The following is a 71,791-nucleotide window of genomic DNA, read 5'->3' as shown; positions in this document are numbered from 1 at the left end:
CACAGAGTGGATAACACAAACATGGTCTTTATTATCCCACAGTACTGTCTTGTATCTTTAAAAATAATAAAAAAAAAAAAAATCTATATACAGACGAGAGGCCTCCGTCTCGGACTGTCCTGTTCGTGGGTTGCTACGCTGACCCGGCCATGCAAATGCAGCCCGGAGAAAAAGTCTGCTTCCGTACAGCAGGTGATCAAATTAAAGAAATAGATGAAGGGAAAATAACTCGACGCCTTACTTATCACACAACAAAATGAATTAAATCACGGCAGCCAGCGAGACATGGCCCAGTATGTGTCGGGGGGTTGTGAAAATGAGGTGACGGCCCTCTGCCAAAGGGTGGGCCTGTTTCTCACACGCTTTTGAAGGATGTTTTGTTTCTCCATTTCCCCTTGTTGTGGCTCCTGATATCCCAGCTGTCCTTGTGTGTGTTGTACCCGCTCTGTGTTTAATTTAACGTGCGGCTTGTCCTTCCCTCAGTATGTGTGTGAGTGCTTGGTGTTTACGCCTGGACCTTGTCGTGTCCTCCAGAAAACCAGCCATTTGGGCCTGGACTTGCGGGGATAAGCTGAGATGGCCAAATTTGTGACCCCCCCCCCCTTTTTTTTAAGGGAAATACTCCTAATGTATTTTGAGAGTGATCAAAGTGTAGCCAGCAATGAAAGGGATTAAACCTCACATTCTCTAAGCCAATTAAACGGTGAAATCCCTAACAGATGGACACAGGGCTGCTGTTAAAATAATAATAAAATAAAAGGGACTTGCCTGCCTACGCCCTTCATCTCGGAGCGTTCATCCAGGACAAGCCAGGACATGCAGCCAGGTGTCAAAATGGGTCAGCTGGAGCCCCAGTGGGCAGGGCTGACCGAAGAGAGGCTGTTTCTGTGTTTTTGGGGGGAGGTCAGGCAGGCTGGATGTCTCGTGCAGCTGTGAGATGCTGCACCCTGGCTGGGAGTGAGGCTCAGCACCCCCCCACTGCAGGACTGTGAGCCTGTGTGTATAGCACCCCTCCGACAGCCTCGACACTATCCCACAATCCCACAATCCAATGGCAAGGTAATGGCTGAAAATAGCGGCAGTGTTTTGGAAACTGTGAAGCCAAAACACACCCTGACCTGATGAGCTAATCGGCGTTCCTGTGAGATCTGGTGGCCTGGAATCACATTATGACAAGTCAGGGAGTGTTCTTGGTTTTTTTTTTTATGTGTGTGCTCTTTTATTTTTATTTTTGTAAGCCGTCTCCCTGTCAACTCTTATACTGCACCGAAAACTGAGAATCACCCCCCACGCCACAGCCTCACCACAGTGCCGAAGGTGGCTCGGTTTCAGCCCTGTGTGGTGTGCACAAATATGTACATTGTTCTTGCCTGCTTCCCATTTCTCACACCTTGGAAGGAAACCTGTTCAGCAAAACCTGTGTTGTGGACGATAGAGGAAGTCTTAGCATCTAGTGGGGTGACCTTTATTATAAATCTTTCATTGTTTTGTTAGTGATCTGCATGAAAAATAATTCCCTCTTTCAAGTTCAGTTCATGTAAAATATTTAACCAGCCAGTTATCACAGCAGCTGGGTACGATGGCGCCTGTTTGACGTGCAGTCTGAGGGCAACAGACCTTTCTATCTCTCTCCCTCAATCCCTCAATCCCTCTCTCATTTTCTCTTTCTCCCCTTCAACTTCTCCCTCTTTCTCTTTCTCTCTGCCGACAATGAAATGTGCAGCATTCTTACTCAGGAGGGAGGGAGGTGTTACATTCCCGAATAGTGAGAACTTAAATTGCTGGAGGGGCTGAGAGGGGAAAGTGGAGGGGGAAGAAAGAGAGGGGGGGGGGGGGTTGGATGAAGGCAGGAATATGAGGACCAGGAGACTCAGATGTGACTCAACAACAACAAAAACATAAAAGTATCAAATAATAATTGAGGTAGGAAACCAGAGCAGGCAATATTGAATACCCATGCTAATTGTGATTAGTGTATTGAGGAGAATCAAAATGTTTCATATGGAATTGGAGGAGTTCAGAGGTCAGACGGAGTTCAACTGGTAGTCTGTCCCAGATCCGAGGAGCAAGTGCCGAGAAGGAAGTGCTCCAAAGAGTTTGTCTGGAACGTGGTTGGCACAGCGACATTTCGTTGGCGGATCTCAGACTCCTGCTAGGACAGCGAACCTGCAATTTGTCCGACAGATAACTGGTGTTGGAGCGCTTTGTGGGTTATGCAGAAATGTGGTCCCGACGTGAAATGCCGGTCAGGACACGTGCAGAGGCGTTTTGGGTGCCCTGGAGCAGTGTGGTGCGACATCGAGGCCGGCCCACATACTAGGCGTTGTCATAGTCGAGGCGGGATGTTCTAGGACATTCATGATTTCTTAAGCCAGGCGAGTCCAACTGGTGACTGCAGGGGATCCACACTCTTTGTTTACCTTTGCTCCACCTCAGCTACTTGACCAAAATAACCCTTTGTTTCAATGCGCAACTTAAATGTTTGCTGGTTCCAAAGCTACAGGTATTAAGTCACCTATTAAGCTCATTTGTTTTTCTTTTTTTGTGTTGCGTTTGGATTTTGAAGGTCGAGCTATTTTTGCAGGGCTGGGCAGTGCGGGGAGGACATCACAAGGGTACATAGTGACGGAAAATGCTGCATCTGCCGTGGACAGGGATTTCCCATAAAGTGGCCCGAAATTGGCCGATCCTCGCTATGGGATGCTGGGTAGATCCGCCATGGCGTCTTCAGAGCCTGCAGATGCAGGGGGTTGGCCGTTTCGACAGTATCAAATCCTCCGATCGGTGTGAGAGAGGGGAAGTTGGCATTGTGGGCAAATGATGTGAAACGTGGCATGTGACTTTGACAGTGTGCAGTCTGCAGGACACGTGCTGCCCTTCAACCCCTGTGGTGAAGCGCAGCGGGCGGTAGCAGTGGCCCCAGCTCTGTGATTGGCGACCGGGGGAAATGGGTAAGGGTGCTTTCCTCCAAACCCACATTGTTGTGTGAGGGCCATCTAAAACCAGACAGTGAGGTCTGTTTGGAAAAAGTCCTGCAGCTAACAGTCAGATTATGAGGAACTGGCAGTCCCCCCCCCCCACCGTGTGTTTTCACAGTGAATAACTTTACATCAAGAAGAGAGATTGAAGAAGTGGAAAATTTTCCGCTATGGCTATCTGTACTGGTTAGGATAGACCACGCTGTCTTTAGGAAGCTCATGTAGTGGCAGTTAATGTTGTTTCTCTTTGGTGGAAAACAACAAAACAGTCAAAACAACAACTAACACACAATTAAACTCTTTCATCAAACCTTGTATTCAGGCAGTTGTTTATTGGTAAGGAGTTTTGTACTCGACAGACGAAGTCTCTCTACACAGATCGCAGAGAAACAAATGTTCCTTTGCATGCCACGCAAAGACAGCATCCCTGCCAAACCAGCCTGGCAAACGCGCTGAACTGATCCAAGACGTTCCCCAGCACATGACACTGCCAGACAGTCGTGTAGTGTTGAGGAGACTGCATCCCACACGGTTGACCACCAAATGTGCAGTAAGACACGAGCGATGCTTTTAAAGTAGCCATTATCCGCTGTTAGGCTTCTGCTGAGCACACTATCGTGCGGACTAAAGCATCTAGACTCGGCTAGGATCTTCAGTCTCAGCACTGACCGTGTTCGTTCTATTTGCGGTTCAATCGGAACCAGAAAAACTACCACAAAGCAAACACTTTGTAAACAGGCAGCGAAACTTCATTGGGACAAGGAGAATTTGGGGCAACTTGGACACATTTGTGAAGGGTTAACCTGCCCTTGAGACAACAGTAGGACTCCATATAAGGCGGGCACCTGGAGTGGCGCCTGGCTTTATTAATGCCTTTGGCTTCCCTAAACTTTCCAGGCACCCCCCCCCTTTCCCCAATCGTCTGCCACTCACATATCCTTTCATAGAATATGATTTCAGGTTTCCACGCTCCCCTGACCACAGCAAGGCCCCCCACCCCAAGAAAACAGAAAAGAAAATGCTGACATCGGCTCATTTCCATTCCCTAGTCATCTCAATTCTCCCCCCCCCCTCCGATCCAGTGACACGCTATCAATCGGACGACGTTCGCAGGCACACACATATCAGTACGGGCTCGTGCGCACAGAGCAATACACCCCCCCAGCTCGGAGATCTGTCAGGCTAACGCAGGCACACGCGGCACAGGGGAGGATCGACAGGGAGGGTACTGGCACCGCCGTGTGTGCACACATGTGCCAACGCAGTCTCCGATGGCGTGAACGCTCTCCGCTGCAGCAGGGAATACACTCATGTAACTGTGATTACTTGGGAAGACAAACTGCTGCCTCCGCTTCCCAATGGAAATAAAAAAAAAAAATTCACGTGCTTGAAATATTAAGTACGAGAGCTTTTTTTTTTTTTAATGTGACAGCCTACAATCCCTACATTTTTTTCACCCCAGACGGATTCTGATGCCTTCGGGCTTTTTCTGCGACTTCTCCCTCGCTCTGTATAATGCTCGAGTCTTGCCGGGGAGCTGTCAGAACTGAGAAGTAGACCAAGAAAGAAAAAAACACGGCATCTTTCCCAGCTCACCCCCCACACACTCAGACACGCACACATTATAAATAAACTACAGGAAAAAAAAAAAAAAAAAAAGTGAACTGTTTTCCCTTCTCGGGGCTGACATGAAGTGAAACCACAGATGTACCCCCCGCCCTCCTCCTCCTCCTCCTCCTCCTCCTTCTGTATCAGATGCTGTGTTGAGTATCTCTCCCTGCGGTTTCCTAGTCACATGCTTCCCACTGCAGCCCCTGGAAAGTATGTCGGCGAGCATGTTTCCATTGAGGAGAATGGAGGCTCAGTTAAACAGCCTGGCACATGACACAGGAGGCGGGGGACCAGTGTTTTCCTGCAGCTGGTTTCTGAAGCCGAGCAGTGCTTGTCAACACTGAGGTAACCATCACTTTTTGTCGTGCCGGTGTCGGCCAACACACATCGAGCGCCACAGTTGTCCCAAACATGGTCCGTCAGGCTCAAGAGCTTCACGCGTTGATAGGCAGTGGGCTGGTGACGGGGAAAAGCTGTATTTCATTGTTAAGTTAGTCAACACCAGAGGGGGTTCACTCACTCCCGGGCCTCTGCGCTCTCATAAAGCCCGTTTCAAAAGCAGTATAAAGCCGGGCCTGTTTTTAGATCAACAGAGAGAGAGACTGTGGGCGAGTCTGTCCCATTTCCCTCACCTTGACGGAGCCGAGTGACTAAACAACAAACAAACAAAACGACGAACAGCTGACACAGGCTGAAGGAGGCGGCCAGCTCGTGAAATATTGATGGTTCCTGGAATCGGCAACACCTGGCAGGACAGGGTGTTCAGTCATGAGGCGGGTTGTGTACGATTAATCCCTGGGCGGCAGGTATACAGTACAAAGGAGGGAGGGAAGGCGCTGTTGAGGTGGGAAGGATAAGAGGGAGGTGGGGGGCAGAGAGAGTCATGACGTCGCCCTGGAAGAGAGACGCAGAGTTTTATTTTAGGCTTGTGATAGAGATAGAGAGCAGCCCCCTTCCCCCCCAACGTCCTCCTGCGTCACCAGAAGGCTTCAGCTCTTGGTTAAGCCAGTGACCTGCTTTATCTGCAATTGCTTTACCCGAGCCGCGCCGGGGCGTGAAGCCAGAGCTCCTGTTACAGCACAGCGACAAGAGCTCCCACTCCGTCTGCAGAACACCTCCCTCCCCCATAGTTGATCTAATTAGCCCAGTACCAGGCGCTGTTATCACAAGGAAGGATGGGGGAATTATCTGGCACTTTGTGTGTGTGTGTGTGTGTGTGTGTGTGTGTGTGTGTGTTACCCTTCTGTAGCGGTGCATGCTTTCGTTCTGATGTGTGTGCGTTATGAATAGAATACAGGTGAGGAACAGCACACGTAAACAGGAAGATACAGGCAATAAAAAGGTGGTTGCAGCTGGAGTGTGTTGCTTTTTACCAGCTCTGGTGTGTTCCCCAAGGCTGGAGACCTTCTTTTTTTGGAAAACCCCCCCATCTCTCCCATTCAGCTCAGGGCTTGGTCTGGGAGAATCACAGAAATAACCACGGTGCCCACCCCACATCCCCCTGTCCCCAGTAGGAAAGCAATCATTTTCATTGTCTTGCGGGCTTTTGTGGATTATTCACTGCTTCAGACGTACGAGCGCCTCAGCGTTGGCGAGGCGCAACAAAAGGAACTCAACAAAAGGCACTGACGTTCCCCACACGAGGATAGCCTCTAGCTCCCCCGGTTTCTGCGGTTAGGCCCCGCCGCCTGCCGAGCTGTTATCAAGATGTTCGCTGGGGAAAAAAAAGATTACGACAGGGCTATTGGTGGAATTTTGCCAGCTTGAACTGTGACTGGACATCTCTCTCTGTCGCTCAATAAACCTCCTCTTAGTTCCTCTTTCATGTATATTTATATTATGGGACTGCCCTGGGAAAAACAACGTACTTCTAACTGTATGTGGACAGACACTTCCCACGGGGTGATGCTGTGTAAACAGGGTCAGCCCACTGCCCTGGCCCTCAGTCACTTTCCTGAGCCGAGAGGAGCACAAACAAAGTCGGGCAAAGCAGGCCACGTGCTTTTCTAGGATAACCCTGAACCCTGAAATCTATTCCTCTCTCCCTCTCCTTCTTCACATCTCTCCATTTCTCTTTGCTCCTCGGGTGTCCAGCCTGCCTCTTTGCCACATTACTCTCCTCTGTGAAAGTTACCATGAGTCTGGTAAAAAACAAACAAGCATACCCCCCCGCTCCCACACACACACACACACACACACACACACAAAGGCACACACCTAGCGATCAGATGCTCATGATGCCAGCCGCCTTAAAAAGGTCATTGTAAAGCTCGGCTCGTTTTAACGTGGGAGGCTTTTATTAGCTCACCCAGTGGAGTCAATAGGATTCGGGGGGGATAGCCTGCTTCGGCGTTCTGCACACTATGACAATAGCCACCATAAAAGGCTACAGTTATGGTGCTGCGATTGCAAAGATTTACGACCGCTGATAGACTCCGATAGCTGCTTTAACAGTGTCAAGGCAGCTGAGAGTTTTATCTAGGTTCCACACCTTTTAGAAAAACCTTTCAGCACGTCATATACAGGGTCGATAGGGACAAGGGCTGGGATGGGGTGAGGAACTGGTGGATGTTTATATAATCCAAGATTATATTTTAATCTTTATTTTGCGATATGTACACTTGAGTTCACTCCACTGTGCCATGGTGTGTTTGGTGCTAACCAACCTCTGCACATTGTCCTTTTTTTACAGTTCCTTGTCAAAACGAATGTGAGTCAGTCTGAGTAAAGACGTCAGCTGATATATATCAATAATCATAATAATTATACAATGCTGATCTCAACTAATAACTTATTTAACCACACACAGGGATACAGAGCATCATTTTGACAGGGACCAGATCTGCACCGTGGGTCTCCTGGTATTAAAACCACTCAAAATAGAAGCACCAAAAAAACAGCTCAGTGAGATCTTTGTTCTTTGTTGGTGTGTCTCCCAACTGGATTAACCCACACCCCCAGCCTGACTCAGCCCTGTCTCTGTGCCCTCCCAGGTGTGGACAGACTGTGGCCAGCTTGCGTAAGGGCACAAACTCATCAAACCCTCCGTTGCCCAGCAATTCGGGGGAAGGTGCAGGAGTGGGAGCGGCAACACCCTGGTGGACTCCCGGGTCCGTCGTTGCTCCAGCGATGTGCCATCAGAACGGCGTGTGTGGGGGGCAGGACTGATCGGCGCAGTTTTCAGTCTTGTAGAATGTTCAACACATTTCATGTTTTAAAACTGCCACTTAGAGCTTGGGTTATGCGGCAATGGAACTCATGAGAAACACATCCCCCCCAACCCAAATTCCTTAAACCACTAATCTAAACATCATGCGCCTAATTCCCAGCTAGAGGGGCATATGGGTGGAAAGAAAAGTGTCTCAAGCACTAAACGGCCACTAATTTCACCACGACTGTTCTCCAAGACGTGTCTCGCAGCTCCACGGCTCCACAGGGGCCGACATGATGCTCGAGCAGAGGGGGTTGATATTTGTCCACACCTAGGTGCAGTAGCAGCGTGAGAAGATTGGTGTGGTGGGTGCTCATTTTAATATGACTGGGCCTGCCTGGCATCTCTAATCCCCGTCACGTGGCTGTGCCTGCTGGGGTGAAGAGCTGTGGTCATAAGAGGAAAAAACACAACCCCCCCCCCCCAACACACACACACTTCTCTCTACTTAGAAACACCTGCTCGTAAAAGAGCGATCTACAATCACACAGCAGCGCTTTCCCAGGCTGCGTTCCCCTGGGTTCCCACACCGTAAATCACTGTCACCGCTCACCTCCTACAACGATGCCATCCTGTTTGTGAGGCAGACGGGCCAGCGGGAGGCAGGCGGGTGGTTGGGCGGGCGGGCGTCACGGTAAGCCACCGCACAGGGCGTGTCTGGGTAGTGCTTCTGACAAGTCCTTGATAACCAGGATGTGATTAGTAAAAATGTTTGCTGGTTGACTGTACCGACCTGCTTTTATTGTCAGGGCCTTGTTGGTGTTCTTTTGGAAGCAGGGGGGGGGGGAAATAATAAATAAACAGAAGGATGTGAGTGACCTAGTTGAGCTGGAATGTCGCTCACACACACACACACACACACACACAGCCCACATACAGTACAAACTGTTCTGTATTTCCCAACCTCAGCTTTATTGTTTTGGAGTTTAAAGTCCTTCCTTGGGAGTCTGTGCTCTCGTTCGTATGGTTAGCAAAGCGATTATCATTCTTGTCACCAAAAAGATGCTGATTACTTCATTCTTCTTGCATAACTGGTCGTTTTTCCGCTTTACTGTTGTTAAAGCCCTTCTCCTGGAAATGGAAATGGTTTCTAAGAGACATGACTATTTAACTTCCTTCTATATATTTTTTTGGTGTATTGTGGTTCAGGATATCTGAATTGTCCGCAGCCTGGTTTTTCCCTCCACACTGTCCGTTTCATTCATTAAATTATCACAATGAGGGAGCGTGTACTACAGAGCACAGTGGTACCAGGGAATGAAATCTGGACTCTAATACCCTTGACATTTGTGCCCTTTTCTTTCACAGGGAGACATTTCAGTGTCAAAATAATTACACAGACTCAGGCCTGGGTTTAATCAAAACTTTGATCCATCCTCCAGTCACAGGCTACAAAGCTAGAACGTCTTGCTACCCAGAGAAGTTTCTACCCTAAAGAAACACTGGGTTTGCAAATGGTTTTGACTGAATCAGGCCTGAGACACTGAGGGACACAGAGACAGCTGCTCTGGGCATCACCCGCTTACGAACGCCAACACGAAACACAAAAACACAGGAAAGGGGAAAGGCCACATGGAGAGACACACCCCAACACAAAGGCGAACACAGGCAGGCCTTGAACAAAGACCCACTGAGACACCGGACACACAGAGACAGACACAAAGCCGGAGACGGTGTGTGTGTGCGTGTGTGTATGCAGTGCTGAGTCAGTCCCTGAGCTGTTGAGAGCGCTGAGTAGGAGCTGTGTCAGAGGCGGAAGGAGCCTTCACGCTCCCTGCACAGACATGTTCCTTGCCATACAAACAACACGACCCCTGACAGGCATCCACAGACACGCACACGCATGAACACGCAGCCCCCGAGGGAAGCAGGGATGCAGGCACACTACAGACCGTATAGAAACCTGCTCTTGAAACCCAGAGGGCCCTCCTCTAGCCTCCCCTGGCCTCATATGGTCATGAATGCACACTCAGACAGGTAGACACACGCAGTGACTCATCCAGGCACCGTTCGGCTCACCTGACAGAGAACAGACATTTCATGTGGGTGTTTTCATTCCTCTTCAAAAATCCTAAAAAAGGCAATGTTGCTTTCATTGCAATTGGCTTCCTTGTGAATTCATAGCTTAATTGTAGTTTCAGAAAGGTTTCAGAAAGTTATTTTTTATATATTTATATATATCATCATCACCATCCACCTATATCGCTCCACTGCTGGATGAAGGCTCTCCAAGATGTTTCCACTTCCTTCGATCTACAGCTTCTCTTTTCCACGTCACGCCTGCAAAGTGTATAATTTCTCTTCCCATCTTCTATATCTTCTATAGGTCTTTTATTCATCTTCTGGGATACAGTCGATAGCTTCCTTTTGTCCGTCTTTGATCTGTTCTTCTTGCGATGTGTTCGGTCCATTGCGATTTTAACATTGTCACTCTTTGAATATGTCACGTATTTTGGTTTGTTTGCAAATTCCTTTATTTTTCTATCTCTTCTTGTTATTCCAAAAATTCTGCACCCCCTTGAACTTTTTTCACATTTTGTTGTGTCAGTGCCTCAGTGTTTCATGCATTTAAATGAGGATTTTGTTCCACTTATCTACACACCATACTCCACACTGTTCAGGGGGGGAAAAGTTGTAGACTAAAAAATACAAATAATATCATCATTTGAAATATCTTCACCCCCCTGAGTTAATACTTGGTGGAAGCACCTTTGGCAGCAGTTACAGTCTGGCAGGTTAGGTTTCCACCAACATTGCACATGTAGATTTGGCAGTATTTAACAATTGTTCTTTACAAAACAGTTCAAGCGCTGTCAAGTTCCTTGAGGAGCATTGATGGACAGCAATCTTCTAGTCATGCCACAGATTTTGGATTGGATTGAGGTCGGGGCTCTGACTGGGCCACTCCAGGACATTTACCCGTTTGTTCCTTAGCCACTCCAGTGTAGCTTTGGCTGTGTGCTTCGGGTCATTGTCATGCTGAAAGGTGAACGTCCGTCCCAGGTTCAGCTTTCATGCAGGTTTCCTGGTCACACCAGTCTTTAGTAGCTCTTGCAAAGTTGCCATTGACCTCTTCGCAGCTTCTCTGATAAGTCTCCTTCTTTTTTGGTCATCCAGTTTGGAGGAATGGCCTGATCTAGGCAGGGTCTTGGTGGTGCCATACACCTACTTCTTAATAATCATCTTGACTGTGCTTCAAGGGATATTCGAGGCCTTTTATATTTATTTGTATACCTTCCCCTAATCTGTGCCTTTCAACAAGTTTGTCCTGGAGTTCTTTTGAAAGCTCCTTGGTGCTCATGGTTGAGTCTTTGCTTTGTAATGCACTACCCAGCAGAGGGACCTTAGAGGAACTGCTGAATTTAGCCTGAAATCATGCGAGTCACTACAGTTTAATACACCACTTAACACCTGAGTTAATGTAAGATTACTTTTACAAGGAGGGTGGACATTATCCAACCAAGCTATTTCAGTTTTTATTTTTAACACATTTTCTACAAATGTCTATATTTTTTTCAAATGGAAGTTGTGGGATAGGATGTGTAGATAAATGGAAAAATGATTTTTAAAACTGCATTTTAATTCCAGACAAGAAGACAACAAAGGGTGCACATTTTGAAAGGGGCTTAGACGTTCTATAGACACTGTGTATATTTAATTCTGACCAGAAGAACACAGCAAAGTTGTACAAAAGAAGCCATAGAATGGAGACCACATAGCAGATGGGAAAAAAGACAGTGTACATCCAGACAAGTGGAAATAATCCCTTCTCTGGTTGGTGCATGGCACATAGTGGTTCTGATCATTAGATCCCATCTAATCTCATTAAATCTATAATCTCCTTTGCCATTTACAGCCCAGAAAACTCACACATGCATAGAAACCTCCCAATACAAATCCATATGCATCTTATATAAATATTTATATAAATATTCAGCCATAACCTGAGGCTACATTGGAACCTGGTATTCAGGATTTAAACAATTCCAGAGAATGCTATATATAGACTGGAGACATCCTCTTTCTCCCAGGGTAATATCTGCTAAAAAAAAAAAAGTCAAGACCTTCCTTGGGTTAGAAAACCAGCTTGAGCCAGATGATACATTTCTATGAATAGCTTATCAATTTCCCCTCCAAACAATGTGACCCTTCCATAAATGATGCTAAAAATAGAGCTGGAAAAGGATTATGCAAGCTTCTTGTGCAATAATCTGAACACAGAGAGCAAGAGTACACGCACACCAGATATAACTAGATGTGCATGTATCCAAGGCTGAGGAAGAATGCAGGGTGTGGAAACACACGCTCGGCAGGCCGCCAGGGCGCAGGAGGCGATTTCTGATAGCCGACCTGCACAGCAACGCGCAATCGTGACGTAACCACCGGGATGCCGTCGCCTGGTTTCCATAACCAAATAAAGACACAATCGGGATCACAGTGAAGTCATCACAGGGACCCCAAGCATGGGATTTACGCAGGATCCGATCCCTTTTCTTAATATAACGCAAACTGACAGGCACGCCTGAGCATTATTTGGTGATTTAGCACAGTTTGCGAGGTCGGGGGATTTGTGTTTCGAGCCAAAGATCTGATGGTAGTAAGCAACCAAGGCTGTTCAGTACTTGTGTGTGTGTGTATATATATATAGGACATTTGTATTATCCTAATATGCGCTGGCTAAATAATAATAATAATCCGTAGTACAGCATTTTGGATGCATTGCACTCCTATTTCCATTTATTAAAATATGAATATTCCTGTATCAATCAATGTATGTATTCATTTTTAATAAAGCCAGATTCATATCGCAGTCTAAGGATAACAGCTGAACTGGGTTTGTAAGGAGCTCCCTTCCCTGAAACTGCAGGCAGATCAATCCACTCGTCTGCAGCGGCGCAGGGAGCGAAGTCCCAGGGTCGTGTTCGTGTAGCGCACAGTTGCGCAGCTCCACCAATGGGAGCCCTGGGACTCTGCAGATCTGCGCAGGACTGCGGCAATCTGCGCTCCACGAAGGCGACCGAACAGCGTGTCTGCAGCGGCGCCCAAGAGACGGCCCGGTGCGGCGCTGATGACGTCGCTCTTGCGCTGGTAGGACCACGCAACACCCGCCTCCCCGTCCCGTAAACCCCGCCGTGTGTTTTGCTGCGCTGTTGCCCGGCGATCAGGTTTACTCGCTGACGTCACAAGGCCGTTACGCTGCGCCAGCCCGGGGCTCACGTTTCACCCGCGTTTCTTAAGGTGGCGCTGGAGGAAATGCAGATAGAGCTGCACAGAGCCTGCGTGCGTACAGCGCAACACAGGTGCGTTACACTGGGTGACGTCACTCGCCATCTATAGACCGCTACACACACGTTTCTATTTATGCATTTCTTAGCACAAATGTATCTATAGATAAATGACCACGATGAAGCACACGGTCACTTCTCCATCCAAAGAAACGTAACGTTATCCTTAGGGTGATGATGATGATGATGATGATGATGCTGATTATTCATATTCATGTTCTATCGCGTTCATTCATTTATACATTTCAATCCAAACCTGTAAAACATGACTCGTGGATGTAGACTAGACCCCCACCCCAAGGTACCATAAACCCATTCCCAGACTGTGCCATGCACTTGCAAATAGTATTATTAATGGTGCATTATTAACAAGCAGAAGAAAAAGAAAAAGAAGCAATCCGCGTGTATTCTCTCTCTCTCTCTCTCTCTCTCTCTCTCTCTCTCTGCACTTGAGTAAAGATGATGGATGGAAGGATCGCATGCATTTCTTCTCCTTGCAGTTAAAAACGCCTCTGCTCGCGTCACCCCCGGCTCATATAAACTCATGCACATCCACTCCAGCGGGATTCCCGGGCCACCTTAAGAGACATGTGCTGACAGTGCAACTTACTCTCCTCCCCGGTTTAAAAGTGTCCCCCTCCCTGCGTGCTGTCAGTCAGGCAGAGTGCTGTGCTGCTGCGGTGCTCAGTGAGATAGCGCCCCGGACCGGACCGGACCGGACCGCACTGGAGTGGACCCTGCACCGTACTGGACACCGGGAATACAATGTACCATATGCGGCCACTGACACGCACGTAGGATTGTACGTGGATCTATTCACTCACCTGGACAGTGTTGCAGTCGCACACCCAGCCTCTCTGTCCTGCACCTACCTGGGATCTATCCGCACAACCTGGGGGAGTTTGGGGCGAACTGCGGGACTTCCTCTTGGAGCTTTAAGGTGTTCTCTAAAAGAATTGGTAAGTCGTGATTCTTTTTATTCATGACATTTTGGTCTTTTCATGTTCACCCCTGACAGTTGGTGTGCACTTGCATATGCACCTTTTATTGCGTTTAGTATTCCGCGCAGAAGTGGATTTCTGACCATTATGACGTTATTCTTGGCGTTCTTTGAAAGGTGTTTTTTCTCGCTCTCTAAATAGGTTGCGAAACCGCCTTCCCAGTAACAAGGCTAATATTTTTTACAATAATAATAATAATAATAATTAATAATAATAATAATAATAATAATAATTAATCTACACGCATGTATTTGGAAAGATGTGCAGTACTTTTACTGATCGAGCTTTAATGCCTGTATAGTCCAGGGATGCCGTGTCCGGAGCTGCATGCATTCAAAGTTGCATGACAGTAAAAGGGCGAAACAGTACTTTTATTATGTGCATATAGTGCATTATTATCCCAGTCATGCCTGGCCATGGGGGCCGGTGTCTCTGTGTCTTGGTGTCTTGCTTTAATCGCGACCTGAAAGAGTCACACTGGCGGGTGAAGGTGTCGGGACAGCCTAAAGCACACGTCCTGGAAGTCGTGTAAGTCATATTTGTAGACTGTGCGTGTCCCGTATCCATTGTACACCTCTCCACCCCCATCACACACTTTTGTAATCGATATATATTTATATCTACAATTATTGTAATAGTCGACACAATATTCACACTGTGAGGACCAGCTAGACACAGTGGCTCCTCCGTGCTCTCACAGGACACCCGGCCTAGGTGATTCAGGATGCGGTCACAGGATGAGCCAGTCATGGGTGACACACGAGGTGCCGTGACGAGCTCCCATTTAAAGCCTTGACACCCCATTTCCATCGCCAGTGTGTGAGTGCGCAGGGACAGGGCGACGTGCTTGACACCAGGCAGCAAAGCAACATCAAGTATACGATCAAAAAACACAAGATTGTCCTTCAGTCCAGTGGACCTGTGGTGTACGGGTCAGCCCTGTGCGATTCAAGCCTAGTCCAACTGTTCATAAACGAGGTAAGCAAGACAAACATATAATTACAATAATAATAATAATAATAATAATAATAATAATAATAATAATAATAATAATGTTTTAAGCGTTTAAACTCGGGAGAAGCAGGCAGCACATAGACACTAATACATGGCGTTACTGAAACTATGCACTGAGGGGGAATTGTGCTGTACTTAAAGTATTGTCTGATTTCCATTATGTCACACATTCAGGCACACAGTGTTCGCAACCAGACATGAACAGTTTTTTTTAATCCCGATAAAAGAGAGAAAAACAATGGAAAAGCACACACTCAGGAAGAAAGCTTATGCGGTGATATCAACGGGCGAGTTTCAAAATCGCATATTCTGTTCCGATGAATAATACCAGTGATACCAGTAAAGCCTTATTCTGCATCCTGCTTCCTGCTTCCCATGTGATTGTATCCTGGAATACAATCCTAGCAGCTGCAAGTTAATTAATTAATTGCTATCGCTCGCCTGTTCTTACATTCCCGTAAAACGAATTATAATCGACTTTAATGAACCGTCGACGAGTGATTGGTAACTCACCCAGGCCCAGCTCAGATGATCTCATAACTTTCGCACAGTTCAGTAGCAGGGCCTATATGACAGAAATCATTTTTTTCTCTCTCTCAGTGCCAATTAAAACAGACTTGTCAATGGAGATTTTGTTTTTACGGAGAAAATTCGTTCATTAAGTCTTTATCGCGACTATTTTGGGGGATAGTTTGCTTAGATTGACGTCACCCCACCGGGCAGTGTTGTCTAAATGTGGCCATTGCGTGTTTTGCACCGTGTTTGAAGTCAAAGTGGATACAAGTATCTGGAGTAGAAGGGTGTTTGGAGTGATATCATCAGAGTACACAAGCTAAGCCTTGCAGGTATGAATGCATGCCGCCGAGACTTTAGTTTGATCGGATGAGCTTCAGACGCCCCCCTAATCTCATTGCATCAGGTAAAAGCTCAATCAACCTGGGCCACAGATCAGAGTCACCTCTGCACCTTCGCCCTGCTCAGCTGGCACTCCTCTCCCCGCTAGGGGGCGCCCTCGCTTCTCGTTTCAATCGCGGGGACCCGCACTGTGCTTTGTCGTGTGATCTTTTGTGTGTTATTATTTCTTGAGGATTTTGCCAGCTGCCTCATCTGTGAACCAAAGCCGACCTTGTGACAATGGAAAGAGAGCCAATGGCACCGCCGCACCGTGCCAAACAGACTCGTGTGCGCATATCACTTTCTCCTGCACGGTGTTGTCCTATGGACGTGGGCATCCATTATTAATTAGGTCAGCATTAAGTTCAAGATCTACGTGCACTATGACAACACACGGGTGATGATAACCTGACATGCATGTTCCTGGCGATCCAGATGCGGTTTCATTGGGTTGTTTCTACTCTGCTTCACAATTGCACCATGCTAACCTGCGCCAGCCTTGCTCAATATGCTGGTGACTAGACTTGTTATGTAATAGGTTATGGTTTCCCCTTCATTTGCATAGTTTGTACTTTTCTGGTATTATGAAGAGCCGCTTCTTTTCTTTTTTTTTCTTTCCATTTCTTTGTCCTCCGCTTGTGACTCATGCTGACACAAGGGATCCGTTAAAGGCAGGCCTGCTTTTTACAGGACAGCGATACATAATGCAACACATATAAACACACACCGGCTTTAAACAAACCAGTAACAATAATACTACTATTAGTAATACTAATTCTAACATGCGCTTATTGGCAGATGTGTAACACCCCTCATCTGGCCTCTGCAAACCAAAAAGCACAATAAATAAACACAATAAACCAAACACCAGGCGTGATGCGTTGTTTCTGATAAGAATACAGCCTCCCATTGTGTCGGGACAGGAGGCGGCGCGGTTGCTAGGCCAGGCGCCGGGGTGTTTTGTCTTTGTTTTGCCCGCAGCTGCACGGCTGAGTCTGCACAGGTGTGAGTTCACCTGCGAGAGTGATTCACGTCCTTTGCGATGGTGTGTGTTGCCGACTCCAGCCCTTTTGTTGCGTTGCTTGGCAGTTGCAGGACACCACTAAGAGCAACTAATAATAATCATTGAGCATGATTAATTAATTAATTAATAATAGTGATATTCACAAGGGGGCGCTACTGCTCGCGTAGCATCCAGACCCAGATTGCCAGGCGCTCGCTGCAGTCATCCGCTGGACGGTGTCGTCTGCAATGAAGGATTCGTGATCGGTGTCTACACAACTGTGTGCTGGAGGTTTCGGTCACGACGCAAATCAAAGAGCTGGCGACATCTGTAATGGGGCCAAAGGGGCCAGGCTCCGGCAGTGCAATAGTAGCAGCTCTCAGTGCAGGAAAGCCTTTTGAACCTGCGTGGGAAGGCCTCGCTGAGTATTAACAGCCGTAGTGTCCGAGTGCGGTACAGCCGGCCTAATTGGTGAGATTAGCTGCTACACGGCCTTTGATCATCCTCCTCACATTGACTTTTTGCGCACTGGCTTCACTGGCAATGACTTCTCAAGGCACGGGATGAGCGCATGTATTATTTATACCCAAGTTATAAGTAGTATTGCTCTCCGGACCCCGTTGCTAGTCCAGCCGGTAGACCCCCCAGCAACCGCAAAATGCAATCGCGACATAATAGCGACAGCTGCATCTCACGCAAGCAAAGACTAATTAAGAAAAATATGCATGCATTTTTAAATGAACAGCTTTGGGAAGGGAGCTTTTTAAATGCAGTGTGCCTTTTTTTTTTCTCCCCTTTTATTTAAATCAAAAATAATACACCTCTTAGACATGAAAAGCCGTCAGATTTATTCTGGGCAGCCTTTGTAATTCTAATACATTATGAATGGCCTGAAATTGCCCGAGTGGGCGGGCTCTATCGTAGCTGTGACCACGCCCCCGCTTCCGATTGGCGGACTGGGCTTGTGTGGGAGAAAGAGGGGGGAGGAGCCGCCCCGCCACGTGGGATTCTCCGGCGCGCCGATTGGCCGGGATAACACTTTGTTAACGCAACGCCGCGGCTGATTGGCCAGGGAGGCTGGGCCTGGTGGGCGTGACGTGCCACTGTGGAGCGGTGATACTTTGTAACATTTTTTTTGTTGTTGATTTCGCGTCGGAGCTGCGCAGAGCTGCGGGTCTGCCTCGGAGAGCAATACTGACTGTATGAGGCTTGGGCAGTCAGAGCAGTGCTGATCTCCTGCTACCAAATCAAGAGGAAAAAAGAGGCTTACAGCTCCAGGCGGTCAGCTAAAATAAAATCAAAGCCTTGAAAGAAAGGACAAAAACTCTTCTCTACCTTTTGCCTTTGTCGTAGAGGAAATCCACATCCAATGCGTGTGGCCAGAGGAGTCCTGTGTGTAAAGTGCTTCTATTGTTTTATTCTGGCCATGATGCACTCCTGTAGCATTTAAAACGGGGACGAGGTGCTCCGGACGTGGGATCCTGCACAGCGCCTGGCCTGTCTACCCAACCCGACCCCAAAAAACCCAACAAAATATTAAAAAAGCGCTTTCCTCTCCATCCGGGAATATTTCTATACATAGGAGAAGAGCGTCTTTGCGTCGCTGCAGTTTCGTGGATCTTGTGCGATTTTAAGGAACCCTCCTGTCTTTTGGGGCTTTTTTTTCCTTCTATTTGTTTGGGTCCTTTCCACGACCACCACCACCACCTAACCTCCCCCCCACTCCCCTTTTTTTTTTTTTTTCTTTCTCCTTTTTTTTTTTTTTTTTTTTTGGCCGATCCCCCACTTTGGTCTCCCACCCTGACTCCAGGTCATCGGATGGACCAACAACCCCGGGCCCGGAGCTGCGCCAGCCGCGGAGCCCCCTCCTGCGAGGCCGTGCCCAGCGAGCCCTCCATGAACGTGCACATCCACTCCACCACCGGCACTCGCTTCGAGCTGTCCCTGCCGCTGGAGGAGACGGTGGAGGGGCTGAAGAGGAGGCTGTCGCAGAGACTCAAGGTCCCCAAAGAGAGACTGGCTCTGTTGCACAAAGAAACGTGAGTACCGGACACCCCTGCACCCGCAACACTGACACCGTCCTGCTGCAGAAGCACGCTGTCTAGGCAATGCATGCGACTTTTTAGGATATATTTTACCTTTTCATAGCATAAAGAGTTGGAGACGTATTTGCGCCAGTTTGGTATACACTTCTGTACAGGCTTGAAGTAGTCTTGGAAATCCGAAGAACAATGAAGTTCTTTTTTTTTTTTTTCTTCTAATTTATATTGCACCTGAACTTCAGCTGCAAGTTAGTTTTGGTACAGGCTTACTTATACCCACTAATTCCCCGTGCATTTCAATTCTTTCGTTTTTTCCACCACTGCTCTATATCTTGAGCGCCACCGGCTTCCAGTTGTCCTTCCTGTGAAGCGGGATATAGAGGCTAGTGCTGTAGCGCAGGAGTGCATCCACTTCACTATAAATCCCTTATTCCCAAATGTGCATGCTCTGTACGTCCATAGCTGTTTGGAATGCATCGTTCTTTGTTTGTTCAATTGTTTAATATTTTCCCTATGTTTGTTATTCTTTTTACAAGTGTATAATGCATTCTAGAATGCGTCTGACTGTTGCATATGTGCGTGTGTGACGTTTATTTATTTGTTATGTTCTCTTGTTGGAGAAACTACGTTCATGTATAGGGGCATACGTGTGTGTGTGTGTGTGGTGGGGGGGGGGGTACATGCTTACATGCTGCATTCCACGGTTAAAGGAGGAGGGGGGGTGACAAGAAGGTTAAGTGGGGGCGAGGCACAGGCGCCGTCCCGGACCCCCAAAACAGGCCCCCGAGCCGAGGCTTCCTTTGCCAGGTCTGCATTCTTCTCAATGCAGTCGGGGCCAGTGTGCATAGTACTTTGCTAGTGGGTTCTTTCTGGTGGTCCTAGCAAGGTAAATGTATAGATTATATAGAAACCTTAGAGTTTCCTCTTTCCATATAGCAAACCCCCGCTCCGCCGGACACACACCCCCATAGTCCGGGCTGCTCTCGTTCGCCTTTGTGCTTACTAATGTTAGTCCCACCCCACCTCCCGGCTTCTGTTTATAACTCACTTTTTTAATGGGGGGGACGGGGGTTATATTAATTGTAATCAACGTAAACCTGTCCTTTATTTATATACATATATTAATATATAAGAATCTGCATAAAGAAGCGAGTGTGAAGGACAATGAGCTCGGGGATGATGCGGGGGGCTGTTTCAAGACAATGACTCCCATAGACTCTGGAATTGACGCCTCACCGCGACCTAGACGGCCGTTTCTCTGCGCCTCCCAACCACCCTCTACTTTAAAGGGACTCGGTGGATTTGTATACTGACCCCCCCCCCCCCCCCCCCCTTAACAAGAGAAAAGGCATCACAATGGATTCAGAGGTGGTGGGTGCTTATTGTGGATTGGGGGAATGGGGATGGATCGGAGGGGTCTTTTGTCACTTGCAAATGACCCTAACTAACTGTCGCATTGTTTTTCTTTCCAAAGGAGAGCGATTAATGCCCCCTCCAGCAATTGCCTCTAAATCACATCGTCCTTTACAACCTGGCACCTTTGCAGTGTCAACCCCCCCCAACACACACACACACCGTCCCCGGGCAATGTGTCGCTCTTTGTTCATTGGCTAGGACAATTCATACACGCACACATGCTCTAGCTACTCCGACCCTGGCATTCATTTGCTTATGAGGATTATTATTTAAATCGATGTAAACTTGACAATCTCCGGTGCTGAAGAACATGTCTGGAGTAGAGGCTATCCATCTTGCAGCATGCTATGCAACTAGCCCTGCAAGTACTGAGAAACCAACCGAAACACAGCCGAGCCGTTTTCACTTTTGCACTTAAAAAATAAAAAATAAAAAAAAATAAGTTGCAATCCACAGTGTGTACAAAACCAATATATACACGCAGACACTTTTTTTTTTTCTATACACGCAAACGAAAGTGCAACCAACCTGCCCTTTTGTTCTTAGTGGAACATGTCTCTCTATTTCCAACAGCCCTGCTTTTTTATTTCCACTGACTGTGTACCTGTTTGTGAAGGTGTGACCTTCAGTCGGATATTTTAAAGAAATGAAACTTGGTTTGAAAGTGCAGTACGACTGATTCCAGTATTTGTTTTCTGTACTAGCCCAGTGGTTACATCATTTATATGCATGACTGGGTACTACTGAGAGCAGAGTCATTTAGTTGGCGTCCATGGGCGCTACTAACCTGGCGCATTTGCGACACTGTAATTAATGTTCCGTGGTATTAGTTTTGTGCAGATTAGGCGTCAGTCTGACAACGGCACTACACAATAGACTGCATGTGTATGCATTGTCATGTCTGCTTTCCCCCGACATAAATGCGGATATTATAGCGCCACTCTCAGTCAATTAACGGAGAAAGACTTGCACCTTCTCTTGTGGTCAGTGAGAAGTAGGAAAAAAAAAACCTCTTGTTGAAACGGAGTAATCTCTAAAGTATGGCTGAACCGCACCTATGTGTGTGCTTAATAAGGGTGACATGTACGTGATGTCAACAGCCACCCGAAGCAAAGACCTAAAATAGCCCTTCATGGTCAGATTTCTTTTTCTATGCGTGTCTTGTTTCTCTTCCCTCCTTCTCCTGTTTGGGTTGTATTCATCCAAGAGAGCGGCCACTGGCTCCCACATTAAATGGTCGTTTGAGTCACAAGGGCTTAAAACATGGGGGGAAGGGGGCTTTGTGTGGCATGGGATGATTTGACTGCCATTGTCCGCCATCACTCTTCATAGGAGCTGCTCTTATAGCTCCGGGCGACTGAACTGTTTATATAAACCTCTTTCTTCCCCTCTTTGTAGAGTACATTGGTGTCACATGCTCACAAAGAACATTGTGCTCCAATTTTTAGAAAATAAGAAGGAGGGGAGGGCACTGATCAGCGTTTAACCCTTGAGTTATAGTGTTGAGAATGAAATGCAACTGTGTGTATGTTTTGGACTTGCAAACTGAAATGTGTGTTATTTTGTCTGCAAATTAATAGATCAAATAAAGCTCCTGTTTGGATCTGCTTTTTATTTATTTAGTTCTTTGCTCTCTCCCCCTCAGGCGGCTAAGTTCAGGAAAACTCCAGGATTTTGGCATCTCTGATGGGAGCAAGTTAACACTCGTCCCAACAGTGGAAGCAGGCTTAATGGTATGCATTCCTTTCAGTACTGAATCCACATGGAGGCTGCATGCTTGATTCTTCTGCCTCCCAAATGATAAAATGTGAAAATGCATGTTAAAGGGACATTTATTTTATTTGCTATTGTACAAAAGGTTCCTTTGCAAAGAAGTAGGGATAGGTGGGTGGGGGTCTTGATTACAAACACTTACAAAAATAGTCTGTTAATCTCTGTATAGTGTATTGTGTTCATGTGTGTTGCTTTGTGTATTGTTTAAAATGGTCAATGTATGCTTATCTGTACATCTTTTTGTGTCCTTTCGTCCTCTGAAGTCGCAAGCATCTCGACCCGAACAGTCCGTAATGCAGGCTTTGGAGAGTTTGACAGAAACCCAGGTAAGAGATGGTCTTTGTTGGACTTGTTATAAAGGCATAACAGTGGGTGACACCACAGATACACCTTTGTTCATATTTTACTGTACAAAATGCTTTCATTGTAATATTTATAAAAATATCATTAAAGCCTCCATATGGACTTGCCCAGTGTTTTAAAATATGTTTGGAGTTTGCCAAATAATGCGTGTACATTTTTAATTTGGTATGCATGCTACAGCATAGCATAGACGTGCATCTGTGCAAAGCAAGGGGGGGAGGGTGGAGGGTAGAACAGGACAAACTAGTGCGCTTTCCTGGCCGCTTTAGCGTCTTATCTGCAGACCCTTTAAACGACACAGGAGCGCTGCCGGTTTATTGAGGGTGTGCATATTTTAAGCAACTCCTGCTCGGATCTCGGCAACATCTGTGCAGCGGGAGGCGACCGAAGCCCCGCCCCCCGTGTGCGTCACTGCCGCCCGCCTCCTGTGACGTCAGCGCCGGCTCTGTGCGTGTGCGTGTGCGTGTGCGCTGGGCTGAGGGAGCGCCGGAGACAGTCGGGTCGATTAGTAAAGGTTTCCAAGAAATGTTGAGTGTACAGTTTTGTTTTTTTTTAATATATAAACTGGCTGCACCGCCCCCCAGTTGAATTTGATGTATTGATGCATGCAATTGCGTCGTTGCTCTTAACTTTCTATCCTTACTATTGCTTATTTTGGGTTTAGGAGAGGAAGGAGTGTGCATTTTGTAGGAGGTTAGTGCATCATCCGTGGGGAAACTGAACTATACATCATTCTGAAGTGCTATAGCAACGTGAAGCATTTACAGTGTTTTGTGCATTTCCATGGGCTATTCTTGCAATACTGATTTGTGTAGGGGGATAGTGAGGGAAATGAAACATCCTTTGTTCAGGTTAATCCTGACGAAATCCTCCCTACTGAGGAAGTGCGTCATTAAATATTTCAACATAAGAGTGTGTGTGTGTGTGTGTGTGGAATTCTCTCCCAAATAAGCAATCTTGGACAACTTTTTTCTTAAATGCATTGAGGCCCATCGCAATTAACACTGATCCAGCTCAATGCCAGCGTCTCGGATGTCCCGGAAGCAAGTGTTCACATACCCTCACTTCTTACGCAATTCGTGGTTATCTTCCATCAGAACGCGAGCCAGCATTCTTTTTCACTTTGCAATTCACAGCGCTGTTATCAGTTCCCATGGGCAAATGTCACCCACTTCTCTGTGCTCACAACAAACACAACTGCCTTGCAGGAAAGGAACTGAAAATGCGGGCTTTTTGTTTTGTTTTTTGTTTTACATTTTTTATCAGACTTGGAAAATAAAAGCTCTTGACAAGTGGCATTTCGGTTTACATATTGGACTGAATTTGGGGTTTTGTAAATCTCTCGCAAACTGATTTTCACTTGAATGAACATTTAGATTGATCATATAGTTTTACTTCCCCATCAACACTGCTGAGGATCCCGGTGACCGCAGTGTTACACTGATATTGCCCAGTGGCTGTATTTTGTGTGTTTACAGTTTACAGTTTACAGCATATGGCAATATGGAGGACATATTGCTCCATTGTGAGGGGAAGCAGTTGACCTGAAGAGTCCTGGCAATTCCTGGTACTCTTTCAAGCAGTGGTAACTGAATACGAGAGGAAATTGTCTTTGTTAGCACAGAGCTGCAGATAAAAACGCAAGCTTCAAAACCCCCAGTGTTGTCGCTGGCTTCCTGTAGATATTTTTAACCTGGAAATCCTGCTTTTATTGTGAGAGAGCAGAGCTGTGTTGCAGTGACGACAGACGTGTGCGTGTATGTTTGTGTGCGTGGGGTGGGTGTGGGCAGGAAGCTCACCACTCATTCATTCTGTGCACCAGCTTTGCCATGCAGGGCAATCTGACCCCTGCAGTTCACAAGAGACCGAAAGAAAAGCTCATTGTTTCACAGCACCCCCGGTTGTCCCATTTTGTGTGCCCCTAATACCACGCAATCCCTTGGTATGTCTCCCTTCATTTGGTGGTGCAGAGTTTTTGTTTTATCCACCCCCCAATGGAGCTTCCTGGTGAGTCACATTTTGGGATCAGGGTTGTCAAGTATGGAAATAATTGTGGGTGAGAAAAAAAACAAAAGCACTTTTCTCTGGCTATGACCTTTCATTTTAAAGTTCAGCTCAAGTGGATTGCTTGTTTGTTTTTATTTTGCAAATATTATGTAGTGGAAAATGTAAGGCGGGGGGGTGGGGGACTGTTGTCCTTAAAGTCTTAAAATGGTTGAAAAGGGAGAGCGCTGGGATTGAACCAGAGCTCAGCTGCTGCGGGAACGATCGAGAATCAATCGATGCCCTCGGAGGCTTTTAAGAGCTGTTGGCTGGCTGGTCAGAAATGACACTTTAAAAATAAAATGGGTGTGATTCAAATAAGATTTTATCAGGGGTGGAGGTGTAGTTTGAGACCTGGCACACCCACATGTAATTGGGGGTCAGGCTAATGGGTCTTGCCTAAGCATGACAGAGGATGCAGGCAGGATGTTGTCTAGATAACATCTGATTCTGGCACCTCTGCCACGTTGAGTACAGCAGTATTGTGGGCAGGGATCTATTTCAGATTTCCAAGTAGCGAGAAGGAAAGTGTTTTATGAAAAGGGAACCCATGGTAATTAACATGACTCTCCCCCTTCGCTTCCTCTAACAGCCTTTATTTAGCCTGTAATTTGAATCTGGTGTGGTTTTACATGGCTGCCAAAAGCCTGATTGCTGCCTCTGCTTTTCTCTGACCGCAGTACTGGACTGCATGGGAGAGAGAAGAAGGGAGTGGGGGGTGGGTATGGAAATGGGACAGCACAGGTGTGTGACCTGACCCAGACACTGACACGCATAGGTGTACAGACATGTAGAAGCGATGCCACTGAAGGGGCCACGGCTTCTCCTTTGTCATTTGTCAAAGCCCGTCTGTGAATCTGGACTCGGAGATCCCCTCTCCCCCTTGTCTGGAGCGATAGGACTGCTTACATGAAAAGTGCACACTATGTGCCAGGCATGTAGGCTCCTAATGGAGCATGCATCATCTGAGCATCCTGTGATGAGTATTTGCAATGTCAGGATGTGTGTGTGTTTGTGTGTGTGTGCGTGCACTGTTTGGATATAAAGGTAGAAAACGCAAACTAGCAAAAAAAACAAAGGTGCTTGTGGGTGATTTGGAAGAAGAAGTGGCTTTAAAAGCTCTAAAGTCAGTTTCTGGAACAGGGGGGCTCCATCGGTTACATCACAATGTATTGCACTGTCAACAGTGATGTCACCAGGTCTGTCCTGCATGCACTCTGCCAGTTTTCTGATTTGGAAGAAGGATGCACCCTCTCTCCCAGTGGGCAACAAAAAGAAAAACGCGCACGCACACACACACACAAATGCTGATATTCATACTGCTTTATGTGGGGAGGGGGGACGAAGGGAGGAGAAAACCTTTAAAAAAGCAGCAGCAGATGAGGTTGGAGAACCTCGAGTCGGAAACCGGCAGCGTGGGGCCTCTTTGTTTGTGTTACTCGGGCAGCTGGCAGGAGACATGAAGATACGGGGGGTGGGGGGTCACATCCCAGCGACGGTCCCACCTGCTGGGCCCCCAACTCTTAAGAGCAAACAGTGACCCAAGCATGAGGGATTGCAATCTGTAAGCCTGTGTTAAATAACCCCCAGCCCCCTCTGCCTCTCTCTCTCCCCTCCCCAGCTTCGCTTGGCATTCTGTTTTTGACGCTTTCACTTAAACGAGGAAATGCATCGATTTACAATGAGTTTACAGTTCAGATGTCTCGAGGGCAAGAAAAGGGGCTATTACGGGGGGGGGGGCATTTTATTTATTTATTTAGTTAGTTGTCTTTCTTTCAAGCTCCTCACTGCCTCTCCAGGACGTGTGGCTCTGGTTTATTGTTGTAGGGAAGAGGATTCTGGCAGTTTCCAAACTGGGTTGTCCTGTTGCACTACCACTCGCTAACAAGGCCGGGCTAATTTTGATTGATACCCTGAATCCTCCAGGTCTAAATTCTTACGTTCTCGGTTCTAAATCCTATGTCTGCTACATCATAGTCCTGGGCTTGGAATACAACACCGCACATGGAATTCGAACACCTTGGAAACTTGGGCCTCCCATCTGAGTGGCGGGAAGGATGTGCAGGGCTTGGGGGCGGGGGGAGGGGGTGGCAGCGGCAGCAGCTGTGGCTGTGCCAATTCCCCAAACGCCCCCCCCTCCCGCCGCCTCTCCCTCAAGTTCCAGCAAGTCGAAAAGCAAGCGAGAGAGAGAGGGAGGGAGGGAGTGTGCGAGAGACAGCTGGAGACTCGGGGATGGATGTCCTTGATGAGTCACTGCTGTTGCAACTTGGTTCCAGAACAGGTTGTTCTGTTCTGTGCAAGGATGCAAAGAAGGACAATAGTGAGTCAGGGGAGGGGGATAGAAAAATAGAACCTAGAGAAGATTGCAGCTCAATTTGACTTTCTTCCTTCGCTCACCGAGACACTCCGGTCACCTGCAAGATTCTGACGTGTGCTCTGATCAGTTTTCTGTCTGTGAAAAAGCTTTCTGTAGGTGTGAAGTGATGGGGTTTGAAGTCTTTCACCACAGAAATGTTTCTTCAGCAGGAAACAGGATTGCACAGTTCTGGCTGCAGCTGCTGCGACCATTTTGTCAATTAGTTTTTACCCCATCTTTTGAATGAATTTTGATACGTATGCATGTCATTTTATGCGTACGAATATGTATATTTTTTTCAGTGGCCAATCTCCCATCTACCTCCAACACGATCGGAAATCGTTACCCCTTAATAGGAGCGATTGGATGGTGGGAGCAAATGCAAACCTGTCTGTGAAGCCTGTCGATCAATACGGGAGCGCCAGGGCAGCTGCACAGTAAATGTATATGGTGCGTGTGTGGTATGAATATGCGCATGTGTGAGTAGGAGTGTTTATACGGGATGCACAGATTGTCCAATTTTACATTTGTTCCTGTATGGCGTTCCCTTTTTGTTGGTGGATGGTGAGAGGGGGTTGGGGGTTGGCAATCATCAGTGAACTCTAATTACGGAGATGTATGTTGCCCACCCCCGACTGCCCCCAGGTGATGGGGCTGGCCTAGTAACGAGAATTGAATTGGGACTTTGGGCTCGTTTGCCAGGCTGAAAGGTGTCAAGCCAATCTGAATCTTCACTTGAAAGGGTTAAAGTGTGGAATAAATCATGTGAATTTATGCTGTGGGAATCCGGCCCGCGTTTTTATATATTTTAAGAATCATTCTGAGATCCAACTGGGCTCTCGCAGATGATTTGTGAACCTTCGGGGCTGTGTTGCTCCCATTAGCCCAGACAATATAAATCCAATTGACCGCACAAAGAGACGGGCACACACACATATATAATATGCACTCCCACAGATAGAGGGGGGCCAAGACAAAAGGTGCTCTTCTAAATAAGGCAATCCTTTAAAAAGAATAATAAAAATTAAAATAAAATGGCGGGGGTTGGGGGAGAATAGACTATCGAATCCCTTGTGTTAGAGTGGCTTTGCTTCCCTGTATTAGTGGTATGCACATATTCATCCGGCGGCTCTTAAGGTGCCTATATTTAAAAGCGGGTGAGAGAGGGGTGGGGGTTTCTTTGTCCTGTAACGCAGGGGTTGAGGAAAGACAGGGAAGGGGGGGTTGAGGGGAATGGGGGTGGGGAGGAAGGGGAGCATCCTTGATCCAGCCGGCGTGCTATCGAAGTGTGTGATGTCGTGACCGCCTTCCTTTCTCTTTTATCGGGCGCCTTTGTGCTTGAAGTGTTTGGCATCGTGACTGGGCTAATCCATGCGGGGTGAGGGTGGGGGGGGCAGGGCATGGCACGCAGAGCAGGCCTGTCCAATACCTAATGAAGCTGCTCGTTAGCTTGAAACCTTGACCTCAGCCTTGCCGGGAAGTGAGAACAATTTTTATTTTATGAGAGGTTGCTTAAAGGAATGTAGGCTCAGGGAGGAGCATTTAACTCATTTCTGTTTCTGTGGTTCTGACGTCCAGAGACGGGGGAGAGAGATGTGGGGGGGTGGAAAGAGAAACCGGCAGGTGTTTGCGTGGTTTTGAAAATGTCCTAATGTGGATCGTGTTGCTGGTAAGCCGCGGCCTGAACTCTTTGGACTCATTCGGCTTGAACAGAAATATGTCATGGGGCTTCTGTAGCACTGTGTGCCTGACCCCTGGCTCCGTGCCTCCTTGGCTCAGCTGATCGGATGCAGTGAAGCGAGCCGGCCACCTGGCTTCCCATTTACACCCCCGCTCCCATTGGATCCCAGCTCCCAGATATGGTTCCTTCAAAAACCCAAAAAACAGGAAGGAATTTGAAAACCCAAACAAAATAAATTAACCAACATTTGTCGCTGAACTCGGACGGATCGATTTTTGCACGTAGCGGTGCCTCCCCTTCCCCCTGCTTTGGGCATTGGTCAATAAGTGGTTAACGAGGTTGGAACCCTAGTCCTCTTATGTGACTACAGGATGTCAAACTCGAGCACGATCTGCAGGGAATCCTCTTAGAAGAATCCTTTAATTCGCCTCTCGCTCCACTTCAGGTTCTGGTTGAACATCAGCCGAGTTTCTTATCCCTCCTCCTCCCCCACTCGTCCCCTCTCTCTGTGTGGAAAGGTAGAAAGCCTGTAAATGAGTTCCTTGAACCACAGGGACCCCAATAAATAAAACTGTCAGCTACGGAGTTTGAGGGAGGAGGTAAAAAAAATAAAGGAAAGCCAGAGGCTCATTCTCGCTGAATATTTCATCACCAGCGCAGCTCCTTGCCTCAACACCCCCTCCCCCTCCTCTACTCCCCCATACAAAACTCAATTCTCCCTTCATTCCTCCTGCCCTTGTCTGCCGCCCTTCAGTAGAAGATGAGACCTTTTCGCAGAAGGTGTTAAGATTTGAGTGGAGAGAGAGAGAGGCTGTCAGTTTCTCCTGCGTCTGATCGGGGTTGTCAGGAGGGACTGATCGGAGTCGTGGCTGGCTGGACTCTCTTGTCTAGGGGGCTTGCTGACATTTGTGCAGACGGTCTAGTTGCCGAGGGGGGTGTATGTGTGTTTGGTAGTCTTGTGCGTTTGGTTTTTTGTGTGCGTGTGGTGGCGTATAGGACATGCATTTTAGGGTGCTTCGATGGTCCCCCGATTGCTCAGTCAAGACTGGTTGTAGGTTTCTTTGAAATGCGTAAGAAGCACTAGATGTAGTAAAACCAGATTCAGTTTGTATAAGAGGGTAAGACATGGTATTTTCTCCTACTGCTTTTTAGAATAGAGGCATTGTGATTGAATGGTTTTCAGAGCTTGGTGGAGTTGCGCATTTGGGCGGGTTGATTCCTGAAGTCAGTCAGTCAGGGGGTCTGTGGGGCGGGTTGTGGAAATGTTAGTGTATATGCAGGGCCATGAGAAGTAAATGACATCAAAAAGTAAATCGGATGAAGTCATTGACTGAGGGGGGGGCTGCAGCCCACTTGCCAGCAGAAGAGTCAGAGCGAGAGATCTGGTAGGTGACATGCAATATAGGATCTCGCTGAATCATCCTGGTGGGGGGACGGGGAAGGGATGATTGGCTCCAGCCGCCCCCCAGCTGTGCAAAGAAACGCACACAGGGTTATTTATTTTATGTGTATATACATTTATTTTTACAATGCTGGGAATCGCTTGGAGCTGCCGAAACACCTATACAAGTTTCTTTTGGTTTTGTTCTGGATTATTATTTTTTGGGTGGGGGTCAGACCGTTATTGTAAGAGCCATTAGTGTGTCATTTAAGATCAAATCAGCCTGCCTGTACTTTTTATTCAATGAAAGGTGAAGGGGGGGCAACTATCCTCTTTGAGAAGTAATGAAAGCTCCCCTCTACAGGTAAATGGATGATATTGCCCTTCTGTTTGAGGACTCTCTCCCACAGACCACCTCTCGCACTATTCCTTGACTCATGTGACTTATCAGGCCACCATGTGACGGGACTTTCACCTGATCTGTACATCCCATGAATAAATACAAATTGAATTGGCTTTGAGAGAGAAAAGAGAAGAGATGTCTGTCAGCTTCTCTCTTCCAGGACCCCCCCCCCGCCCCGTCAGTGTGACGGGAGACCCTTCACTCCCCCAGTCAACACTCTCACCACAGTACCGCCACGTACATACGTGTTTGTGTGTTCTGTTATTAAAGAGCACCGCATCTACCTTCTGCTGTGACTCACAGGTGACCTTTCTGCCTGGAGTTCCCCCAGTGATCCCAGTCATGTGCATTCTTTGTGATGGGCAACCCTGGTGTTGTCATGTGGTGCCTCCTGCTTCCAGGCTCTTGCGGTGAGCCAGGAGAACTGTAAGATCTGGAGCCGCAGAACTGTTGGTCTGGCGTGGCCTTCAGAACATCTGCTTCCTTTCGGAGTACTTTTTCAGAGTAGGGCGCTGAGTGTTTGGTGTTTGTTGCGGACAAAATGTATCCAACGCCACGTGTGGGCACCTGTCTTGTCATCTCTCTTTTCTCTGCATCGGAAAGGTTACTTGGCTGCAGACAGCAACAGATTGATTCAAAACAAATGCAAAAAAAAGAAGGAGGGCGATGGGGAAACTTGTATGATTTGGTATGTTAACAACTGCTCACCGGGCAGAGACTCCCTAGTAAAGAAATGCAGATCTTTGGGAATGGGTGTTTGTGTGTTGCGTTTCCCTCCGCATAATCCACTCTTCTCTAGTGTTGTGTAACCATTACTTAGACCTTTTATGCAGATTTCAGGTTTTCAGAATGACTGATACACACTGTGCCACTGCCTTGTTGAGGTTTTGCAGACAATAGGCACATCATGCGTGCTGTGATAGTGGGGACCGTGTGTGTGTGTGTGTGTGTGTGTGTGTGTGTGTGTGTGTGTGTGTGTGTGTGTGTACACACGCTCTGCCCATTTCGGGCTGGCCTCGCTGCAGGAACGCTCTGAGCTGTTTGGCCTGAAGGCAGAGGTCACTGCCGGAGCTGCAGATCCCTCGGATTCTACAAAAATGGGCCGGCTCTTCCTGTACCGCCTCCACAACTGAACAATCGGGCATTTGTGTGTTTGTGATGGCGTCCTGCATCTCCGGCTGTTTTTTGGGCCTGGAGCCAAAGAGAAGAATCCTTTCAGGGTGGCTGGTGGAGGGTGTTTTTTAAAATAATATTGTATAAATACCAGAGCCAGCCTTTCTCTGCCCACTCCTCTTCCTTCAGCAGCAGGTAAAGAGTTGGACATGAGAGCGATCGTCGAGTTGCAGAGGCTTACAGTAAAATGATGAACAGGGTTTTGCTTGCGCTCTCAAGCTGTGCTGCCGAACATCCTTTCCTGACCGCGCCTCTTTCTCTCTTCTTCCTGTCTGCAGGTCAGTGACTTCCTGTCAGGGCGCTCCCCCCTGACCCTGGCCCTGCGCGTGGGGGACCACATGATGTTCGTCCAGCTGCAGTTGGCAGCCCAGCAGTCGGGAGGGCAGCAGCTGCAGCACCGGCACCTTATCGCCAGGGGGCCGGAGAGCGCAGGGCAGGCGGCCACAGCAGGGGCAGCAGCGTCGCCGGCTCCCAGGACGCCGCACCACTCCCACCTCCCCCACGTGCATCCCCTCGCAGCCCACCCTCCCGCCGCCACCGCCAGCGCCACCCCTGCCACCACCACTCCCTTCCCCGCAGCCAGTGCCAACCAAACAGCGCCGCTCAGCTACTCCCCACCCCCCACGACGCCCTGCAGCGCCCCGCCCCGTCCCGCCCCGCTCCCCTCTGGCCTGTTCCGCTCGCACATCCCCAGCTCGACCAGCACCAGCCCCCAGAGCCACAGTCCCGCCGTCCCCTGCTCAGAGGTGAGTCCATCACATTTCATATTGTCTCGGGAATAAAATGCCAAGTAGCAGGGTTCCAATTTATTTTTGTGGCACTTTCAAAGACTCGTCTTAACATGACAACCTGCAGACAGAAAATAAGAATTCATTTCATATTGACCCATTTGGTATAATCTAAGGCTCTCATTACAGTCAGGATTTGAGATGTCCTCTCTGGTTTAACTTTTGCTTTCACTCTGTGCCACTTGACGTCTCATGTGTCGATGTGCTGTAACTGGAGCCCCAATAACTCAATTGCTCACTCGAGCCAAACCCTAAAAAGGACGTCTGAAAGAAACCTCACCAACCCTTAGCTCAAAACCTACCTTATGCCACGTTGCAGGAAGCATGATGGTATTGAAGTTTTATGGGATTACCCCTAGCCTAAGCAGACCTTCTTCTTGTATTCTTTTTTTTTGTGTGTATGTGTGACTCATATTGGAAGCCCTCTCCCCCTTTCCCCTCCCTCAGGCTGATTGCAGCACCAAGACCCCTAGTAGCAGCCCAGCTCCGACGACACGCTCCCGCAAACCGGGCGCCATCATCGAGAGCTTTGTCAACCACGCCCCTGGAGTCTTCTCAGGGACCTTCTCAGGTGAGGAGCCATCGCCACCAAAGGGAGGCAGTGATGGGATTCTGGGAGATGTGTTGGGGGATGTCAGTGGACATTTTCGGTGTGTAACAGTCTCTCTCTCCCTCCCCCACATCCCTCCCTCAGGCACTTTGCATCCAAACTGCCAGGACAGCAGCGGGCGCCCGAGGCGGGACATTGGCACCATCCTGCAGATCCTCAACGACCTCCTGAGCGCCACCCGACACTACCAGGGTGTGCCCCCTTCCCTGACCCAGCTGCGCTGCCAGACGCAATGCAGCCCCACCTCGCCCTCCCCCTCCCCGCCACCCTCTCCCCCCGTCGCGGGAATCGCCGGCCTCTCTGCCAAAGCTACCTCAGTGCCCGTCCCGAGCCCGCCCTCCTTACAGCCGCTGATGCAGTGCCAGAGTCAGATCCGCATGTGCAAACCTGGTGGTGAGTTCCTACGGTGGCTTTTACAAACCCTTTTGGGGAGATTTAATGGGGGGGTGGATTTGGTGTGAGGACATGCCTTTGAAATCGGCTGGGGTGTGTGCATTTGAATAGATGCACAATCCGCAAAAACTGAGAAATGCAGCTCCTTGCGTCAGATTGTCGAACAAAAATATGTTGAAAATCATTGAAATGAATGCAGTTTATAATAGTGCACATTTGCAACGGTCTGGTTTCTTGAGAGTGGAGTCGGATGGAAGCCGGTTTGGATTCTGGTTTAAAATTACTGTCCTGGAAACTTCCATATTTCGGTTGCTTGTGCGTTGGCACCAGTTGAGGATGTGCCACGTATCTCACGGGTTTAGATGTTGTGCGAAGCCTTCTCCGGCATTCTAGTTACTTTGTTAATTTGTACCACCTGCGTTTCTTTTAGGAGTACTGTACTATACTTTCAAGGCACAGTATGGTTAAGTCTGGCACAGGCAAGGTTTGATTGGTCACTGGCATTTGTCCCATGCCACATGCCATCAATCAAGAAATAGTTTAATATGGTAATTCATTTCCTGATTGTAGTTTGACACTTATAATAATAATGGAAGGGATGTTAAACTCATTTGTTAAAGGGGAATTTGTATTTTATTTCAGTGCAGTGGCAGTTGGAAAACAAGTTTTAGCCATCTTATTTTCGGCTATTTAAACACCCTCTTACAGGCGTTTCTGAAGCTCTGGTCGATTTCAACCGCCTGTGCAGAAAGTACTAAACCGAGGCCAAGTGGGGATTCCTGTGGGGTTGGGGGTGGGGGTGGATGTGGGATGGGGGCAGGGAGGCCCCTCCTTGGGAATGCGGCCTGAACTCTACAGGCCTGTTCTGTCAGGCTTCACTTGTCACACAGTGGTACTAGGCCCCGGCTTTGTTCGGCTGACAACGGTGTTGGTTTTCCTTTTGACCGACAAAAGAGAGGGGTTGAGGGGGAAGGGGATTAATCTGTCACTTAAGGGTTCAGGACAAAAATGGAAGGGTGAGGGGTTTGGGGGAGGGGGATGGTTGTGCCCTGAAATTGCTGGATGGTTCCTAAAATTGAAGAGCAGAAAGATAATGTATTCTCTTAAGGGCAATAACCATTAATCAGGAGGGTGAACAATTGTTAAATGGATTGTGTCTCTAGGCTTTTAAGTGTGTGTGGAGGGTGGGGGGGGGGGCGTTGTTAACCAACTGCCTTTACACAACTGCCCTGCCTTCTCACAGCTCTGTGGTAATTTTTAACAAATATTCCGGGAACTGCCTCTTTTAAAGCACAGCCGTCTTCTGAATCCACACACAGCCGCTGTCTTTGTCTCTCCAAATAACTCGGCAGTCTCTGTGCCACCGAAAGGGTTATTTTGTGGCTACAGTCCCTGGCGGAAGCCCGGTCTAATTATAGCAAGCTATAGTTGTGTGAAACGGGCCTGCTTGGGGCTTCACTTTCTGTACCCTTTTTTTTGGCACGGATGAAAGAAAGAAAGAAAGAAAGAAAGGAAGAAGAAATGTCTCCTTTTTTATTTTCTACCAGCTTTTCTGTGAGCTAAAACAGAGCCACCCGTTTTAAATAATTCATAGCGATTTTTCTTTCTTAACCTAGCCCCGCCTCCACACACACACACACACACACACACACACACACACTCGCACACATACACTCGCTCTTTCTCCTACCCCAGAACCCCAGTCAATGGATCGTCCCACTGTTTCCGCTGCAGTCATCCAAAGCTATAACCTCATCTGTAAAACGCGTTGATTCATTCCAATCGGGGGCCCTCAATGGCAGCCTGTGTTCCCTCCGACTTTAAATAGACAGACTTGTACTAAAAAAAAAAAAAAAAAAAAAAATAGAAACAGGAGCCTGGAAAGAATGTACATTGTATTTTTTTAAAGGCCGCAAGGAAGAGGAGAGAAAAGGGGGGAAAAAAGGAAAAGCAAGCCACCACTAAGCTCCCATTCATAAAATCGGGCTGCTTGCATATGGCTGAGGACTGCCCACAGATGAATCGGTGCTTCCTCGGAGGAAAAAGCATGAATAAAAACATTAACCTTTCCACACGGCGATTGTGTGGACTGGACTGCCCGATCCTGGGACAATACTGTGGGCCTGGGCCGGGGGCTGCTCATCACGGGAGCACACTTGAGGGCAGTTGCAAGTCTTTCTGTGCGAAATGCCTGGACCCAGCTCTGCTCACACTGACGAAACCCTTTGCAGTGCTTATCACACTGGCCTGTGTGTGCGTGTGGTGAACTGTAGCATTTCTCAGAAGAGCAGCCTAGTCAAATTTGTCTACAGCAGTAAAGTACACTGTTGTGAATATCTGAATTGGTGGATGTGGGGGAGGTATTGCACTTTGCTACACTTTGCTCCGTGCCGTTTCCTTTTTTTTTTTGGTTTCAGCTGACCATTGCTCCACTTGCATCCTGCCAAAGCCCGAGTTGTCTTCCCCCAATCTGGTATTTTTTGCTGTTCTCCAGAGATGCACAGTTTTTGGGGCATAACTCACCTTTCCGTTGGCTGCTCCGATAGAAAATTGAAAGTGCCTCCTCTCCCATTTAAAGGGACTGGATCATTTTTTGGGTAGTCTCTTAATTTGAGAGTTTCCAGGCAGCCGCAGTATGTGTGTGGGTGGGGTGGTATTTGGAGGTAGGGCTACCGAGGATCTTAACCTTGGGTTGAACACTGAAACGGAAGTGTGTGTGTGTGTGTGAGAGAGAGTCGGTGAGTGAGATCATTTTTCTGGACAGGCCCTTTGTGTGAGGGAGGCCGGGGGAACAGGCGGCCGGGGAGAGGGCTGGAATTCCTGCGCTCAATGGGATCCCCTTCCACAGTGACTGCCCCCTCCCCTCCCCCACCCCAGGCCAAATCCTGCCTGGCCTGTTTTAGACTGCTTGGGCAGCCGTGGAGCGACCCGGCAGCCCAGGCTTCGCGGGCCGGAGCATTAGAGCTGGCTAGAGAAACGCTGTTCTCCGAGCAGATGCAAATTTAAAAAAGTGAATGGAATGTGTTTTTATTTTTAACTTTCCTGAAAGGGGTAGCCTGCTTTTCTCCCAATCTCTGCCTCTTTCCCCCCCCCCTCCTCCTTTATCTCTCTCTCCATCCACTGTGCGTCAGATCAGGTTAATTTAGAGTCGGATAGGCCTACAGCTAGAGGGCCGTGGGAGGGCATTTGAATACTTGAACCGTTGCTTAATCTTACCTAAAGCAAATTGACATGTAGGTCTGGCCAGGGTTTTTTGCGGGACCCCCCCCCGTCCCGCCATCTTGACTTAAACTCAACACTAGTCATTGAGAGAGAGCTGTAAATTTGACATTTAGGCCTTTTCTAGCAATGAAAATGGTCTGCCTCCTTTGTCCCCATTACAGCTGACCTCCTTTTAGAATCAGTGAATTCCCATGCCCAAAATTGAATAAATTTAATGAGTATTGGTGGTGGTTTAAGGTGTGCCAGCTATGTCCAAGCTGTGAACTTTAGCTTGTAAGTGCTTCATATAATGGAAAAAAAATGAATTAAAAAAAAAATATGTATAGCTGTGAAAACTCAGCGTTTTTCTCCGCACCTTGGAGGTTTCGGTTCTCGTCTTTTTACAAAGGCGCAGAGATCTGGTTCAGCTGTGAGAGCTGCTCCACGCCCAGCTGCAAGCACAGAGCGAGCGTGTCCCAGATCTTATCGTCTCATGCCGAGAAGCACCCCAGGCTGGCTCGGCCTCATCCTGGGCTGTGCTGCTGCTGCGGTGGGGTTTTGTGCTGCGCAGCCTTGATTTCACTTGTGGTTTAGCTGGCCCACAGCCCAGGCCCCCAGGGGTGGATTAAGCTGTTGAGTTAAGCTGCCGCACTACCTCGCAATTTCTCAAATCTCCCTGCAGTGCCATGCTTGCAGGATAATTGTCACGGACGTGCCCGTTCGTGTCTGGTCAGAAGGAGATCAGGGGCTGTCTGCCTGCCAGGATACATACGTAGATGGCGCAGATAAAGACCAAAATATGTAATCCTTTCCCTGCGTTGACTCCTCTGGGACCCGTGCCCCCATATGTGGCCTTGCCCACATCTACGCAATGGCTGACGTCACTCATGTTGCAAACTGACGTCCTACAGCAGGATCCCAGACTGTGACAGACCACCATTGACACCCAGTGATTTTTTGATCAGCTGGAGGTCTTTGCTGTCAGTTACTGGGTTAATAAGCCTCCTTCCTGCTAGCCCCACTGCCACAGCCCCCGATTCTAGTCCGCAACTCAAGCAGGGTCTTGCAGAAAGAAAACTGGGACCCGGTCTTCTCTGATTTTCCCCCTCTCTCTGCTTCTAGCTGACAGGGCTGCTGTATTGTCTAAGGGAACAGGAGTCGAGCCAGCACTGCAGCTTAGAGCATTAGGGGGCTTTGAGGGAGCTCACAAAGGCACATTCAGACACAACAAGCCCTGTGTGGATAGAGGATCTCCCCTATTCGGTAATCCAAATACATTAGGAGTCCTTTTAGAAATCACTAATAATACAAATTTGCGTATCTTCATTTTTTTCGGCAGACGAATCTTTCCTCCGACTTTAAAGCGGCGGTGAGGCTCGATCATGGGGAACGCGAGGGCCAGTACTCAAACGCATATGCCAGCTGAAAGACGAGTGCTCGTTAAGCTGATCTTTCAGGGATCAATGCAGAGAATCTTGTTTAATCTCCCTTACATCTGTATCTTCGATATTTACTTATTTAAGGCAGAAAGCCGTCCCCCAGCCCTGGATCGACTGTCTGAGCATCGCCACGTGCGACTGCGAACTTCGTTGTTTAATTATAATAGGTGGGGGTTTGAATCGTATCCTCCTGTGTTTTATTAATTTAAACATGAAGGATTACCCCCACTTACCAGTTTAGCTTTTCATCTCCTGTCTGTTCCATGTCTGTCTAGTCCTCTCAATTGGAGGCATATGGAGGCATCCAAAAATATTTTCGATGTCACTCCCGAAAGGCAGCTGATGATGCAATGTTTCCCGGGAATGCGATCGCTCCATTGGATGTGATTTGCATCCTGGTGAGCCAGAGAAAGTGGTTGAAAATAACTAACCCGAGTATTTTATTTATAGTTTACTCTCATTTTACTGCAGCCTTCCGGAATAGTATGATGTAATTGAGGTGGGGGTTTGTCGGTAATACCTGAGGTTAAGAACAACTGTATTAAAGAGAGCTTAGGCCTATACTTAGCCCTGCGTCTTACTTAAAGCACTCTTTATACACAGTGCTAGCCTACATGTGAGGCATGTGGATTAAATACTACTTGTAATAATGGTAGTGATTGTGAAGTGTCTATATACAGTATTGTGAGATTGTCGTTTCCTGTGACGGTGGGTCTGGATAGTTCTGCTGGGGGGGAATTGAGGCCTGGCAGCTGCAGGATGTCATTTTTTCCTTTGTTTCCACGCCACGGTGTGGGCTTGATTCTGGTGAATGAAATGAACCGGCGATGAGAGAGGGAAGAAAGACTGAGAACAGGCCAGGTGTGCAGCTGTAGCACAGGGCACAACGGCAGTGGCGGAGGAGGAGGGAGGTGGGAGTAGGGCGATGTGGGGGGGGGCTGGCATTTTCTGAGTTTCAACACCTCTTTGCAGGTGCCAGAGATAGTGAACCATCAGCAGAGAGAGTGTGTGTGTGTGCGTGTGTAAAGCAGGCTGGGGTTATCGGGGTAGTAGTGGTCTTCTGGCGGGGGCGGGCGGGTGGGCACTGGTGTGACCGTGTGAGGGCGAGGTGGAGGCGTTCCGTATGCATTTTTGATTTTTTTTTTTTTTTTTTCCACCCGTTTCTGCTCTTGCCTTTGACAGGTGTGATTGCTAGCCAGCAGGAAAGTGCTGGTCTGTTATAAGCACACTTTCCCTCCCACCCACGCCTGCAGACAGAAAGCATTAGATTAGTGCTGACAGCCTCTACGTTTTTGCTGTGCCGATTTTTTTTTTTTTTACCCCCACCACCCAGTTCTTCGAATGTATTTATTGCCTGATTTTGCAGCTTTCTGTCCTCTTTTCCTTCTCGCTGTGAGTGCGTAGATGCAGCTGGATAAATGCAAGCTCTGTACAGCGTCATACCCCAGTGAGTGAATGAGGGAAGGAGTGGGGCGGGGGGGGGTCACCCTGTTGGTTTATTTAATCGGCCTTTGTTCACTCCTGTCTGAACATTCACCCCCGCCCACCCTCCTCCCTCCCTTCCCCACAAAGCACCTCCGTACACCATGCATGCTGACGTGCTTTCTTTTTCTTTTTTTTTTTCTCCTCTCTCCCTCCTTGTAAGCCTGTTCCTTCCTGCACACGTAGCTCTCTGGAGCAGCCAGCCGTCTTGCAAACTAATAATAGCCCCCGATCGCAATAAACACAAGTCTGGAGTCCCTATAGGCTGCTGCACTCATCCGCGCAGTCTGGCGAGCCCTGCTCAGCTGTTAATGAATGAGCATTTCTCGCGAGCGCCTGTCCAGTTTCCACGGATTCCTCGCGCCCTGCCAAAGCCCAGGCCCGCGATGACGCAACGGGCTGCCAGAATGCCAGTCAGGCAGGCAGGCAGGCAGGAGCTGTTAAAAGCAAAACGCCAGTCATTGTCTCCTGGTTACCAGATATAGCGAGGCTAACCCAGCCCAGCGCTGCTTTCACTTGCAAATCACAGCTTTAGGATACGTGGCTATAATTAGGTACGATTATGCTGCTATTGTTAGCGTGTACCAGGCGGGCGGCTGTGTTATCGACGCTGCGTTGCGTAGTTGTGATGGATTGCTGCTGCAGTCGCTACGGCAAGCACGTTGCTCTTTGCAGCACCTGCTTTAAAACCGTACGTGGCCGAAGAGCAGGGGTTGGTGGGTCTCTCGGTCTGACTGGCATGTGATTTCGGTGCCCATGGTTTAGGAATGGTCAAAATCCACAGATTTTTGTTGATGTGATTTTTTTTTTCTCCTTTTTAGTTTAATCCTTGCTCTCCACACCCTTCTATACTTGTTTTTGTGCAGGACTCTTGGGGAGTGTAGTACATGCAGTGTTTGTGTGTGTGTGTGTGTGTGGTCCCTAGCCTGCGTCTCTGCAGTCCTGTCTCTTTAAGATCCCCTGCCCTCTGGAGGTCAGGCCGAGTTGGGAAACAGCCGCGGTGAAAGCCGGGTCTGCTTTGCCCACAATTTCCATTTGCTTGCATTTTCTATTGGAAGCCAATAGCAGGGTCCTCGGCGGGAGATGGATGGCTGCACTAGAGCTAAGATTTAATCAATAGGACTTTTTAATTTGCCATTGATCCCTGTTAAGGGCTGGTGTGTGAGTGAGTGTCTCTCTGTCTCTCTGTCTCTCTGTCTCTCTGTCTCTCTGTCTCTCTGTCTCTCTGTCTCTCTGTCTCTCTGTCTCTCTGTCTCTCTGTCTCTCTGTCTCTCTGTCTCTCTGTCTCATTGATCTACCAGTCTTATTTAATAATTTACTTCAGGGAGCGATACTAATGCAGTTAGCTAATAGATTGCGGTCACTTTCCTTCCTTTCAGCCTCCTGAATATATTTGTAAATTAAATAAAGCTTGCACTGTGCTCAGCCACCGAGTGCCCAGAATGCTATGCCTGAGCCGTGTCAGTAGTAGGATTTTGTTTATAGGCATACAAAAAAGAAAAAATTAGGTGCATTCCAGTATTTCTGCAAGATGTCTTTTAGATTTTATTTATTTTATGGTTCCTGTATACTCAAAAGTACAGGTGAGGGAAGCGAAAGTGTCAGCTTGGCCTGGATCAGGTCCAAAGTGTATCGGAGCACTGCAGAGAGAGTTCAGCTGACTGAACTGTGACTCAAATTGGGTTTCCAAAGTGAGTGCAGGAGTGATGAGAGGTCAGAGTTTGTGGAGTTTAAATAGAGACCAAAAAAACCCACTTATCAATTTCACCAGATATCCAGCTTTCGAAGTGGGGATTCAGTGTATACAATCCGCACAGCCCACAGAGACGGAGAGGAAGCAGAAGGATAGTCCTGTTTTATGGAGGAGAGGGGCTAGTGCCCCTTCCTCCCTCTGCAGTCCTTGCCCACCGCTGTCTGTCCTTGAACGCTCTGATACACATCTCAAGGACACTTCCGTTTCCTGAACATTGGCAACGCACAAACACACCGATTAAAGGATAAGAGAGGCCAGAGGCCCAAGGGATCGCTGGGACACAAAGAGGGGGTTGGCATTTACACTAAAAATGAGTTTGCGTGTAATAGTCCCACCAACTGAATACTGTCCACAACTTTACAATTACTAAATCGGTGCCACATTTCTAACTCTGTTTTTGTCTCCCTGCAGGAGACCGTTTGAGGCAGACTGAGAACCGAGCCACACGCTGTAAGGTGGAGCGGCTGCAGCTCCTGATGCAGCAGAAGCGACTGCGCAGGAAGGCCCGACGCGACGCCCGCGCCCCCTACCAGTGGCTGCCCAACCGCAAGTCCAGCCGCAGCAACAGCAACAGCAGCGTGTCCAGCGAGGGCTCCCTGGACCTGGACTTCGAGGACTCAGTCTGGAAGCCCGACGTCAAGGCCGATATGAAATCCGAATTTGTCATGGCGTGATGATTCGGGGAGAGAGAGGGAGAGAGAGGGAAGAGCGTGAAGAGCGTGAGATTTGAGAGCATGGGAGAAAGAGAGAGAGAGAAAGCAAGGACGGGATGAACGCCAGAGGAAGACCCGAGTTGAAGGGGAAGAGGAGTTGTGCGCATTAAAAAAAACGAAAACAAACGAAAAAACTTCTTTCCTCGCGGTCTTGTGACCAAATAACTTGTCACACGGTTCCCTATCAACTTATTTTATTTTTTCCCCTCTCTCATCAGACATCTTTTAAAAATGGCTCCGATTGGGTTATTTGGGAAACCGATCCAATAGTGACAAGTCAAGGGACACAAATAAAGATTATATACAGTGAAATTATATATACACATATTAGTATATATATATATATGGTGTTGTTTTGGACTGGATGGGACTTTGCGATACGGCGACAAGGAGACTTTAAAAAGACTTCGAACATGTCTGCCTTACAGAAAAACAATATGGCGGACTTTTTTTTTTTTTTTTTAATTTACGAGGAGAGTTGTGGATGGGAGATCCAAACTGAGCTGTTCACGTGACTGTGTGTGTGCTCCTGCCCTGTGTACTGTACAGAGAGGGCAGGACACCGTATGAAGAACTGCGCTTTGTTGCGCTTGGTAGACTTATCAACTGGGCATTCTAGGTATTTCATTCACCAATCAGAAACAAAAGAATTGCTAAGAAGGTGTCTAAAAAAAGAAAAACGTTTTTATTTTCTAAACCAATATGTAGCATTGTTCACAAAGCATTCAGGTTTTCAAAAACAAACAAAATAGACGTGTTTTTTTGCACATTTTTATGATTTTCCAAACAGCTGGGGGAGTGGAAGGGAAGGTGGGGGAGGACAGTTGTCCAGACTTTTGAAAGGACATTCTCCATCAGGAGCCGAAGATGGAGGAAAATGGAAAATGTATTAAGAGGGACAATTAACACAGTGGAGCTCAAACTGCATCTGTTGACCGCAACCTCAGTGACACAGGTTATAAGTAGGAATGAATAAATAAATAAAATGAAAGTGCTTTAGAAGGGTTTAAATCATGATTTTAAATGTATACGAAATCTTTTTTTTTTTTTTTTTTTTTTAAACCGTAAAGTAAAAAAAAAAAAAAAAAAAACCCACTATGGCTTGGGTCAAGCCATTAATTAATTAAGAAATGCATTCATTCACACATTCATTCATGCATTCATCAGAAACCTTCCACCCGTAGTTTGCATAACAATGCCATTGAGCCAGTACAAAAAAAAGAAAAGATAGAGATCTAACTCAAACCAGTTACCCATGGTCACACCATGCCTCTTCTCTGTTCCTCGTTCTTGTACCAGAAGTCTGCTTTGTATCTTAGTGACTTGAAAACTTTCCCAGAGAGAGATTGTGTGTGTGTGTGTGTGTGTGTGTGTGTGTGTGTGTGTGTGTGTGTGTGTGTGTGTGTGTGTGTGTATGTATTTAGGACAGCACAGATTCTTGTGGCTAAAAGGAACATGTCCAATGCATTCTCCATTACCCTTTAGAGAGAGGAGGACATGTTGCATTATAACTGCTAGCTTTGATGACTGGTACTCCCCTTTCTAATCAAAGGTGAAATGGACTGGACTGGACCTGGTTTGGGCCCTATGTGCACCACTGGCAGTGCCTCAAACTCTTTGGATCTATGAAAGGACCTGGCCTGTGTGTGTGCTTATCTCTAGCTGTGAATCCTTATCCCTCTGCCATTAAAAGTGTGGGTATGTGGTATCCTTGTGCAGCATCAAAGACCCCTTCTAAACTGAACGGAGCAGGACTGAAAATGCAGAGGGGCGGCGGGTCTTAAAGTTCAAATACGATGTGTAGATTAGTGCCTCCAAACTGTGTATTGCACACAAATCAAACTGGTCTTTCTGGGAGACGGATTGTACCTGCTGAGTAAGGAGTCTTTTATGTAAATTAAAAATTAAAAACCTTTTCTACAAAAACTTGCATGCTTTTTTTTTTTTTTTTCACTCCAACTTATTTGTTGAATTTGCAGAAAAAGAAGTTGACCGTTTATTCTTCAGACTGCTGTAGGGAAGAGGAAGTGAAAGTGCATGAATAGAAATAAGCAAAAGAAAGCAAGCTTTTCTGAGCTGAGGTGTTATTTCAGTAAGGATTTAAATACATTTAAAATAAAATAAACTCGAGGCAGTATAATGAGATGCAGTAGGTTCCTATAACCCGTGCACACTGAACATTCCTTAACTGTATCGTGGAGAAACCAGGCTTGCTAGCAAGTCCACTGTGCATTTTCACCCTGGACAAAAGATCCATTCATCATTGCTCCTACTAAACAATAGGTCCACGCACTCAAGAGATGTATACTGGAGTCCAACAGTCCTGTCCAGCTGTTTGAGCCACCATTTTGTCTTTTAGCAATCGGTTAGACTACAAATTGACCATCATTTGCACTGACAGACTCCATGGGCAGGGGCAGTGCCTGTTAGACAGTGGTTGTAGTCTGCCGTTAAGTGGCCTTACCTTTCACGCAACAACACGCACGCAAAACGGAAATACAATAGCGAAACGCAAACTAACGCGACCAGGCCTCTGTCTGAGGGTTGCCCGCCCCGCTGTGTCGTGCTGCGTCATGCTGGGACTCTCCTGGAGCGTTGGGATTCCTTTCTTGGGATTCTAACATTTGTGGAGCCAATTAATTGTCAAGGCTTGTGCCTTTAAACGTTGCCCTTGCAGCGAGAGTGAAGAAAATGGTCTTTTTCTTCTCTTCCCCCATTTGAATTACTGGTTATAGAGCCCAGAATACAGCCCAACGACCCAATCCGAGAGACCAGCATGACTTCTGTGGTTCCCAGTATCTCCAGGGAAAGACGCAGTGGAGCTGTTCGGGTCTTAAAACTGGGTGCTGAAGTGACTTTTTACGTGCATCTGTAACCTGAAATCTGCGTTGTTCCTTGATCTCTGTCTTCCCATGTTGCCATCCTGTTCCCATCGTTGTTTAAAGACAAATTTTGTACTTGAAAACCACTCTGTCCTTCAACCACCAACAAGCTGAACTTCAGTAACGACAACAATTAGTAGGCCGCATTATCCTGGCAACTAAGTGCCCTGACTCTGAACTGAGGCGTGTCACTTCCTGGATACGTTCTCTGTGGACATGTGACTACATGCACTTCCTGACTCCTTGGATTAAATAATTAATGAACAGTTTTCCCCAATTTTTCTTTGTTTTATTTTATATATATGAATATACTCTGTTTGTGCCTCTCTTTCGCCCCTGCCTGTGATATCCGAAATACCGAATAAATGAACATTTTAAAGAAAAAAAAAAATAGGGATTGTGGGAGGGGGGAAGCATTAATGAACCAGTTTGTTGGTGGAGTGATTACATGTTCTAATCACCTCATATAAGTTGCCTGTTATTTCTTTTTGCCAACCATTTAAAATAATAATAATAATAATTATTAAAAAAAGAAACTAAAAAAAAGTCAAAATAAAATTTACAATGTTCTAGCTATAGACCAGTGTAGCACGTGTGACTGTATTAATTTATGAAACCAAAATGGTAACTGTGAATTAGATATTTCTTTGTGCGTTATTTTTTTCAACGGGGTGGGAGGGGTTCGGGCATGGCCAAGGTTAAACGCAATGTCCTTGTTTTTTTCTTTTTCTTTTTGGTGGAATAATGGAAATGATCAGTTTCCAAAAAAACAACTTATATATATATATATATATATATATATATATATATATATATATATATATATAATATATTTTTTTTTCTTAAGCAATACATTTCAGTGTGACTTGTGATAGAACATGTTTTTTTGTTTTTTGTTTTTTTAGGTAATAAATTGAAAAAAAAAAAAACACTTGAAACTTTGTTACATGTTCTCTTTTTGTTACAAAGGTGTGAGTGTGTGTGTGCACGTGTGTGGTGTGGGGGAGGGTGGCAGGGTATGACACATATATAACAGTCTGCCTGATATATTGAAAATGCATTAAAGAAACATTGCATAAGTTCTGACATCTGAGGTCTGTATGATGTGTTGGTATTCGGCAACAGCAGGTAGTCCCTTGTTTCCGCTGTTGTTGCACATGTTGACATTTGGAAAAAGTATTTTGGCGTTTGACAGAGACGACTGCACGAGTCTTTGTGTGGTGCAGGGCGGCTTCACGCCTAATCCTAACCCATATCAATCCCCCTTCTGTCCTTCATAATCTTCAGACGCTCATTGTGTCATAGACTGACATGCTGGGGATGCACCTGGAGTAGAACTGCTATTCATCCGACCATAAGCGAACTGCCATGCATGCAAATCCACCAAACAGCCCTCTGGTCTTTCACAAAGACTCTAACTCTGCACACTGGGCACATTAGGACCAGTAATGAGTGGGAGTGCCTGATTGCACACAGGGCTGTGAAAGCACACCGCGTTTGGTCTATTTTACGCCCACGTGCAGCGTGCATGTAGATGCCAGTGTCACTTCTTCCTCTGTTGTTGGTTTATTAGAAAAGGTGTACTTTGGCATGACCTGGGACATCTCTAAAGCCGAGTGCAAAAGTGTGTCCGCGGAGATCAGCGCAAGGCGTTGGCTGTGAGACGCAGCGAGAGAGACCGATGTCCTTCTGCTTCTCCCAGAATGCAACGTGTGACGCATCTCGCTCTCTCCATGTCTCTCTTTGTGTGTACAGGTGTGCGATCGGTTGTCACCACTGTAACTGCCTGTGGCTTCTGGCTTTTGATGACATTTACCAGACAATGTGTAAGCCAGTGCAGTTTGATTCTGCAAAACACACACACACACACACACACACACACAAAAAAGAGCAAGTGCATTGTAAACCCTTTCCCTCCCTTTGGAAATGCATCGATCCTACAGGGGCCCTTCCCAAACAGTGACCGACACCGAGAGCGTTTCCCCAGGTTCAGTTCCAACCTTCCTACCCCAGAGCCCCCTTTGCTAATTCCTAATTCCGGTTCACTGAGGGGGTTCACTCTCAAGCAATGCGGCAGCACAGAGCTCTAACCCGGCCGTTATTATGCAGCAGTGGCTGTGAACGGCAGTTAACCCTGAGCGCTGCTGCTTCAGGAGGCGCTAAATGAGAAATCGAAGTTGGCCTTGTCTTTTTTTAAACTTCTAACACATCCGGGGTGAGTGGTGCATGAACAGTAATAGTAAAACTTCAGCTTGATGAATTTCCCAGAACAGAGCGTTGAGCTTTCAGGCCACTGCCTCCACATTTAGCTGGTAAATGAAAGAGAGAGAGAGAAACTAGATGTGTGTGTGTATGTATGTATTATTTGTTTAACGAAATGAAGCTGAGCGATTAAAGACTCTGGCAGCTGGGACCCCTAACTGTAACTCAGAGAGGGGCCCGGGACCGGTATCTAATAACTACAGATCATGCTTTATTTGTGGCAGGGCTTTGTTGACAAGCTGGTGTGCTCCATACTTGACCGAATGGAGACCAAGATGGGGGGGGGAGTCTAATTAGCGTTAATAATTGCCCGATAACAATTGCTTAGGTTAAAAAAAAATCCTTTCCTACATACACACATTTTGGGCAGCATCCCTGGCACCAACCGTGGTGACTGGGGAACAGATTGGAAGTTGTTTGTGTTGTCCCACTAAATCACAAACTGACTTGCTGATGCCTTTACCAGCCGCCACGTTGGATATTTATGCAGCTGTGCACTAAATGAGACTCTTGTACGTTGGCTGTCCCAAGCTGAACACGCAACAGCCCCACTTCCCATCTAACCTCGCCCTCCTCCATCCCCACCACCTCTTGTCCAGTTTCAGAAGTCTTGTATTGTTCCAGCTGTCCATTAATATGACACCCACTCCCCTGTTGTGAACCCTTAACCAACGCCGGACGGTTGTCCCTGCAATGGTGGTCGAGACGAGTTGGTGTAGTGGAGGACAATTCCTCCCCTGATCACCTCAACGGAGAGAGATGCCCACCGTCGCCCGCGCACTTTCCTTTGCCAGTTTGAAGTGGTTCTTGAATGAGCTTTGGAGGCTGAACTCTGTGCAGACCTGCCAACACACCGAGCGACTGCGTTTTATAGAGGAACGGTCAACAACCTCAGCTAGGAGGCTGGAGAGAAGGAACTGCTGTGCGTGGGGCACTACGGTGGTCTGTGACTCGGAAATCTGAGTGCAGTGCAAACCTGTGCATTATCTGATGACATTGCTTGTAACTCAGCACTCCCTGCGTCCTGTGTGTGTGTGTGTGTGTGTGTGTGTGTACACAGTATACACACTGTGGTCTTGTATTCGGCTGAATTACAGTAATCGTGTCAATCTGTGACGTCTGATCTTCTACTGACTGTGCTAGTACTCTTTCTCGTGTATGTGTGTGATGGTGTGATTCTTCCTTCTAGTAAAGAAAAAAAAGAAAAAAAGCACAGAGCTTGCAGCCTTCTGTACTGTCTCGCTCCAGTGACCTTTACCAGCTGTGGTGAAATGGAGTGAGAGAGAGAGCGAGAGAGAGAGATAGCGAGAGAGAGGCTATCCTCATTACCATCCCCAGTAGTCTTCACACCGGAAAAGCCAGGCACCTACAGAAGCCACAGCCGCTCTTAAGGCAATTAGAAATTAATAATCAGCCGCAACATGAATATTATTCATCTCGTTTACCGTCTCTGACTGCAACGGGACTCAGCCTCAGTGCTGTGCAGCAGCTTCCCTGCACCGCTGCAGAGCTCTCGAGGCCCTGGGCGCATGTCTGATCAGGGGCGCATTAAACCTGGTTGCAGCACATCCCTGACACTGACTCCCACAGGTGGCTGGTATTGCGATTACTGAATCTTCGCCTTCCATAAAGGCATATAACACAAGTTAACCTGACTGACTCAGTTAGGGTGGTTTTTGTGTTGTTTCTACCTGATTATGAGATCATACAGGCACTTTTTTTCTTCCAAGGTTCGCATACTGCCATCTTAACGTTACCGAACAGGCACAAACTGTGTGTAGTCATACATTTACTCTGGGGACAAATGCACACCAAGCACAGCACATTTAGCAGCTGCTGTTGACAGAAGTGACTTACAGAAATTGAGGAGGTGGGCGAACTAAGGCTTCGACCGCTCTTTATTTTAGAAACACTGACAACAGGTCCTCAGTTTGGGTCGAGGGACTCCCTCAGGTCCACAAACAGCAGCTCAAGGGGGCTTTTGGTAAATAAGCCTTATGCTTAACCACTTGCAGCAATTGGCTGATAACGATGGAGCAAAACACGGGCAAGGAGACGCCAAACAAGCACGCACACACATGCCAAACACAGATTGGCTCACAGGAGACTTAGATTTCAGGTCCAACAGGTGTCTGTTAAGCAAGGGCAGGATTGCTTCCCCAAAATCTCTCCCACGTTACAGGGTGCCAGTAATGGGATGACACAACAGGAAAGTGGGGTGGTCGGGAATAGTAGGTGGGTTGGTGGGTGGGTGCGACAGCCGGGTCGGGGGGGTGTCTAACAGCTGAGGCTGCAGAAGATGCAAGACACGTGGACGGTGACTGCCTGCCACTGCGCAGGAAGGCAGCTAACAGGGGAACACAGAGCAGACTGGTCTGGAAATAGTGCAGATAACAAATCAGATTTAAATATAACAAAAGACAGGCCTGCTAGCATTTTACACCACCATCACAGGAGATAATGAACAAATGAAACATAGTTACAGGGCATATTTAGAGAATGTGACTCCGCACCAAAAATGACAACAACAAAAATCTGAACAAAATTAAGAATAACATACAATGAAGAACAGCGGCCCTGCCAGTGCCTATTGTAGCCTCTTTGGCCTCACTGTTACGAGACAAATTGTTAAGGCAAGTGTGTTGCAATGGTTGTTAAATAAACAACAAAATGTCAGAGTTGTATTGTGTGTTTGTTTGTGTGTGTGTGTGTGTGTGTGTTTTAAGCTGTTTAAATAATTTGACAAGGGATGCGTCACAGGTTCCAGGCCTTGTTTTGTTCTGGTGTTTTCTTTTTTTCGTTCTCTTTAACGCATGGAGACACTGGAGCAGTGTCTGTGGCCGAGCGGCGCATTATTTTACTGTCAATGGAAAAAGAAAGACAGAAAAAAAAAAGGTAAGAGACACTTCCCGCCCACCAGCGACTCAGCAACGCGGCGTGCTCGCCTGAGCGGAGCAACAGATAACTCTAAACCCCAGTGACATAATAGCTGCAGCACCGTCACAGAACCAGAGCGCCGGGGGGTTCCAACAGCATTATGGGGAACCTTATACTAGTGCAGGTACTGAGGCTGTTTGAGCTGCAAGATGCAAACAGTACAGCTTTGAATATGCAGGTACAATGTGTTCAGTTCCATCTTTTGTTGTCGCTGATGTGTAGTTGATATAGTTTGCATTTTGACATGCTCAAACATATATTGTGTATGAGTTGTGATAGCCTGCTTTCATGTGCCCCCTTTTTTTTGGCATCTTCTGGGAGAACAGAAGAAACAGCCATAAATATGTTTTGTATATCTCCTTCCTGTGTGTCAGTATCTGTCTGTGTGGCCTTGGATAAGATGCTCTGTCTGATACCAGGTCCAGTAGTGCCCTGTTCTATTTATTTAGTTAATTCGTTAGTTAGTTATTAGCAGACACCCTCATCCAGGGAGATTTACATTTTAAAGCATTAACAAAGTGTCGTAATACAATCATACACACATGTAATTCTGCCCATGTTACTCTGAGTACTTTTACTCTTTCAAGTGTGTGTGTGTGTGTGTGTGTTTTGTGTGTTCGAGCTTGGCGGTTTGAGTTTGTGTGTCTGTGTGTGCTTTACTATGTGCTACGGTCGTGTGATGTGTGTGTCAGTCAGGGAGATTCTTTCAAACAAATGTTCCCCTGGCAACAACACCAGAAAACCTACAATATTTTCCACTGCACAGTCTTCCTGCCATGGTGTGAGGGAGAGAGAAGGAGGGATGCAGTGTGTGTGTGTGTGTGAGAGAGAGAGAAAGAAGGAGGGATGCAGTGTGTGTGTGTGTGTGTGTGTGAGAGAGAGAGAGAGAGAGAGAAGGAGGGATGCAGTGTGTGTGTGTGTGAGAGAGAGAGAGAGAAAGAAGGAGGGATGCAGTGTGTGTGTGAGAGAGAGAGAGAGAGAAGGAGGGATGCAGTGTGTGTGTGTGTGAGAGAGAGAGAGAGAAAGAAGGAGGGATGCAGTGTGTGTGTGTGAGAGAGAGAGAGAAAGAAGGAGGGATGCAGTGTGTGTGTGTGTGTGTGTGTGAGAGAGAGAGAGAGAGAGAAGGAGCGATGCAGTGTGTGTGTGTATTTGTGTGTGTGTGTGAGAGAGAGAGAGAGAGAGAGAGAGAGGGAGGAGTATTCCAGCTGCACATTATAAAGGGGAAGGTGGGTTACAGGAAGAGATCTGTGGGAAACTGGTTAGGTGGTATTTTGAACCAAATGTCAATTCACTGATTCCTCTTATGAAACACACACAACAAAAGAAAAACAGCACCCAGGCTTTTGTCTTTTCCACTGGATTTTGCACTCCTCGGGCCTGAGGCTGCTGCTCGGATGCAGGCTAATGTTTTACCTGTTGCACTGACATGTTCTGGATTGAAAAGATAATAAAAACCAATACACAAAAAAACATTTGTAACTTTCAAATGGAAGTGCTGTGGGGTTTAAGGGTGTCTGGGAGTTGCCTTGGCAGAGAGGATTGTGGGTAAGGAACAGTCCTGAAATGGTTGAAATCAGTGTTTCTCAATCATTTGTGCATGGCAATAGGTATTTACCTCTAACCTGCCGATTTTTCAAGTGGAGGTCGAGGTGGGGGGGGGGTGCCTGGGAGTTTTCGAGCGGCGGGGGTCATCTGTGCACAACGAGAGGAATAAACCTGACATGCAGAAAAACTGGGACATCTGAATGCATCCGAAGGACATGTTTGAGGACTTTCTCAGTGGAGGAATCTGTAGGGTCAGCCTTCTTGAGAACCAGGCTGCAGCCCAAACATGTTTTTCTTTTTTCTTTCTTTTTCTTCTGGAAAACCCTGCACATTGTTCATAAAACCCCTTTTATGGTATTGTAAACACATCTTAATAACAGTTCTTCAGAATGAGAGAGAGAAAAAAAAAACGTGAATGAACACAGGAACCTACTCTTGCAGGAAGTGGTGACAGTTGCCGTGGCGACAAACCAAAACCATCAGCACTCGGGTAGGCTTGCCAATCTCTTGCTTGACGTCATTTCTAGTAGAGAGAGAGAGAGAGAGAGAGAGAGAGAGAGAGAGAGAGAGAGAGAGAGAGAGAGAGAGAGAGTAGAGTAGAGAGTGCATAGCTGGAAACAAATTACCAAATAAACAACATTAAAGAACAAAAGAGACAACAAAGAATTAAAAGAGCATGCTTTTCCACATGCTTATTTAATCACACATTATGGCTTCTAATACACCCTGGTGTGCTTCAGACACCCCGCCCCCTCCCTCACCACCACCACAGACATTCAGCATTACTTATTTAGCTACGAATGCAAACAGTCCTCATTTTGGTGTTATAATCATAATCATTTCAAATCTGACCCCCACCCGGGCTTTCTCAAAAACCTCTCGGAGAGCGTGTACTGTACCACGGCTTGAGTGACGTGAATGCAAATGATCTGCTTCCGTTGTGTGTGTGAATTACCCAGCACTGCAGGCAGGCAGGGGTGGGGGGGCTGTAGCTGTAGTGAACGCTGCAGACTCAGTATCTATAACACTCTGGCACAGATGCCAGTAATACGTGCGTGTCCTTCGTCAAAGGAGGAGACGCAGATAATCTATTTTTTTGATTATTTCAAAACCCTCTGCCTTTCTTCTCCTCCCACCGACTGTGGGTGACCAGCGAGCTGCAGGAGATGAAGGGTGTGAGAGGCTCAGCCTGAGAGCAGCCCTGCCCAGGTCTGCGGCGTTGTGCCACCACTGTCATTTCGGATTCCCCCACCTTGGGTTCCTCTCTCCAGCACGGGAAAAGGCAACCTCCACTCCTGAGATCCCTGTGACACTGCAGCTGCTTTTACACCAATCAAGCTCCCATCCTCCTCGGAGAATCCATCACAGCCCCACCTCCATAACAATGCTTAAAAGCAGACAGAAACCCCTATTTAGTCAAGGTTATATTTTAAAGCTCAGCTACCTCGCAAATAAAAAAAACCCCATGATTTGCTGTTGCTGTTGTTATCGTTATCTTTTCGTTTCTTGTTGAAGCCTTTATGTAGGGTGTCATGGCACTGTTGTTTGCTACTAAGTACCTTAAAGACACAAAACGGGATGGATTTGGACAGGAAACACACAGATACTCACAGAGCCATTTTGCACAACACACTTTCGATGACACTCTGTTCCCTGCCCTTTTAGGTTTGGTTTTGTTTGAAGTTGAAAAGGAAACTCCCAAACTTACACAAAAATCTAACTACGACAAGACTGACCACAGGAGGTGCCAATATGGCGACCCGAAAGATCGGAAAATGTGTGTGGCACCGTGACGCTGTGTGTGGCCTGCGCTTGGCTCTTGGTGAGTGGCCACAGTAGAGTCTTGTGGGACAGAGCTGTAGCTGACATTCACTCTGCCCCTCAAAGGAGTAATTTCGAAAGCACAATCCTCAGACAAGTGCTCTGATAAGATAAGGCGACCACTGACCGGGCCTGGTTCTGTGCAGGACGTGGGTTTCGAGCTACCAAATTTAAAAGGACATACCTGTCTTTGTGTTTATGTGTGTGGGGGGTGGAGGCACATAGTGAATGACTCAGAAGAGCAAAATCAAAGAAACAAATTCTCTGAAAAGGGAAAGTGTTCCCCTGCAGTGCTGCCCCACTCTGAAGCTCATTTAAAAGAAATCGTCTCACCTCCGGAGAACATGTGACAGAACGCAGACCTGAGAACAGTTATTAAGTAGGTGTAGCACTCTTGTTTGGTTGTGGAAAACAAAAGCTAGCTTTACCCACAGAAAGTGAGATATAAAAGAGAAAAACGAAGAAAATAAATTAGGACAACTTGACAGTTGACAGGAATGACAATGTTCACATGATAAGCGAACCCATGAACTGCCAATTTCTGTTATTTCTTAGTTTTTCCTAGAAAGAGTCACTGACTCCGCCGCAGGGGTGAAAGCTCGGGCGCAACAGCACTTTTAGGAAATGTGACAGTTGTAATCATTGCTGTTTGCAGTTTGGCACCAGTGGTTAAAGATGCCCCAGGCTGGCACGGCGCAACCCTACCTTATTTAGCTATTCAGTGGTAGAGTGGGACCGAGAAAAAACGGGATTGTTTCCTTTTCCCTCATTAAAAAGTGGGTGGGGCAAAAGTAGGCGGAGTCTCTGCGGACTGAAAGGGTCAAGCTCCCAGAAATATGTTTTTGGAGGCTGTCTCTAAAACCCCATCCCGTTGAGCGTGTTTATTTGAACAGAGAGACCTTGAGCTCAGCTGAAGGGAAAAGCAGGACACAGGTGTGCATCAGGGCAGGGATTGAGGTCCATGGACAGCTTCATGGTTCTCCCAAGACACCAGTGACCTTTGACTCTGTTTCCGACCCCGTTCTGACACAGAGCAGCCTTTGTTTTTTTCTGCGTCTTCTTCTTTTCTTTTGAAAGATGACTCACACGCCCTGTGTTCGTCTTCACCATCGAAACTGCTGCCGGCTGTTGACTGAGCTGGGCTTTCTAGAAATGACACACAAGGCCATCGCCGGCTCAGCACACTGTACCGGGGTGAGTCGGGCCTTTCGCGTGACAAATGGCTGCGGCTTCTCCTGCCGCTTGCTGCTACAGTGTGACACATCGCTTTCTGCTGTGTGATTTCATGTTCTTGTTCTTTTCCTTTTTAACTAAGCACCTGTGTTGTGTGTGTGTGTGTGTGTGTGTGTGGTTGTGTGTGTTGGGGGGGGTAGAAACACAAAGAAAGGCAACATGAGTCAATAGCAGAAGTCTCATTGTGCTGCACGGGCCCTGAAATGACAAACATCAAAATAAAACAAAACAACACACTCACATCCCACATTTTACCGACCCAGGAACCAGGAAGTGATACACAGCACAAAGCACAAAGCTTCCTTCACTGCCCTGTGCCTGTATATATGTCCTTTGTCGTGGAGGACCACTCTGTTTTGTGATTTCACTTCCCCCTCGAGTCTCAAGTTACTAAATTAAACCTCTCATAAGCAATGGGTTAGGTGGGGCCGAGAAAACCTGTAAGACGCTGGACTTCCAGCACTGCAAAAAAGTGCCAAATCAGCAACACAAACGTGACTGTTATTGCTTCCCTGTAATCCCTGCCTCTTAGTCACATCCAGGCATTTCTCAACATTGCCGCCTCTCTTAAAGTTTTAAAGTGGGTTCATGAGGAAATTGTCTCATAAACTGTCACAACAAACAACCATATGTTCTTACACCCTCCCCCCCGCACAGGGAGCAGGTACAGTGGGTGGTGTGTGATCATCCGTGGGCCCCACAGGGCACCGGCACAACAGGTAGCGTCAATTCAAGACAAATGGCGTATTGACGAAGTGGGAAATCCAGCTCTGGGTTTGTGTGACATCTGGGGGCCGAGCAGCCATTCAGAGGAAGCTGCAGCTGGGCAGGGCGGTGAGATATGAATGGCCGGTCGAGAAGTTTTGCACATTGAGACAGACATGTAGGGTACGCAGAAGGGAAAAGTAAAAAATCATGGTACAGACCTTTATTGGCTTTGATAATACATGCACAACAACAACAACTACAATAATCATATAAATAATAATAATAATAATAATAATAATAATAATAATAATAATAATAATAATAACACAATTGTGATCTGTGCAAGAGCCTCTCTCAGACTTCCTCCCCTACCCAGGACTGTGTTTGACTACCTGTCTGGGCCAGCCCTAATACAGCAGGGGATGCTAATCTCCTCCCCACCCCCTCCTGCCCTATTTAATGACATCCTCACGGGCCGGCAGACCACTGGGCAACGCCTGGCTGATTATTGTTTAGCGGGCGTTAATTAGGCCCTCGGTAGCTGCTGATGAGTCGGCTGTGTGTTTTGGTGCTCGACTGCTTACACGGTGTTTGTCTGTCTCGACTGAATCCGTTACTTAAGCCCCCCTTGAGCTTTGACTGGGTTGGGCCTCCCTGTGGGGGGGGGGTGGTTTAGGAGTTGGCGTGGGGGGTCGTTATGCAGGATCAAGGACGAGCCACCCACACTGAGAGGGCCACTGACAGGAGGGTACGATCGGGTTACTTTTTTTTTTTTTCTCTTCCTTCAGTATTCATTCTTTCTTTAAAAAAAAAAAAATTCCCCCCCCCACCATGCCGCCACCTGCGGTTCTGAGTGCCTCTCTGCTCTGTCTCCACCACCCCACCCCACCCCACCTCCTCCTCCCCCCACCTCTTCGCTCGCTGCTCTTTCGAAATGGCGATGAAAGATCGGAGACAGGTGCGGGAGCAGCCTGGATTTTAATGTCTCTCTGATTTTGCTGATGCTCCCGTTCCTTTGTCCAGACCCTGAAAGAGAAAGCCCCCCACCCCCCCTTTCTATGAAGCAGATGGATGGGGGCCCATATAGAAATCATGTAAAGAAAATTGGACATGTCCCCTCCAATCCCATAGGTCACCATGATCAGCACATACCACATAAAGCCTCCAATTCCACACCATGTTATAAAGATCTCCAATTAAGGCCAGCAGCATGGGACCCACACAGTGGACCCCTGTCAGTACCAGTGCTACCATATTTGGGGACGTAAGCAAGACAAATTTAGCCACCCCCACCTCAAGAAGAAAATAAAAAGTCAATTTCAGTCCTTTTTAAAATAATGTATTATTCACAATAAATCTGATACTTAAAACACCACGAAATGTTGATCCCTCATTTTAGGGGTCCACTAGGTCTTCTTGGAGGCCCTAAGCCTCTATAATACTCTGCCTATAAATGTATTAAAGCTGGGGTGAAGTTTGGGCCTAATATAGGACATGGTTAAGTACAAAATATTACCAAAACCAGTGCTGGGACAAGCCTCTGCTGGCCAGTACCAGATTGTACCAGAGTAGAGTACGTCGAGGTACGTAGCTGAAGGGTGCCACAATGGGCGATGTCTGTTGAGAAACTGGGGGCACTAACAGCATGGACGGTAGTCGGTACCGAGGGGGGATATATACCTCAGCCAGCAGGATAGCACGTAAATCGGGAGGGTGGAAAACGAGGCTCCAAGGCGAATGGCACGGCCTGGCCCGTCAATACCAGTTAGGAAAGGACCCAGAGAGTGAATCCTACTGCTGCACTAGACACTGCCCCGCAGGAGAAACAACACAGCCGCCCTCCCGGTCTGTCTATCAGATCCATTGCGGCAGTTATTAAAGCCCACACCCAATTAGGTACAGTGTGTCCTGAGGGTCTTGCCTGTTTTTCACAGTATCAGCCACTTGCCTGAGCTGCTGTAGACGGAGAAATGCACAGGGCCCCTGGAAGATAGGGGGATGATGTGGAGGGGGTTGGTGGGGGAGGGAGAGGCGGGCGGGTGGGGGGGATGCTCCAGATGTGGGCGATAGCTGTGACTGATGAGGAGCCAGGCTTGGAGCACAGAGTCCCGGGGGATTAGGTGTGTGTATTGGCGTGCTGTGGAAAAGGCTTTCTGTCGTTATTGATCCCTACCGTAAATTAGACAGATTCCAATAAATGTGCCCTTAACCTCTGCAGCACCGGCACACAGGCATCAACCGCACAGCGCAGGACACGCCGATCCGCACGGGGAACAGATTTACCATCTGTACAGATTTATATTAATTTATATGTATTTATTTGAGGGGGGGTGGGGCATTTGCCGTCAACACAAGCATTGCAGATATAATTCACAACATACCCCGGTGCGAGGTTTCGGTTTAACCCCTACGAACGTTTTCTTTTTCGGTTTCAAAAGACCGACAGCATCAGCTCTCAGGTCTTCAGTGCGGCTGCCGAACAGAGTCCATGACACATCTGGTGCACGGCGCTGCTGTCGACAACGGCGCTCTGTCAGTCTCAATATGACTGAGGCTGGTGTCAGCTCTCAGGGAGCGCGCTGGGAGTTTTTTTTTCACAGTAAACAGTTACCGTCAGCGCTCCGCTATCTCGGGCTGTGCGTCTCCGGTCGCATCCTGACCGTAACCTCTTTGCTTCAGCTATTACGCCTCTGAGCCGTCTGTCCTCCTGTTGTAAATTCTGCCCAATAATCCTGCAGTGACCACGCGCCTTGCATTCCTAATGGCACGCTCGCAAACTGAGAAGCGTGACTCTGCTGTGCAGCGCTCGGGCCTCGGCACGGCGCAGATGTGCTCTCGCCAGAGCGTCAAAGGGAGGGAGGAGGAGGACAGCTGGAGGCGGAATTTCAGAAGTGTTAAAACACGGGAATGCATCGAAACGAATGCAAAATAACTCTCCCCGGAGTAATGCGGCCTAGATTTGCTGCTTCGGAGCACTAGTGCTGACTGGTGGGTAGGTGTTGCGTGGCTGGCAGCTGCCCTTAATTAGTTAATTGGCTCGGTCTCCTCTGAGGGGTCTGACTGAGACTGGGAGACGTGGGAATGCAGTGGAATTCCTTGTTAGTCAATGCACCGGCAATCAGGCAAGCAGTGTGAATATATCAGCCCAAGTTTGGGTGCTGTCTTTAATTCAGTCTTAGACTTGGTTGAGAGCACTGAGGATATGGACTATTAAGACAGTGCCAGGGAGAGTTCCTGAAGGGCAAAGCAGCTTTCAGAGAACCACCGATATCCTTTTCATCTGTTTGACTGGCTGCAGTGGGACTTGTGAGTAAAACCTTGCATGTTAATCGTCAGTGCATATGAACTCAGGGAAGAGGAATGTCAGGAAAAGATGTAGTCCACCAGCCTGAACTCCACAGCACACTGTGAGAGACATTAGCGAGAAACTGGACATTAAAGTGGATTCGGGGGGGTATGGGAGGGAAGCAGACAAAGTCCTCTGGGTCATAAATTTGTCTCAGATTGTGGTTGGAGTGTGGAATCAATTATCGCCCCAAAAATGCAGTGATGCATGAAATGTATAGATTTGAGGTGGAGTAAAACCAAACTGGCTTCAAAGATTCAATGTGTCAGAGAGCAGCCCGCCCCTCGTTGAGTCCTTGTCTTAAGAAACAGGCACTTAACAGAAATCAGTGTGTTTTGCCGATGGGGGGATTCTTGCTATCAAATGCTCTTTGAGTTCATAAAAATCAGATCAAAGCTGCAACGAGATGAGAGGAGAAACTGTGGAGGTAATGACAGGGCCCGAAAGACATTCTCCGAGCTTTCACCCCCTGCCCTCCTTGCCCTCCACCCTGTGTAGGTCCGGATCCTCCTCATTACCAGAATTTACAGAGAGCTGGCCCCTGATTTGCACAGCCCCGTCCCCCGCTGCCCCCTGGGTCGATCCAGGTCGAATTCAATTTGTCAGATATTACGTATTGACCCGCACGCTGCAGCCCTAATGGCAGTAAGGGCCGAACCTTGACCCGTATTCATTATTCTCCTGATCATCCAACTAGCCCTTCAATTTGAACTCCAGGCGGATCAATAGAGTCAACCCCCCCCCCTCAACACACACACACACTCAGACCAGCACCACCCTCTATCTCTCTCCTGCTAAGCACAACACAGGGTGCAGGAAGTTGTACAGCTAGAGACAGGAAGTGGACAGGAAAATCCGGGCAACTCCATGCATTGGTCTCTAGGTCTTTCCCAATAAACGCCAACCTCTCATTCACAAGCAATCATGCATGATATGTGGTGGCCACAGCAATGCACAGCACAACACAACACAACACAAGACAGCACAGCAATGTGGTCCAGTACCTATGATACCCTTATGGTGATGTACAGTTCTGTACGGTTTTGTTTATTCCTTGATTAAGAATGAGAGAGAGAGAAGATCAGGCCCACCCCATCCCTGCCGTTGCCTCCAAGAATACCCTGTGTCTGCACCCCCCTCCTGGCCCTCACGTCCTGCCTGCCAGTAAATTATTCAAATAGCACTATGGCACAGTTGGGCTCTTTGATGTGAATAATTTAGAGCAGAGTTTTCTACTGCTCAGTAAGTGCTGCTCCTTTGTGCTAACCCATTCACCTTCTAGTAACCAATTCACTCGCTCACCAACGGCCTTTATTGAGAGCGGCGGGGAAGTGGTTCAGTTCTTTCCTGTTTTTCTCAGTTAGTTTAATAAAAATGTATGCAACATCAGCAAAAGACAGAGAAAAAGACATAAACAAAGACAGAGAAAGAAAGAGGATCGACAAAAAAGTATGGCACTGTTCTTCCCAACGGGGGAGATTCAGAGCATTTTCACATGATTCAAAAGCTCAACGCTCCAGTCTCCTGTGAGCTGAGCCGATCCAGGTGTGTCTGTGACTGGCTGGCGATCCTGGCCAAAACTACTTCTGAAAAAGCCAGGAGCGTTGGAGGACGTATATCGGTATGACGCAGTGTCTCTCTTCCACCAATAACTGCCAACACCCTTGACTTCAGATGATGAGATGCAGGCCAACCCTCTGTGAATTTCCAACAACCACGGTTTCTTGTTTATTTTTCTGATTGCTGACTTGCATACCAGGAAAAACTACAGCGTCGCTACCCTGTTTCCCTTCAACACCACCCTCGAAATCTCTGTCGAGGAACACCTCACTGAAACCGATTCGTCACCTTGAAACACCTGCTGGTGGTTTTAGGCAGAATGGAAATGGAGGTGTGAAGAGAAAAGCCAATGTCTCTACGAAATGATTGTGGAGCCTTTTCGCTCTCTGGCATTATTCTTGACACGGCCATCTGAGCGAGTTCTAGCATTACTCTTTAATGGACAGTAATTTGTAGTGCCGTGTTTGTGTTTTTACTGATGCTCATTTCCTGTTTCTCAGCGTGAAGTCGATGCACTTTAAAATCATGAATTTACTTACAAAACCTCCAAGGGATGATTCAGCTTTACAGCAGCAGAATAAAAATTCCATGACTACATATGTGTCTATGACAGAAGGGTTAGATTTTAACGCACCCAGTCAGGCGACCTCCTGGTTTTGTGCCACTGAAGACAGATGCAATAAAATCCAGGGAGCACTACCTCCAGCTCTCAACACTGTCTTCCAATTGGTGTAGGAATCATGGCATTGAACAGGAAATGGAGAGCAGGAAATTGGGGGAAACTCCACAGAGAAGCATTACGTTTATTTGCATATTTGATCCTCTTCAATTAAAAACAAACAAAAAAACAAACTGACATTCAGTACCCTGGCTTCCCCCCCACTACATCCCCTCCTTACCCTCCCTTCCTTTGCTCTGAGGAAGTGTGTGAAGGAGATACACTGATGCCCTGGTGGTTGAAGTCAGCGTGTCTCCGAGCAGGGAGGATGTGCGTGAGCACAAACACGTCACTCCACAGGATATGAAGTCATCCAAGGGCTGGTAAGGGTGGTGGTGATACTGGTGGTGGTGGAGGGAGGTTGGCTGGGGGGGCTCCCAATTTCCTGCACTATTTCCTGTTGCAATTCAGTTACCATGGGACGTCAGTTTGTCGGGGCACCAGATGGTCTTTCTGATTTCCTGCTCCCTTTGCATCCCTAACTCTGCTTGTTTCCCCTTCAAAAGAAAGGCAGCAGCACTCTCTCAAGATACTGCACAGGGAGGAAAGACACACTGTGCTTCGTCAGTGGCACTCAGCAGATTAAAAAAACACGATCTCTGTTCTGCTGGTTTCTAAAGAACACAGATGTCAAGGGAGTTTTTTTTCGAGATTACCCGATTATAGTTGATCTTGTGTTTCCCCCCTGTGTTACATTTACATTGAATTGCCTCTCTGCTTAACTGTGGGCCAGGTAGTGGGGTCGATATGTCTGAATAAAGCTTTGATGTTGGTGGCCGTTGGTGTGGCTGGTGCCTTGCACACACACAACATAGTTACAACACTGATGGGCCGAGGTAGGGTTAAGGTTACAGGCTGCGTGTAACAGTGAAGCAACCTCGGATTGCAACTTAAAATGTCAATGTTTATCGGGTCTGGAAAACACAAAGTCACAGATCACAATTCCCAGCAGAAATCAGTGTGCAAGAAAAAGGAGAAGGCAATGGTGGAAAGAGAATCAGATCCGAACTCCGACTTCCTCACGGGATCTCCGAGAAGCGCTCAGTGTTTCAGAGGAGATACCAGATTTTCTGATCAAACTGGAAACTACTACTTCTTCTTCTTTTTTTTTTTTTTTGGTTTGACCTTTTGTGTAAATGGTTTTACAGAAAAGTAGGAAGGTATCCTGGATTATAGGTCAGTTGACCACTTCTTCTTCTTCTTCTTCTTCTTCTTCTTCTTCTTCTTCTTCTTCAGTAAGGCATGCGAGAAGCACTAAATCACACGTTTTGTTTAATGATCTTCCACGTAATCCTCAAACTCACACCTGCAGGAATTCCTCATGAAAACATTTGACTAGACAGCACAGAAAGCCAAACACGTTTAACATGCTACAACCTTTCAGCATCTGTTGGGAATCTAAATCCATCTGCCCATTTAGAACCTTAAATAATATGACAGTGGGAGAAATATTATGATCATGACACGACTTCACTATCGGCAACCTGCCAGCAACCAGATTCAAACCCATGCTGCAAACATGACGTGGCTGTCATTGTGAGGCCCTTTGGTGCAGTCTTGCCCCGTCATGCCTTGTGTCCCTCCCCCATCCACCTCCTCAGCTATGCCCAGCCCGTGACTTAGCCCTAAGACCCCTGACCTCCACTTCAAATCACCTCTATCTCTTATAAAGGAAAGCTCACTCTGATCCACCCAGCCACCCCCCCACCCTGCACCTTTCATCCTCGATCAGACGGCTCTTATTGATTAGCCCCGATCGATGGGTCCATCTGGCCTCGGGGGCCTGACGGGATGACACAGGGGCAGGAGATAAAGCGGCCACCCTGGCCAGCTGGTTGCCATCAGTAATCCACTGCTCCCACTGGCTCCCTTGGCCCGCTTCTCCACCGGCAACCTGATCTGACAAATGGGGGAAATGGACGGGTCTCGTATTTGCCCTGTGCCTCCTGTTCAAGGCTTCCTGTGCGCTGAAGGTCACAGGCTCAAATGCTGGGGTGACCTAAAGGAGCAGTGCAGACAGACCACACAAAGGAGGGCAATCACTCTCTTCTCGCTGACTTTTGTCGTACATAAGAGATAATCTGCCCACTTCTGAAAAAGCCAGGAGCGTTGGAGGACGTATATCGGTATGACGCAGTGTCTCTCTTCCACCAATAACTGCCAACACCCTTGACTTCAGATGATAAGATGCAGGCCAACCCTCTGTGAATTTTCAACAACCACGGTTTCTTGTTTATTTTTCTGATTGCTGACTTGCATACCAGGAAAAACTAAAGCGTCGCTACCCTGTTTCCCTTCAACACCACCCTCGAAATCTCTGTCGAGGAACACCTCACTGAAACCGATTCGTCACCTTGAAACACCTGCTGGTGGTTTTAGGCAGAATGGAAATGGAGGTGTGAAGAGAAAAGCCAATGTCTCTACGAAATGATTGTGGAGCCTTTTCGCTCTCTGGCATTATTCTTGACACGGCCATCCGAGCGAGTTCTAGCATTACTCTTTAATGGACAGTAATTTGTAGTGCCGTGTTTGTGTTTTTACTGATGCTCATTTCCTGTTTCTCAGCGTGAAGTTGATGCACTTTAAAATCATAAATTTACTTACAAAACATCCAAGGGATGATTCAGCTTTACAGCAACAGAAAAAAAATTCTGTGACTGAATATTTTTGTGTCTATGACAGAAGGGTTAGATTTTAACGCACCCAGTCAGGCGACCTCCTGGTTTTGTGCCACTGAAGACAGATGCAATAAAATCCAGGGAGCACTACCTCCAGCTCTCAACACTGTCTTCCAATTGGTGTAGGAATCATGGCATTGAACAGGAAATGGAGAGCGGGAAATTGGGGGAAACTCCACTGAGAGGCATTACGTTTATTTGCATATTTGATCCTCTTCAATTAAAAACAAACAAAAAAACAAACTGTGAGATAAGACATTCAGTAGTAGCCGGGCTTCCCCCCACTACATCCCCTCCCTTCCTTTGCTCTCAGTGCCTTAAATAATATGACAGTGAGAGAAATATGATCATGACACGACTTCACTACTGGCAGCCCGCCAACAACCAGATTCGAACCCATGCTGCAAACATGACGTGGCTGTCATTGTGGGGCTTTTGTCATACATAAGAGAGAATCTGCCCACTTGCAATCCACAAACTATTTTTCCAAGGCTAATCTCCTCTCTTGGGGACCACTGTCCAATCTACAGTCCACTTGATGGAATTGAATGCCCTGCCGTCGTGTTTCAGGCTTCCATGCGGAGGAGATAGCTTGTAGCAGGGATGGGGAGACGTGGTGATAGGATTTATGAGGTACTATTGCCTATTCCCCCCCCACCCTTTGCTCCCAGCCTAGGAACACCTGCACGAAGAGAAAAAAACAAGAGAGATTGGGGGGGGGAATGAAAGAGAGGGGCTATTGTTGCTGATCTGGCCGGCTGTCAAGAGCTGATCTTAGGCAGGCCAGATGCACGTGGTTGGGGGGCGAGGTGGGCCGCCAGGCAGCCAGGCAGGCAAGGCCGTGCTAGGCATGTGAGCAATGCGATGAGTATCTGGAGTAAACACAGGCCCCCGTCTGTTCAAACCACTGCCGGGGCCAGAGGCACTGGGCTGCGACTGCAAACAGGTGTGCGCGATAAAAAAACAAGAGAGAAGCAGAGGGGGAGGAGAGAGAGAGACAGAGAGAGAGAGATAGAATGATAAAAGCCATATTTGCACACAAAAAAATAAATCGGCAAGTAGAGGTGAAGGAGTGGGTGGGCAGGTGAGGGAGTGGGAGGGTGGGTGTATGACGCCATGCAGCTGTCCATCTTTACAATGAGCTCCACTGCCCTCCAGCCGATTCACCCCGGACCCCCAGCCCTTCTCTGCAGCGCAATCAATAACCATTAAGCAAGAGTCACTTGACAGTTTGCTTTAAGTCTCCTACCCACATGTTTTAAAACAGCCCCTATCTCTGTGCAATCGATCCCCAGTTCCTTTCATCACTTCTACCTACACTTTAGGTTTGTGGTTTTTGTTGTTGTCTGCCACCGAGACAACACAACTATGCCTGACCCACAAATCCCGGGTTGGCTGCTGGGAGGCTGGTGGTCTTTACGGCGGGTGTGTGCATTGGTGGCTCAGTGCCCAGGCATTGTAGGACCTAAAGAGCACCCCCCACTTTGCCTCCCTGTGTCTAATGCCTGAGGCCAGCCTTGGTGGGGATGTGAAGAATCCACTGTCTTACCGAGCAGCGCTCCACTTCCGCTCCAGACCGTCTGCACGCGACTCAAAGGAATCATCTCTGGCACGAACCCCTTCCCCTTCCCGCTGCCCTCTGTCTGCTGCAAGTCGTGGGGGAGGGAAGCAGACAACCAAAAGGCCCGCGTGACTGTTTACTCTGGGCATTTGGCAGGTCTGCTGGCGCTGAGCAAGGTGTCGTTAAAAACAAAAACAAACAGACAAACAGAGCTGGCGATCGTGAAATCAATGGGCCCGCACTCCTGCTTCCCCCCTTGAGGTGTTTATGAGGTGAACGACCACTGGCGTTTGTCAAGCGGATCTACCTCACTGCCAATTCGAGTACAGCGGTTGGGACGGAGGGTAGGTCATCAGTGAGTGAGGAAAGCACCTAGAAGATGAGAATTGAAGCACAGGCAAAAATAGCATGCCAGTCATGACAAAAACACTTGAGAACAAGGCGAGAAAAGTCTGTGTGGTCAAATGTATTTCATTTACAAAAGTGTAACTTAAAATAATCCCATGATTCAATTTTAGCGCCCTGTGTCTGCAGCTTAATTTAAGTTCTCTGCCTAAGATACTGGAAATACAATGCATTTGTATTTTTAAAACTGCAGAGAACGAATATTAGTAATTGTGTTATTATTATTATTATTATTATTATTATTATTATTATTATTATTATTCTTATATGATGAACAGATACATATTGAAAATTAATACAGATGAGTGTGTCTCAGGTCAAAGATAGCTTGCATGTCTCTTCATAGATTTGCTCACAGCTGCATCACACCTGAACCAAAGTCCAGATCACTACTCTTACGTGACCATCTGCTTTTGCGATCTCCCCGACGCCCAGTACTTTGTCCCTGGAACTCTGAGGAGCTATCTGCAAGATTGCACACAAGTCCCTTGACTCAGCTGCGCCCCAGACCACAGTGGGAATGAGTCACTCAGACCACAGAAGCCAAGATTGCTATGCTCAGAAAAGAGATAGTGGTCCAACTGTCTAACAGCAGTACTCTGACGCTTTTCGGGGGGACCGGCTTCTAAGAGTTTAATTATCACTGACTTCTGGTAAGAAAAAAAGTGGTGGGTGTTGGGGGAGATTTCTCACGAAAGGAAGTGGCCCCAGTTTAGCGTTTTGAGTGTCGAGAAATTTGCCCGGTGCTGTGCAGTCTTTCTTGTCACATATCACCCGCAGAGCCCCAAACGTGTCTGCAGCCTGGACCCCAGCCACACCACCCTGTAGTTTCTCTACAGTTCCACTATTACAAAGACCATGGCCTGAGATGACTCACAATGAGAATTGTGTGGAAAAAAAAAACATCACTTCTGTGGGAAGGCATTTTGTTTGGCTGATTTTTTTAAATAAAATAATCTGAATCTACGCAGATTTGCAACAGAGTGTGTTGGGGTAATATATGTGTTTTCAGCCATGCTTGGCACAGACTTAGTCTTCTACCCTGGAGATCTGGCTTGTCTGGCTTCTGTTCACTCTAATGGGGGTCTCTGGACCTCTGTAATGGACACCCATTGCAAATTATTAAGAGTGCATCACACCTGGGAACTCCAGAGTATCAACTCATTCTCTGCAAGAGTGAAGTGACCAAAATCTCCACTGGCTCGACACGTACCAAGAGTAATCTCTTTTTTGTGTCTATGTGTGTATGATGCATTTATAACCCATTTATAAACCTAAATTTAGCAGACCACTCTCTGGCAGCAGGGCTACACTGTTGGCCCAGCAGGAACCGGCCATCTGGGTTCAACATGTTGGGTTTGGTTTGGTTTCTGTGTTTAGGAAATTAGAAATGCTTGAGAATTAAAACCAAATAAATTAAGTAAGAAAAACGCTGCTTTCTAGTTCAGCCTGTGTGTGTGTGTGTGTGTGTGTGTGTGTTTGTTTGTTAGTTCACATTTATTTATTTACGGATGGGCTCTGGTTCCCCGGCAGTGGAGGGAGGGCTGATGGATGGATTTGTAGGAGGATGTGAGAAGCGCAATTAAGATTCCATCAGGATAAAGGTAAATGGTAAATTATTTACATTAACGAGGGTTTGGGCTCTTCTAAACACACCGCTGTGAACGGAGAGAAGAAAGAAAAATAAAAAAATAAATAGGAACGGGCTCCTGGCTCCCTGCGCTCGCTTCCGTACATTGCAGCCACCTTTAATTAATGAGATGGTCGTTTCAGGAGTGGGGGAAAGAGAGAGAGAGAGAGAGAGAGAGAGAGAGAGAGAGAGAATAAAATCAAGCTGGGTGTCTGTGTTTCAGAAGAAATGCAGCGGTGATAAAAATACAAAGCACTGAGGAGAATGTGTCTTCGTGATTGGATTTTAAAGCTGGGCTGATGAGAGAGGGAACCGTCATTATCATTTTACTGCAATACACCTCGACTGGGAAACACAGAAAGCGCTCCCTTCAGGAAGATATTGCTCAGATGGAAAAAAACAAAAACAAAAACCATACCCAACCTTATTCTTATACTTCCTCCATCTCACCATGCTTCCTATGTCCTACAGCTTATCTCGCCATAATGCACAGAAACGGGAAGTCTCCCAAACACATGAAACAGCAAATAATTTTTGCATTGTCATTACAAGTCCAAATAGATATTCTCGGAGTCCCATCTTTTGCTGGCAAACCAAACGGGGTCTAGCAGATTCTGGTTGGTCTCTTGTCTTATGATCTGATGGAATTAAGACATTAGAAGAAGACAGCAGCCCAGAGAAAAGCACAGCAAGCCAGCAGAAGAGATGACAGGAAGAACAAAAAGCTCTGAATCAATACCCTCCTTGTGATATTTTGTGGATGGATTCCCTCTGAAACTCTGGAGAGCATGCCTAACACACACACACACACACACACTTTCTTCTTTGCCCAGGTATAAAAGCTCAATTTGAGGAGTGTAAGTTCTTTGCAGAAGAGTGCTAACAAATACAAGCGAGGGAATAAAATAAAGTATGGAGTATTAAAAGTTCAAAATAGAGACAAACAAAGAAAACAAACAAACGGAGATCCTTCCTGATGCAGTTTTCAGAATTCAGTATGACTTGTCTATGTGGAATTCGCCGGAGTCATCGCTGGAGATGAGATTGCATTAGAGAGAACAAAGGTGGCTGACCAAATCCTCTCCCACGGCCTAGTTATCTGCTGCTAACACTCGTGCGCGAGCCAAGCGGGTGTGGGTGCCGGTGCCTGTGTGGGTGTCCTCGTGTTTTGCACATTGTGTGTGTTTGTGTGTTGTGTACCTATATGTGCAAGCGCATGAGTGTGGGCATCGTCATTTCAGCCTTTTCTTTTTTTTTCCGCAGTGGCCTTGTTCCTTTTTCTCAGAAGCAAAAAGGGGAACTGGGCGTACACTATGATACAAGCCCCAGAACAAATCATACCAGACTGTCATTTCTGAAAAAAATACATCTAAATGGAAGTGAACGAGATTTCTTATGAAATCTGCCAATCTTCTCTGGACACTGATAAACACTGACAGTTCTTTGTGATGCTATTTTCTATTTTCTTTCATTCTTTTAATTTTGTTTCCCTCTCAACCACATCTTACCAGCAGTTGGGCCATTACAACACATCAAAGTACACTGTTCATATGACTCAGTCATATTTTTATGCACACTTTCAGTTTAGGCTTCTGTCACAGTGCAAGAGAGGACAACCACAGAAAACCCTGTGACTGGCTAAACCCACCCTATGGAAACATTTGAAAATGGAACACCCTTTGCAGTTAAAACAATAAATTATATATAAATATATTACCGCTTTAGGGTTTGAAGGACTAATATTTGGTTTTGTGTTAGTTTTAATTGTTTGTTTGTTGATCGAGATGCCCATAGCATTCAAATTTTCCCTTTATCAGCCACCCAATCATGCTAGGATTGTCTTTTTTTTTTTTTTTCCACCAGCATGCACTACTTCTTGTGCATGTGCAGTCAGATGATTTTCCTGGATAGATACATGTCAGAGAGCCACTTCTCTGCAGAAAATACGTCTGCATCTGGCAGTAACTTTTGCATGATATCTAATTAAGGTCAGGACATCTCTCTTGGTGGACAGAGGAGGGAGTTGGTGGTCGGGAGGGAAGGGAGAGAAAGAGAGAGATGGAAGGGGTGGAGGAGCTGGAGTGGGGCTCAAAAATGATCATATTAATTAGCCACTTCCTGAGGCCTACTTTCACAGTGCTGAGTGGTAAACAGCCAGGACCAGGACAATCAGAGGAAGTGACTATTGTTCTAAAGTCCTCCCACCGTCGCCTCCTAACACACATTCTCCTTTTCCTGTTAATTGCACCCCCCCTCCATCCCTCTCTCTCAAACGTGGTGTGCCCCAAGCTGTTTGGCCGGTTGTCATGTTTGTTCTCAGCGGGGGGGGGGGGGACTCCTGCGTCGGCCTGGGAGGGGTGTCAGAGGGAAGTGTACTGAGCTCGTCGTTAGGAAACACTGGGATGTCCGCCAGTAGTGCACTCAAGAGCACCCACTGAGTCCCCAGAGCCAATCACAGGCAGAGAGCCTCCCCCCTACTGGGGAGGCATTGCCACTTCCCCATTCCTCCATCTCTTCCCCCTGTATCGTCTCTATCTCCCACTCTTGCTCGCCCGCCTGTTTAATTCAGCGCCGCTCGATTAATAAGTGAACACAAGACAGGGAGACCAGTTATGCAGGGAGTTATACAGAGCCATTGATCCAGCTTTCCTCTATTCTGTCTCTCTCTGTTCTTCACCCGTTTTCTCCGCGGGGCGTGACTTTTCAGGGCTTGTGGTCAGCTGACATCCATGTTGGAACAGCACAGACATTTCGGGTCCCTTTTCTTTGCCTCCCAGGAGCAGAAATTAACTGAATATGCCTTAGGGTGAATAAAAATGTACGCGACGAGATGTCTTCAGATGCCCTTTATTACATCCTACATTTCCATTGACTTTTAAATGACACGCAGTGGGCTGTGTACGTGTCTGTTTACGTGTCACAATCTGCATACAGAGCAAAAGCCCCAAATCCGCCCTACTCCCCGCCCCCCAAAAAATTCACACATCACAAACACACTCACACACACATACTATTCCCAAATATATCCCCGATGGAGCAAAAAGGGAAAACTGTCTCTCTCTCAAGTTACTTCTTGAAAGGGTCCGGGGCGCACGGTAACATAAAATAAGTGTAGAGAAAAATCGAATTCAAAAATCCCAAGTTACAAATCTACAGCTTTTTGTTAATCAAAGCTTTTGTCTGTGCCGGCTCTGTTTAGAGCACGGGAGCTGTGTCGTTTCTTTTCCTTTTTCCGCGGCTCCATTTTTCCCCCTCCTTTGATGGAATGCAGATTTTCTCGCAGGCAGCGCGGTGCTGTCATTGTGAACGCAGCGCTCTTACCTATTGTGTGTGGAGGGTCACAGTCGGCAGCGGGGGGGGAGGTGTTGGCGCTGACAGGCCCGGCTCATCTCTCACAGGCAATATGAAATGCAGATGAGAGAATGTACTGGGACAGCCCTTATTATTCCTGAAAAGGCACGGCATACAGTATAATATAAACTGTCAGTGCGCCCCAGTGTGTTAGCAAGGGGGGGTATATATCCCGATTAATTATCCACACTCCTCTTTCCACCTGCATCTGGGGATGTACTGGGTAGGAGAGGGGGGGAAGGGAGAGAGAGCAAGAGAGAAAGAGAGAACATGGCCGAAATAGAATGTAAAAGGTGTGTTTATGCTCTTGTCTCCGGCAACCAGGGAACCAAATAGGAGGATAATTTATAGGACTCAGTATTTGGACAGCAGTATAGTTTGGTCCGGCACACATTGAAGAGTCGGTCACTGTGGCAGAAGAGTGATATTTATAACATGGGTCAGACTGGCATGCTCTGTAGGAATTCCCCGTCCACGTTCTTTTGCTTTGTTTTTGTCCCACCTGCTCCTACTCTTTCTTGCATCCTGTCTTTTTTTCCTGCAGGAATTTCCGACTGAATTGATTACTTCATTTATGCCAGAAGAAAAACAAATTGCTCACATACACTACGTCATCTTTGGTCTGTTGCCAGAAGGGGAAGTGTCGTTGACCGTAACCGACGATTCAAGAGTTCGGACAACCCCCATATTGGAGTAAGAGGTAAATAGAGTTTATTTTAGCCTAGATTTGCTAAGACTAAGGGAATGATGACCTGGCCATGAGGATTAGGCCATCAAACCCATCCCCACTAGGTAGAATGAGCCAAGGAGGGGCTGCAGGGATGGAGTTTTGGGATGGAGGAGGGAAACAAAGCAGGGAATGCTGGGAAACCAGGTGTGTAGCTGGATACTTATGCTCGGTAAGATTGGGAGTTGTCTTCCTGCCAAACTTCAGTCTGAAACATCATTAAATTAGCACAATGGAGACAGGTCTTCTATGGCGGGTGCAAAGTCTATTAAGGAATGTGTTTTCTGACATGACGTTAGCCAAAGCCTTCCCTCTTGCCTCTTGCTTGCAGTCCCTGTGCTGAAAATGACTTGTTTGAAAGCACAGTCATGCTTTGATTATTCAACTATACTTTACTTGGGTGTTGTTTGGTCATTTCCT

General features: G+C 47.2%; 1 protein-coding gene across 2 annotated transcripts; it reads left to right on the top strand.

Annotated features, from left to right (window-relative positions):
• Positions 1-13,708: 13,708 nt before the first annotated feature.
• Positions 13,709-43,001, top strand: midn (midnolin). Of its 2 annotated transcripts, none has more exons than XM_066696081.1 (8): positions 13,709-14,044; positions 18,808-19,036; positions 22,101-22,188; positions 22,492-22,554; positions 31,907-32,374; positions 32,864-32,987; positions 33,111-33,419; positions 41,706-43,001. In XM_066696081.1, the coding sequence occupies exons 2-8, from the start codon at positions 18,816-18,818 to the stop codon at positions 41,966-41,968; spliced, it is 1,536 nt and encodes a 511-aa protein (XP_066552178.1). In that variant the 5' UTR covers positions 13,709-14,044; positions 18,808-18,815; the 3' UTR covers positions 41,969-43,001. The 2 variants fall into 2 exon arrangements, with proteins under 2 accessions (XP_066552178.1, XP_066552179.1); XM_066696082.1 differs by lacking the exon at positions 13,709-14,044 and adding an exon at positions 14,921-15,064.
• The last annotated feature ends 28,790 nt before the right edge of the window (positions 43,002-71,791 follow it).

This window comes from Amia ocellicauda, chromosome 22, assembly GCF_036373705.1.
Source record: "Amia ocellicauda isolate fAmiCal2 chromosome 22, fAmiCal2.hap1, whole genome shotgun sequence".
Classification (NCBI taxonomy): domain Eukaryota; kingdom Metazoa; phylum Chordata; class Actinopteri; order Amiiformes; family Amiidae; genus Amia; species Amia ocellicauda.
This window is presented reverse-complemented; position numbering and strand designations above follow the sequence as displayed.

Bases quoted from the DNA above. Each gene is read 5' to 3' on its own strand.
- midn (XM_066696081.1), top strand. From the start codon at position 18,816: ATGGACCAACAACCCCGGGCCCGGAGCTGCGCCAGCCGCGGAGCCCCC. The intron at 22,555-31,906 runs GTAAGAGATGGT...TCCTGTCTGCAG, and splicing joins AGAGTTTGACAGAAACCCAG to GTCAGTGACTTCCTGTCAGG. The intron at 33,420-41,705 runs GTGAGTTCCTAC...GTCTCCCTGCAG, and splicing joins CCGCATGTGCAAACCTGGTG to GAGACCGTTTGAGGCAGACT.